Raw genomic sequence first — 72,089 nt, 5'->3', positions numbered from 1 at the left:
GGACTAGCCCATTAATAGCTCACCGAACACCATGTTTCGGGTTTGTTTGGTTGGGCTTTTGGCTTTGGCTTTTGGCCCCAAAAGCCAAAAGCCCAACCAAAGGAGCTGCTTTTAGAGGCTGCTTTTTCATAAGTAGCTGCATTTCAGTAGTACATGTTTTAAAGCTGGTTTGACCCTGCTTTTGGATTTCTGCTTTTCAAAATTGGTGGAATAAAAAGCTCTTCCATAGTTGTTTCAAGAGAGGTAAAGATAGAAGGTATATTTTATACTTGTTTAACCAAACAACTTTTAGCTTTTCTATAGCTCATGGCCCATAGCAGCTTTCCCATAGCTCATAGCCCACAATAGCTTTTTCCCACAGCCACAGCTTAACCAAACACACCCTTCGTCCATCGAAGAAAAACGTGGCATGGCTCAGCTCCTTCGTTGTATTAGAAAAAGTGCTTGAGGGATGATGACCACAAAGATGAGCTAACCCTCGACTGGACCCCTACTACACGTGGGGGCTTGAGGGAAGTTGGACTCGCAAGGAGACTAAACGCATGGTCGCAGTACGACGGCGGACCGATCAGATCCTAGGGGACTAGATGTAACACCCTCGGTGTTACACTGTATAGTCTTTTGCTAAAACACTACATGAGCATCATACTTATGTGTAACTATGTGAATTATAGTGTGTAAATCAATTCCTATGACTCGAAATGTTCATAAAAAACATGAAACGAATGTTATATTTCATGTCGTGTTATATCTCTTAGAGTTCTAAATGAATTTTTACTGAACGAAAATGCTATAGAACACATAGATGAAACTTTAATAAAGTTTGTAGTACAAACTTCGTAGGTGATGATGAAATACCTACGATCGCGAAAGGAATTCACTAGCTAGCATGGTTGGTAGCTTGGAAATCGAAGTGGACTCAAATCCGAGCGAGACTTAACCAAATTTCTTAAGTTAGAAAACGATGTGATGAGGCTAAGTTTGGGAATTTTTATAGGAGAATCGGGTTTAGTAGTGGTATGATCTTAGGGCTTATTTTAGTAGCTTGACACACCATCTCAAGTGTTAAATAATTGGTTTAGCAATTGAAGCATTAAGATGAATTTTTGGGACGCTTTAATAAGTGTGCAAGATACATTTCCAAACGGTAGCAGCGTATGGCTATGGTCACCATGACTTGACCGATGCTAGCCACTGCAGTGCACAGGGCCAAGCCACCATCGTCGATTTACAATTTATGGCCGTGCGGCCCACCGTCCTAAGCACGTTTGGCTATTTCCCTAGTGGCTTGTAGCACGTGCATGTTTGTGCACCGATTGATAGCCATGTCACGCCACGGCAGCGATGAGCCAAGCCATGCCTATCTTCCCCTGTTCCTCTATCACCGTGGTCGTCGGACTCGCTCCTCTCAATTTGGGTCAATGGAGGCACCTTGGTCCAATTAACTTTGCCCGCAACTCCGTCGTGTAGTCAGCCAACCACCTGACCCTAGCTTGCAGTGAGATTTGTCATGCCATGCTCTAATTTGGAGCTTCCTTCCTACCGGGTCAATAAGACCATGTCGATCTATGTCGACGGCAAGCCCTCCTTCACCAGAGCTGATCGCATTCAATTCATTGCACCACCAACTTCGCCTCCAGCAACCCATCACTTGGCGCACCCTTGCCTAGTTGTTGCCACCCTTTAGCCACCCCTAACGCAGCCTTGCCACTGCCGTGCACCACTGCACCGTCCGTGGTGAGTGCCTAGAGCTCACTAGCTACCCTATTTACCCCGGCGTTGTTGTAACTCACCAGAACATCACCGTTTTTAGTGTAGGAGCTCCGCCACCGTGGTCTGGCCTTATTGTGGCATCCTAGCTCATGCTTTCTTCACCTAGTGCTTTGTGTTCATGCCTAGGCAGGTATCAGCTCCTTAGATAGGGCGGGGAGGGACTGGTCTGGCCGGCATAACCGCCCGGTGCCAGCGTCGCCGCGCCGGTGCACACGTGGGGGCTCGAGGGTATGGCCATGGTAAAGATGGAAAGGGGGAGGGGCGTAGTTGTAAGATAACAGACTATTGGAATAGTGCTATTAGTGCTTGCGTGATTATTGGGTAGGCCGAGGGCGTTTTCGCAAGATGACCGTCGTGCGTGGGTCCTCCTTGTCGTGGGCCATCGTAGCGCGAACTGGGCTATGGCCGCATGGGCCGCGTCGTGCATTGTGTGCACACACACATTGCACTAGAGTGGGCTAAGCCACTCGCGCTTTGGGCCACGTGGTAGATTTAGGTTTTTCGATTTCCAGTGAAGTTATGAATGTTTATTCAATTTAGTTTTGAGCTGAACTTTGAAAAATAATAGTAAATTCTATAGATGTCCAAAAATAGTGAAACAAAATTTGTTAGGTTAACAAAAATGCTATCTATCTATTGGTGTAGTTAGTTTACAATTAGCTATGAAAATGATAAACTCATAAATTCACTTTAGAGAGCTTAGTATTATCTAGCTTAATATTTGTAGGAATTTTTGTGTGACAAATTGGTCATAGCTTTAGCCATGAAATTTTTACAGTAGGCTCATTAGATTATTATGTGCTTACTGTAATTTTTGTAGCCCTAGAGTAGGTTGATAAATAGAATAGCTAGTACTCCTTGTTTTATCATGTGTAGAGTAAATCGGTATTAAGAGTAAGAATGCCTTTAGTTGCTAAGGTAGTACATGCCATGTTTCATACTTGTTAGTGGTAACAATAGTTAACTTAGCACCTTAGTTGGTAGGACTAGCTTAGTAGCTTGATGGATATATTTTATTTTAAGAGTTGCTGTTGCCGTATTACTAAGTGCTACATCATCATTTTATGCATGTAGATAATGAGTTGGTAGAGTTTGTGCCTGCGAACAAATAGGACTATGAGGAGATTATTGAGGAGTACGAGGAAGAGATCCTCATGCAAGAGGGAGCCTCGGAGCCATTCGTTGCTGACTTTGTTGACACACCGCCTATCCAAGGCAAGCCCTGGTGCATAACCCCTATTTTTGAATGATCAGTGAATATATATATGATGTGCATTTACATTTCAGGCATTTTATGGAAACTACATGCATAGATATACTTACCTATGAGACCTACTAGTATAGGTCGAGTAGTTGCTATGCTCAGGGTATCGGTAGCATGAGTAACCTACCGTTACTCACAATAGGTGATAATTATGATCACTCATGATAAAATGGTGGAAAGGAAAAATGGTGACTAGGCAGGGATATGGTTCGGGTATTGGTGGGTGTAAGAGGTTGTTGAAAGCTCTAGTTTGGTTTTGGTGAATTGATGAAACCCTAAGTGCCAACCTAGTTTAATCAAGTGATCATGAGATAGGTAGCACATTCCAAGTGGTGAAGCAAATGAAGATCATGACATGATGATGGCAATGCCATGGTGATGATCAAGTGCTTGGACTTGAAAAGAAGAAAGAGAAAAACAAAAGGCTCAAGGCAAAGGTATAAATGGTAGGAGCCATTTTGTTTTGGTGATCGAGACACTTAGTGAGTGTGATCACATTTAGGATCGATAGTCATACTATTAAGAGGGGTGAAACTCATATCGAAATGCAGTTATCAGAGTGCCACTAGATGCTTTAACTCATTGCATATGCATTTAGGATCTAGTGGAGTGCTAACACCCTTGAAAATATTTGTGAAAATATGCTAACACATGTGCACAAGGTGATACACTTGGTGGTTGGCACATTTGAGCAAGGGTTAGGAACTTCACCGGTGGAGTGTGTGGACAGTCCAACGGTGCCATCATCGCCCTATACAGAAAAGATGGAGGTCACTATAAGTGACCGGACGCTAGTCTTGGAAGGACCGGCACGTCCAGTCAGCAGAAGCAGAGAAGATGCTAGCGTCGGTTTTTGACCGGATGTTGGGTCACTTAGTGACCAAACGCTGGATGGCTGCGTCTAGTCCCACTAACGTGGTAGTGCACAGAGGAGACATCGAGTGACCGGACGCTGGGTGAGTCTGGTTGAGCATGACCGGACATGTTTGGTCGTGATTTCTCATATCTGGATGCTTACTAGAAACAACCAGACGCTGAGGTCCAGCATCCGATCACTTCACAAGCAGCGTGTCTAGTCATCACTTAACCATTGGGATCGAGCGCTTAGTATTTGAAGAGAGGGGACACATGGTGTGCATTGCATGACCAGATGCTGGGGTCCAGCGTCCGGTCAATATGATCGGCACGTCCGGTCACCCCGTGTTGTGCCCAGTGAAGGGGTACAACGGCTCTATTTCATGGGGGCTGGTTCAAGCTCACTCTCTTGGCCATTTGCATTGACATAGCAACCTTGTGAGCTTAGCCAAAGCCCTCCCACTCATCTCTATCATTGATTCATCATCTTTGTGAGATTGGGAGAGAATCCAAGTGCATTGCTTGAGTGATTGCATCTAGAGGCACTTGGTGTTCATGTTTTGCTATGGGATTTGCTTGTTACTCTTGGTGGTTGCCGCCACCTAGATGGCTTGGAGCAGCAAGGATCATCGAGCGGAGGGTGGTGATTGTCTCCGGCTCCGATCGTGGTGATTGTGAGGGGTTCTTGACCTTTCCCCGATGGAGAGACAAAAGGTAATTTAGTAAATTGCTCATGGCTTGTGTGATCCTTGTCTTGTATTGGTTGTGCGGCACCCTATTGAGGGTTTAGCATGTGATGCCAATTAGCGCGTGAACCTCCAAGTGAGTGGATCGCCATAATGAGGACTAGCTTGCCAGCAAGCAAGTGAACCTCGATAAAAAATCATTGTGTCATCAATTGATTCTGAGATGATTGGTCTTCATTAGTATTCATTCTTGTAATTGATTGGTTCATTCCTTGACTCGGCAGTATAACCATCTTGCTCACTCTCTTTACATTACCGCAAACTAGTTATCAAGCTCTTTAGTGTAGCTAGTTGTGAGAGCTTGTTAGTTTGGTTAGTGTGGCTCTTTAGTTAGCTTTTGAGAGCACACTAACTTAGTGTTGTGACATAGTTATTGTGTGGATAGAAACTACATAAACTAGAAATGTGGTAGGTGGCTTGCATTTTTAGTAGGCTAGCGCAACACTCGCTTCACCTCATAATTGTCTAACCGGTTTGTTAAGTGTTGTTGTAGAAATTTTTAGTAGGCTTTTCACCCCCCTCTATCCATTAGGACCTTCCAAGTGGTATTAGAGATGAGGTCACTGTGATTTGAGGCTTAACAACCTTCGGTGTAAAAATGGCTCAAATCAACAACACCAAGAAGCCACCCCAATTTGATGGCTCAAATTATCCTTATTGGAAAGCCAAGACGACAACTTATATCAAGTCAATCAATAGGAAGGTTTGGAAGGTGGTAGAGACAAAGATTGAAATTGAAGATGAAGAGGCTCCCATCGTCGCCGAAGAAATACTACTCCAAAATAATGACATTGTTTAGGGCATCTAGTCATGTTTCACCTTTAATAGGCTCATTCATGAAAATCAAATGAATTTGATGTTTGTATGATACCACTATTGCTTCTATGCTTGACTTGATCTAGTGGTAGCATATGACATGTTTGTGGGCTTGTAAACCTAGTGTTTAATCTAGAAAATAAGCTCTAAGTGTTTAACTCAACATGGTACAAGATAACCCTTATTTGGAGATGTGAAGAAGCATGTCCTTGGATAAAATCAAGTTAAATATCTTTGGCAAAGGATCTAGATTGGACAAATTTAGGACAATGATCCTCACCCCATTGATTGACATTGATAATCTCAGCCTATCTACATTTTGAACCTTTGTGGTCATTGATGACAAAGGGGGAGAAAAACAAAGATATTAGTACTATGGGGAGAAAAACAAAGAAATAGTGTACTAAGATAGGACATAGGGGGAGAGATATGACAAAGGAAAGAGATCAATTAAAATTTTGAGCACACAAGTAGGGGAGCAAGCTTGTGAACTTGTATGGTGCATTTGAATGTGCATTTCATATGTTTGCTTGCATGGCACAAGTTTTAAATTTCAATATCCATGCTTGTGTGATGTATGCTAGTTGTAGATTTGAATGATAAAATAAAAATCTAGCATGCATAAGTTTATCTAGTGATTTCATTTCCATGTGTTTCAAGTGGTATCGAGCTAACCATGGTGCTAAGGATGGTATAATGGTGCACTTCAATTGGTATCACGCTTCAAAGGTCTATCTTTTACACCTTAGCTTCATTTGGTAGACATTGTCTCCTATATTTCCTATCTAATCTTATGTGCAAGCTACTATCCAAACTCTTAGCTCATATGTAGGCGGAGCAATTGCTACCATTTGGAGTTCATGAAACTTGTCCATATTCATTTACACATGGTTAAAATGCTTGGACAAGCAACATGGATTCAATTGAATTTCAATTCATATCTTTGTGAAAGGGTTGTCATCAATTATCAAAAAGGGGGAGATTGAAAGCTCTAGTTTGGTTTTGTTGAATTGATGAAACCCTAAGTGCTAACCTAGTTTAATCAAGTGATCATGAGATAGGTAGCACATTCCAAGTGGTGAAGCAAATGAAGATCATGACATGATGATGGCGATGCCATGGTGATGATCAAGTGCTTGGACTTGAAAAGAAGAAAGAGAAAAACAAAAGGCTCAAGGCAAAGGTATAAATGGTAGGAGCCATTTTGTTTTGGTGATCGAGACACTTAGTGAGTGTGATCACATTTAGGATCGATAACCGTACTATTAAGAGGGGTGAAACTTGTATCGAAATGCAGTTATCAAAGTGCCACTAGATGCTTTAACTCATTGCATATGCATTTAGGATCTAGTGGAGTGCTAACACCCTTGAAAATATTTGTGAAAATATGCTAACACATGTGCACAAGGTGATACAATTGGTGGTTGGCACATTTGAGCAAGGGTTAGGAACTTCACTAGTGGAGTGTGCGGACAGTCCGATGGTGCCATCGGCGCCCTATATAGAAAAGATGGAGGTCACTGTAAGTGATCGAATGCTGGTCTCAGAAGGACCAGTGTGTTAGGTCAGCGGAAGCAGAGAAGACGCTAGCATCAGTCTCTGACCGGACATTGGGTCACTTAGTGATCATACGCTAGATGGCTACGTCCAGTCCTGCTGACGTGGTAGTGCACAGAGGAGACGCCGAGTGACCAGATGCTGGGTGAGTCTGGTCCCGGTCATGATTTCTCATTTCTAGACGCTTACTAGAAACAACCGGACGCTGAGGTCCAGCATCCGATCACTTCACAAGCAGCACGTCCAGTCATCACTTAACCGTTGGGATCGAGTGCTCAGTATTTGAAGAGAGGGGACACATGGCATGCGTCGCACGACCGGACACTAGGGTCTAGCGTTTGGTCAATATGACCAGCGCATCCGGTCACCCCGTGTTGTGCCTAGTGAAGGGGTACAATGACTCTATGTCATGGGGGCTTCTATTTAAGCCCCATGGCTGGTTCAAGCTCACTCTCTTGGCCATTTGCATTGACATAGCAACCTTGTGAGCTTAGCCAAAGCCCTCCCACTCATCTCCACCACTGATTCATCATCTTTGTGAGATAGGGAGAGAATCCAAGTGCATTGCTTGAGTGATTGCATCTAGAGGCACTTGGTGTTTGTGTTTTGCAATGGGATTCGCTTGTTACTCTTGGTGGTTACCACCACCTAGATGGCTTGGAGGAGTGAGGATCATCGAGCGGAGGGTGGTGATTATCTCCGGCTCTGATTGTGGTGATTGTGAGGGGTTCTTAACCTTTCCCCGGTGGAGAGCCAAAAGGTACTTTAGTAAATTGCTCGTGGCTTGTGTGATCCTCATCTTGTGTTGGTTGTATGTGGCAGAACCTCCTAAATTATAGGGCCCACATGCACTTGTCACTGCCCAACAACCTTTGACATCCATGCACATGTTCCTGGTAACTTAAGAAGACTATTGGGTGTCCTCAGGGAACCCCGAATCATCCACGATTTCTGAGCATGATCACATTATAGAGTCATTACAGTATTACAATAGTTTATTCAAATAGATACACCAAAGTAAAAACAGCGAAAGTCTTACTATAACTTAGTATATAAAACATTAGTTTCAAACCTCACAACTAGGTTCAATGATTATTACAAAATGAAGTAGTGGAGTGGCGATATAATATAATACAAAACACACAATGAAACTACCCTTCCCAAGGGCCACCCATTTACTTCTCATTGTTAGATCGAACAATAGTCATGTAGCATGATCCAAAACAGATCTGCTCATGAGACTCACCTGCAATAAGGGTCAACAAACCCTGAGTACAAAAGTACTCAACAAGACTTAACCAAAATAAGAACTGATAAACTCAGGAATGCAGGCTCAGGGATTCAAGGTATGGCTTTAACAATAATCAGAGTTATTTTGCGTAAAAGCTCTTTAACAAAATTCTTTATTTTGACATTTAAAACTTCATAAAAATCATATACAAAGATGACACAATCCGTATTGAGATCATGAAACTTCATATCCAACACCTTCTCAAATTTCAGTTATTAAACTACGATGATGAACAGAGAAGTGAGTCTCCATAACCGAGGAGCAACGACGATTTGAACCGATTAAAACCCTAGCTGAGGATTCCAGACCACACGACATATGTAGGTCCCCAACCTACATATACCAACCTACCCTCGGATCCTCTAAACAAGAACGGGTCCACGCCACTCGAGAATACAATACTCCACCAATCCAGCCCATTGCCACGTGGGTACACACTATTCCCGTCATCTCTCCACTCCCAGTGCGCGAGTAGCCATTCTCATAAAAGAATAGCCAAGTTAAGGCTTACCGGAGTATGTGGTTAGTACTACAAATTCTCACCGCACACAGTTCAACAACGGACGGACCTTAACCGATACAGGCGAAAAGAACTCGGTCACAAGACCTCCACGTCTTGTGGCTCTCCTACACCGAGTCCGCCCAGTCTAGATTTATTACTCCACATGCTCATATTTCATGATCACATAAGTAACCAAACGTAACCAAAGATCCATTTAAAACTTGCAGGTGACAGGTAATCACCCAACTTTTATCTGTCTAAGCATGGCTAAGCATAACTAGGTAATTACGAAGTAAAACTGGTAACAAGGTAGATATAGAAAAATAAGGTTGGTAATGCACCAAATAGGTTTTCACTTAACTCCTAATCACTTAATGCAGTACTTGAAAGCTAAAGCGATATAAATTTGTAAAACACAAGGTAGGTTTAAATGCATCCGGGGCTTGCCTTCGTTGACGGAAAAGTTAGGTTCCTGCGACGTTCCACAAGTATTCGATCCGACCTCAACAGACGGATTAACCTCCTCCGCAACTTGATTAACTACCACGTGTTCACCTTCATTCACTACACGTAGTAACAATGCCATGTTTAACATGATGCGGAATACGAAACATGATGCTCGATGATGGATGCAAAAATTAACAATTCGAATACAACTTTCCTTCACGGTACAGTTGCAAGTCAAACGAACTAAATCTTTTTCGTAACACATTCATCAATTGCTAAGGATCATTATCAACTAATGACCCAAGGTCATCACTCAATCCAAAATTTCAAACAAAAACCTAAATCATTAAAGGTTACTATTTACTTTTATGAAGTAATTATTTAATTCAAAATTATGAAATAAATCAACTTATTCTAATTGAGCACAAAATTTTAGTAAGGATTCATCACATGATAAGTAAGTGGCAAAACAATTTTCATATTTTTTGGATAAATAAATAAGTCTAGAAAAATCATGGAAATCCATTTATTAATTAATTGAGCAATTTTTATCACATTCAAAAAGTACTAAAAAACAATATTTCAATTTTTTCTTAAATAATATACATCACAGAGAGGTCACCCAAAAATTTTCACAGTTGTTGGAGCTTTAAATAAATCTACACAAAAATAACAAATTACATCACTATTCATTCAAATCTAAAAAAACAGAAAATTCATTTTGAACTACACAGTCGCTAACACTCGGGTCCCACCTATCATCCCCAACCTCTAGCTTTGACCACGACAGCGATGGCGCTAACCGGGCTGACGGTGAGTCCAACGGCGACGGATAAGGTACCAAAACACTCACCATGACTAGGCGCATCGATTTGAGGCACTACGGAGCTTAATTACTACACGAAACAAGGCTGACGCCGGCCATGGCGGATGCGGTGGCTTGGCGACACTACATCGGTGAAACGAAGCCGAAATCGGTGAAACAAAAGGCACTGGAAGGTTCAGTAGCTCACCATGAACATGTTGGGGCAAATAGCGAGACCGGAGAAGCAACGGTGACGCGGGTCGATGTTGACAGCGGCCACGGCGGAGCAAGCGATGACAATGGTGGCGCTCAAACAACTATGATGGACAAAATGAGAAATCAACAAGGTATTTAGCACCACGGCATCGAGATGAAGCCATAGGTACATAGATCAAGGGCAACGGCTCACCGAAGGGCGCTGGCCGTGGTGAAACGGTATCACCGGTGAGGTTGTCGGCGGCGAGGAAGAAGAGTTTGCACCGTGGGTTCCTGGCTGACTTAGGCTACTAAAGCTAGCTAGATGGATGTGCAAGAAGGAGACAAAGCTAGAACTGGCTTAGCTACGACGATGGAGCACTGCAACGAAGGTGGGAGCTCACCGGAGTTGAACGGTGGCGACGGGAAAACAGAGCAAGTGAAAACGAAAACGAACGGCGACGGCTCAGGCTAAATAGCTCGGCTTAGAAACAAGGAGAAGCCATGCCATAGTCTTTACTGCGCCAGCCTGATGCCAAAGATAGCCATGACCGCGCCTTGAAGCGAGCAGAAGGTCGCCGGTGGTGTAGCTTAGGCGGTGAACACTATTCCACTTAATTATAGAATTGCCATTCGTGTTCAAATTCAAATTACTCCCAAATTTGTATAACAACTCAAAAATCTCCAAAAATAAAAGTTGTTCAAAATCCAAAGTTCTACAACTTTGCTTTTATAACCACCCCCAAATTCAGTCTACATTTTGAAATGAACTTTTGAATTCAAATAGGGGACATTTAAGGAATTACGCCTTTTCAAATTACTTCAAATTTTTCATAACAACTTTGAAAACTCCAAAAACAAACTTTGTATAACTTGACTAGCTCTACACTTTTGCTTTAAGGCTCAAACCCAAAATATGCTTAGATTTTGAAATGAGTTTTCAGGGTAGGATTTAAATGTTGAAAATCAGGGTTTTCTTGAAAATTCAAATCCAAACCAAATTTTGAACTTGATTCAAACAATACAATTCAACACATACCACATAAATGTAAACTTGTTTTAGTGAATGCATATCAAAGTTTGCAATATGACCAAATGCCTTGCAATGCATATGATGACATGTCCTGTTTTTAGTATTTAAACACCCAGGGTGTTACAATCCTTCCCCCTAAAATAAATCTCGTCCCGAGATTCAAATCCATAGGGTAAGTAATGGAAAAGGAAATGTGTTGCGAGAACACATACAAAATCTATCCATAAAATAGCTGAGGTCCCTTTACAAAACACAACTGGTAACAACCGAGCTCAACTAACATTACTCTATATTAATGCAAGAAACTTTGGAAATTTTTCTAACAAGTAATCTTCTGATTCCCAAGTAGCTTCTTCTTCTGAATGTTGATTCCATTGTATCTTGTAGAACTTGATTGTCCTCCTTCGAGTAACACGATATTTCTGATCCAAAACTCAGATAGGATATTCGGAATAAGTCAAATCTGGTTCAAGTTCCACTCCTTCAACCTCAACATTCTGCTCAGGCACTCAGAGACACTTCTTCAATTGAGAAACATGGAACACATCATGTAAAGCTGCGAGATGTTCTGGTAATTTCAAGCGATACGCCACTTTTCCATACCTCCAAAATTTGAAATGGTCCAATATGTCGAGGTGCCAACTTGCCTTTCACACCAAAACGGGTAACTTCCTTCATTGGTGATACTTTCAGATATACAAAATCTCCTTTGTTAAACACCAATGGTCTACGTCATCTATCTGCATAACTCTTTTATCGGGATTGAGCTATCTTCAAATTACTTTATACTTGCTTAACCTTGTCTTCTATTTCTTTCACAAGGTCAACCCCAAAGAACCTTCTTTCTCTAGGCTCAGACCAACTCAGTGATGCTCTGCATCTACGACCATAGAGTGCTTCAAATGGAGCCATTCTAATGCTTTCCTAATAACTATTATTGTATGAGAACTCGACCAAAGGTAAGCATTCATCCCACTTATTGGAATAGTTAAGGACACAACACCTTAACATATCTTCAAGTACTTGATTGACTCTTTTAGTCTATCCATCAGTCTATGGATGATAAGCTATACTATACAGTAGCTTGGTTCCCAATGAAGAATGCAACTATTTCCAAAAGCTGGAGACAAACTGTGTACCCCTATCGGACATAATAGTCTTGGGTACTCCATGGAGACTCACAATTCGCTCTAAATACATCTTGGCATACCATATAGTGGGATATGTATTCTGGACTAGAAGAAAATGTGCTGACTTGGTTAGTCGATCTACAATAACCCATATTGAGTCAAATCCCTTTGATTTCTTGGGTAGACCAACAATAAAGTCCATACTAATATCCTCCCACTTCTAAGCTGGAATAGGTAATGGTTGTAACTCTCCAACGGACCTCAAATGTATAGCTTTCATCTTTTGACAAGTATCACACTTAGCTATATATCTAGCGATCTCTATCTTCATTTTGGTCCACCAAAATCTTTGTTTCAAATCATGGTACATCTTGTTGCTTCTCGGATGGATAGATAACCTAGTAGCATGTGCCTCTTCCAAAATGGACTGTCGCAACTCAGGAACCTTTGGTACCACCAGGCGATCCTTGAACCATAACACACCTTCATCATCTATGCTGAAGCATTCTGCTTTTCCATTCCTGACCCTTTCTTTGATATGGGCTATACCCATGTTTTCTTTCTGAGCAACAATAACTTGATCTCGAATAGTGGCTTCAACAATTATGTTGGTCAAACTACCTTGTTGAATTACTTCTACATTCAACTTCTCCATTTCTTGACATAAAGTTAAACCCATTGTTCTCACTGCCAGACAATTGCAATAACTTTTGTGACTGAGGGCATCTGCAACCACATTTGCTTTACCGAGGTGATAATGTACTTCCAAGTCATAATCTTTAATCAGTTCTAACCATCTTCTTTGTCGCATGTTCAACTCTGACTAAGTAAAGATATACTTTAAGCTCTTGTGGTCTGTATAAATATGGCACGTATTACCAAGCAGGTAATGCCACCAAATCTTCTGAGCATGGACCACAGTTGCTAACTCCAGATCATGAGTCGGATAGTGTTCTTCATATTGCTTAAGTTGCCTGGATGCATAGGCAATGACTCGGCCTTCTTGCATCAACACACATCCAATACCAATACCTAAAGCATCACAATAAACATCAAACGACTTCTCGATATCAGGTTGGGCTAATACTGGTGCAGTGGTCAACAGTCTCTTCAAAGTCTGGAAAGCCTCTTCATAATCAGATGACTAGACAAATTTGACTTGGTTCTTCAACAACTCAGTTATGGACTTTGATACTTTAGAGAAATCTAGAATAAACTGATGGTAATACCCCACCAATCCCAGAAAACTCTGAACTTGATGAACTATGGTTGGCGGTTTCCAATCAAGCACATCCTTCACTTTGCTTGGATCAACTACAACACCTTCAGCTGACAAGACATGTCCAAGAAATTGTACTTCCTTAAGCCAAAAATCACACTTGCTGAACTTGGCATATAGTTGATGTTCTCTTAAGCAGGTCAGGACAATGCTGAGATGTTCCGCGTGTTCCTTCTTGTTCTTAGAATAAACTAGGATGTCATCAATAAACACCACCATAAACTTGTCTAGCTCAGGCATGAACACTGAATTCATCAGATACATGAAATGAGCTAGAGCATTTGTCAAACCAAAAGACATTACCAAGTATTCATATAATCCATATCTTGTGGTAAATGTCATTTTGGGAATATCTTCAGGTTTATCTTGATTTGGTGATATCCTAACCTCAAATCTATCTTGGAGAAAACTTTGGCTCCGGCCAATTGATCAAAAAGCAAATCTATCCAAGGTATGGGATACTTATTCTTAATGGTCACTTCATTCAACGGACGATAGTCGACACATAACCTCAGGGTCTCATCTTTCTTTTTCACAAAAATTGCCGGACATCCCCAAGGTGATGAACTAGGTTGGATAAACCCCTTCTCAATCAATTCTTGTAACTGAGTCTTCAACTCGGCCAATTCCTTAGGTGGCATCCTATAAGCTCTCCGAGAAATTAGAGCTGTTCTAGGTTGCAACTCTATGTTAAACTGGACATCCCTATCAGGTGGTAGACCGGGTAAATCTTCAGGAAACACATCTAGAAATTCACACACTACCGGGATATCTCTAATCTCTTTGACAGCAGTTGCACAAACCTTGCCTACTGATCTTCTTAAGGTTGGAAGTTGGATGAGAAGTTGAGAATTACTATCTAGCAAACTCACCCTTATAATTCTATTCAAAGCATCTATAACAGCCTTATGCTGATACATCCAATTTATTCCCAAGATTACATCTATATCTTGATCCTTTAGGATAATCATGGTAGTGGAAAAAATATGCCCACCCAGGTTTATGGGTACCTGGTATACCATTTCCTTAGTACATAGACGTCCCCCGGGCGACTATATAAAGAAATTTTCCTTTGTTGCCCCAATTGAAATTTCATGCTTTACCACAAATGTTCTATTGATGAATGAATGAGATGCACCCAAATCAAAAAGTATAACTGCAGGATGATTGGCGATAGGAAACATACCCATCATCACTGGCTCCCCATCCGAAATTTCTCCAGCTTGAATATAGAACACTCGTCCGGTCTTCCTTTCATCTTTGCCTTTTTGAGCATTCTGATTGTTATTCTTGTTCTGTGATAGACCCTGTTGTTGATTGGCAAGGGCCTTCTGATAATTTTGATTAGCCTGCTTGGGATACGAACATTCCCTCGAGAAATGACCAGTCCTTCCACAATTGTAACACGGATAATTGTGACCCTGGGACGTTGGAGCATTGCCACCAAGAGCATTAGTCTATTGAGAATTTGGGTAGGTTATAGCAGGACGTGGTACTAGGCATAATTAACCAAAGACCGAAGACCAAACCGAAAAGATCGAGACTGAGACCGAAAAGACCGAGACCAAAAAGTTTGGTCATGAGTTCGGTCCTAGCTCCCAACTAACCGAAGTAACCGATAGAAGTTCGATCATATGTGTCGGTTAACCAAAGTGACCGAACTGACCGTAGTTCTGTAGACTTCGTTCGTAATGTCATTATGTGTGATTGTAATTTGTGAGAACTGAGAAAGTTGTGTGCTAGAACTTGTCATAATAATGTGTGGTTTGTTTTATATATTGTGTTGTTATTTTTTTGCCTTCAAATAGCAAGCATGCTGTTGAAAATTGCTATAGATTCTGCTATTGTTTGTGGCTGCTACTCAAGTCTGGTTAGTTCGGTCGTGACCGAGACCAAACCGAACTAACTGAGACCAAACTTCCTCGGTCTTCGTTTTTTGCAAAGACCGATCGGTCCTAGGTTTCTGATGACCGAACTGACCGAATGACCGAGGAATCGAACCGATTGGTTCGGTCTGACCGAATGCCCAGGGTGAGCAGGACAGACATTTGACTGTTGCTCGGCTTGGAATTGCGGTGGATGATAAGGAGGATGATTATGATTTACTGGATGATAAATCACCCTCTACCTCTTTTGATTTCCCCCAAAAGATCTAGACGACATACTCTTTTTCTTTTTGATCTCCTTATGTTGCCGATACTTTTCCTCAGAAGCAATTGCAATATTTACTGCCTCATGATAAGTAACATTAGTACAAGTTGTCATCATTGTCTACAGCTTGGTATTTAGACCTCTCATAAACCACCTCTTCTTTTTATCATCAGTATTGATATGTTCAGATGCATATTGTGACAGGTGATTGAATCTTCCCACATACTGCATCACTATTTGATCTCCTTGCTTCAAAGCAAGGAACTCATCCAGCTTCATAGCCATCACTCCTTCTGGAATATAGTGGGCTCTAAAGGCAGTACAGAACTCAGCCCAAGTTATTGGAATGCCAGCTGGTTGCATAGCCACTAAGTTTGCCCACCAAGCACTTGCTGCTCCTCGAAGTTGCTGGACGGCAAACGTAGGTTTCTGATACTCCGTGCATGGAATAAGATCAAATTTCTGCTCCATGGTTTGAAGCCAATCGTCAGCCTCCAATGGTTCATCTACCTTGGTGAACACCGGTGGCCTTGTGTCTATAAAATCAACATACATAGCCTCATGCCTGTTATGATGACGACCATGGTTCCCTTGCATCTGATTCTGATTACTTTGAGCTATCTCATGAAGCAAACGAGAATTTTCAACCGTCACATTGACAAGTGCGGCTATAGCATCAGCCAGATTTGTTGGAACTGGTGGTAGATCTAGAATACCGTTCTCATCTTGTGAAGTTCCAGGAATATATGAACCCCACGTATGACGCATCTACTCATAACAAACCAAACTTTACTCACAAGTCTTTATTGAATTGCACAAAAGCTTACTCCAGACACATTACATAGAGTTTACTAATATAAACACAAACCAGCATGAACCTAAACAAAACTACTTAACTTAACTAGATCTAACTATTATACAACTCTACTCCTTTCCTCGATTACTTCAAACTTCAGTCTCGGTATCCATTCCAAAAATATTACCGCCTTCATTATCACTTTCATCGATCATTACTAATTCTTCAGGATCTTCTTCTTCTTCCTCTTCTGATTCGTCATCATCGGCAAGGATGACACCGAGGTCCATGGCATCAGCTTAGGGTTCATGATTTGGATCAAGGAGATTGCTTAGCCTATGAACTTCCTCATGCAGATAAGTATTATGTTCTTCTAAATCTTCTACATAGAATTCTAGCTCATGAGTTCTAGCTCTAGCTACATTTTCTCTATGCCAGGCTTCATTTCTCCCATCCACCATATGAACTAACATACTCTCATAGTTCCTATGCGCGGTGGTGAGACGCCTCAATTGATCCTATAGTTCTCCTACCTGGATAGCATCCAAAGTTTTGTCTCTTGTAGCCTATGCTAACTCAGCTGAAAGCCTCTGTATCTCTGCCTGGGGATCAAGTCTAGAGCTGCTACTGCTAGCACCATCATTCCTAGGGGCAAGTTGGTGATGAAGAACTCCTTTGGGTCCAGTGGACTTACAGGGCGTCATCTTGGTACGAGCCATACTGTAGGAAGCCAATTTAATCCAAGTAAGACCATTTGATCAAAGTCTAAAGAGCAGCTAGGATGGATTACATTACTCAAACCAGACTCACTACTCAACTCCAGACTCAGAGGTGAAGGAAGTAACGAGTGAATTAATCATGATGCATGAATCATTCTTACGAACAAAATCATCAAAGCTTATAATGCACATAAACAACATTTGTTTTTATATAGGGCATAGTAAGATTACTACTCCACCACACAAAACCTTTTTAATCAAATAAGGAATGGTGAGAAAGAAATAAGATAAGTCAAAAGCAATTTGGACCAAATTAACAAGTTAAGTTTAGTCATCCCAAATCATTTTGAAATTTTTGTAAACCAATACGACAAAGACTTTGTAACGATCGCTCTCTAATACCATTCTGTGGCAGAACCTCCTAAATTATAGGGCCCACATGCACTTATCACTGTCCAATGACCTTTGACATCTATGACATGTTCCTGGTAACTTAAGAAGACTGTCGGGTGTCCTTGGGGAACCCCAAATCATCCATGGTTTCTGAGCAGGATCACATTACAGAGTCATTGCAGTATTACAACAGTTTATTCAAATAGATACACCAGAGTAAAAACAGCGGAAGTCTTACAATAACTTAGTTTATAAAACATTAGTTTCAAACCTCACAACTAGGTTCGATGATTATTACAAAATGAAGTAGTGGAGTGGCGATATAATATAATACAAAACACACAATGAAACTGCCTTGCCCAAGGGCCACCCATTTACTTCTCATCGTCAGATCGAACAATAGTTATGCAGCATGATCCAAAATAGATCTGCTCATGAGACTCACCTGCAACAAGGGTCAACGAACCCTAAGTACAAAAGTACTCAACAAGACTTAACTAAAATAAGAACTAATAAACTCAGGAATGCAGGCTCAGGGATTCAAGGTATGGCTTTAACAATAATCAAAGTTATTTTGCGTAAAAGCTCTTTAACAAAATTCTTTATTTCAACATTTAAAACTTCATAAAATCATATCAAAGATGACATGACCTGTATTGAGATCATGAAACTTCATATCCAACACCTCAAATTCCAGTTATTAAACTACGATGATGAACAGAGAAGTGAGTCTCCATAACCGAGGAGCAACAATGATTCGAACCGATTAAAAACCCAGCTGGGGATTCCAGACCACACGACATATGCAGGTCCCCGACCTACATATACCAACCTACCCTTGGATCCTCTAAACAAGAATGGGTCCACGCCACCCGAGAATATAGTACTCCACCAATCCAGCCCATTGCCATGTGGGTACACACTATTCCCGCCATCTCTCCACTCCCAGTGCGCGAGTAGCCATTCTCGTAAAAAGAATAGCCAAGTTAAGGCTTATCGGATTATGTGGTTAGTAATACAAATTCTCACCGCACACAGTTCAACAACGGATGGACCTTAACCGACACAGGCGGAAAGAACCCGCTCACAAGACCTCCACGACTTGTGGCTCCCCTACACCGAGTCCGCCCGATCTAGATTTATTACTCCACGTGCTCATATTTCATGATCACATAAGTAACCAAACGTAACCAAAGATCCATTTAAAACTTGCAGGTGACAGGTAATCACCCGACTTTTATCTGTCTAAGCATGGCTAAGCATAACTAGGCAATTACGAAGTAAAACTGGTAACAAGGTAGATATGGAAAAATAAGATTGGTAATGCACCAAATAGGTTTTCACTTAACTCCTAATCACTTAATGCAGTACTTGAAAGCAAAAGCGATATAAATTTGTAAAACACAAAGGTAGGTTTAAATGCATCCGGGGCTTGCCTTCGTTGACAGAAAAGTCAGGTTCCTGCGACGTTCCAAAAGTGTTCGATCCGACCTCAACAGACAAACTAACCTCCTCCGCAACTTTATTAACTACCACATGTTCACCTTCGTTCACTACACGTAGTAACAATGCCATGTTTAACATGATGCGGAATATGAAACATGATGCTCAATGATGGATGCAAAAATTAACAATTCGAATACAACTTTCCTTCGCGGTACAGTTGCAAGTCAAACGAACTAAATTTTTTTGTAACACATTCATCAATTGCCAAGGATCATTATCAACTAATGACCCAAGGTCATCACTCAATCCAAAATTTCAAATAAAAACCTAAATCATTAAAAGTTACTATTTGCTTTTATGAATTAATTATTTAATTCAAAATTATGAAATAAATAAACTTATTCTAATTGAGCTCAAAATTTTAGTGAGGATTCATCACATGATAAGTAGGTGGCAAAACAATTTTCATAATTTTTGGATAAATAAATAAGCCTAGAAAAATCATGGAAATCCATTTATTAATTAATTGAGCAATTTTTATCACATTCAAAAATTACTGAAAAACAATATTTCATATTTTTATTAAATAATATACATCACAGAGAGGTCACCCAAAAATTTTCATAATTTTTGGAGCTTTAAATAAATCTACACAAAAATAACAAATTACATCACTATTCAGTCAAATCTAAAAAACAGAAAATTCATTTTGAACTACACAGTCGCTGACACTCGGGTCCTACCTGTCATCCCCAACCTCTAGCTTTGATCGCGACGGCGATGGCCAAGGTACCAAAACACTCACCATGACTAGGCGCATCGATTTGAGGCACTATGGAGGTTAATTACTACACGAAACAAGGCTGACGCCAGCCATGGTGGATGCGGTGGCTCGACGACACTACATCGGCGAAACGAAGCCGAAATCGGTGAAACAAAAGGCACTGGAAGGTTCAGTAGCTCACCATGAACACGTTGGAGCAAATAGCAAGACCGGAGAAGCAACGGTGACGCGGGTCGGCGTTGACAGCGGCCACGGCGGAGCAAGCGATGACAATGGTGGCGCTCAAGCGACTATGATGGACAAAATGAGAAATTAACGAGGTATTTAGCACCACGGCATTGAGACAAAGCCATAGGTACACAGATCAAGGGCAACAGCTCACCGAAGGGCGCTGGCCGCGGTGAAACGGTATCACCGGTGAGGTTGTCGGCGGCGAGGAAGAAGGGTTCGCACCGCGGGTTCCCGGCTGACTTAGGCTACTAAAGCTAGCTGGATGGTTGCGCAAGAAGGAGACGAAGCTAGAACTAGCTTAGCTATGACGATGGAGCACTGCAGCGACGGTGGGAGCTCACCGGAGTTGAACGGTGGTGACGGGAAAACAGAGCAAGTGAAAACGAAAACGAACGGCGATGGCTCAGGCTAAATAGCTCGGCTTAGAAACAAGGAGAAGCCACGCCATAGTCTTTACCGCGCTAGCCTGACACCAAAGATAGCCACGACCGCACCTGGAAGCGAGCAGAAGGTCGCCGGCGGTGTAGCTTAGGCGGTGAACACTATTCCACTTAATTATAGAATTGCCATTCGTGTTCAAATTCAAATTACTCCCAAATTTGTATAACAACTAAAAAATCTCCAAATATAAAAGTTGTTCAAAATCCAAAGTTCTACAACTTTGCTTTTATAACCACCCCCAAATTCAGTCTACATTTTGAAATGAACTTTTGAATTCAAATAGGGGACATTTAAGGAATTACGCCTTTTCAAATTACTTCAAATTTTTTATAACAACTTTGAAAACTCCAAAAACAAACTTTGTATAACTTGACTAGCTCTACACTTTTGCTTTAAGGCTCAAACCCAAAATATGCTTAGATTTTGAAATGAGTTTTCAAGGTAGGATTTAAATGCTGAAAATCAGGGTTTTCTTGAAAATTCAAATCCAAACCAAATTTTGAACTTGATTCAAACAATACAATTCAACACATACCACATAAATGTAAACTTGTTTTAGTGAATGCATATCAAAGTTTGCAATATGACCAAATGCCTTGCAATGCATATGATGACATGTCCTGTTTTTAGTATTTAAACACCCGGGGTGTTACATTGTGTGGCACCCTATTGAGGGTTTGGCATGTAATTCTAATTAGTGCATGAACCTCCAAGTGAGTGAATTGCCACAAGGAGGACTAGCTTGCCGGTAAGCATCAATTGATTCTGAGGTGATTGGTCTTTATTGGTATTCATTCTTGTGATTGATTGGTTCACTCCTCGACTCGGTGGTATAACCATCTTGCTCACTCTCTTTATATTAGCGCAAACTAGTTATCAAGCTCTTTAGTGTAGCTAGTTGTGAGAGCTTGTTAGTTTGGTTAGTGTGGCTCTTCAGTTATCTTTTGAGAGCACACTAACTTAGTGTAGTGACATAGTTATTGTGTGGATAGAAACTACATAAACTAGAATTATGGTAGGTGGCTTGCATTTATAGTAGGCTAGCGCAACACTTGCTTTGCCTTATAATTGTCTAACCGGTTTATTAAGTGTTGTTGTAAAATTTTTTAATTGGCTATTCACCCCCCTCTAGCCATTAGGACCTTCCACGGCCAACAGGGCATAGCTTGGTTATACTTTTCCCTGTTTGTGTTGGTTAAGGACTGGCCATGGCATTGGGCTCTAGGCAGGTCATAGATTTATTATCTCGAGCACAAACTTGGGTATGGGCGCAAGGAAGACTTGTTGCTCTCTTATCATGGGTTTTGGCTCTTTCCGGACCGACTAATTGGAGGCGGGGATGGTGGAGGTCCTTGCACCGCACTGGGTCCGAGACTTAGGAGTGGGGGCTTGGAGTCCAAGATTAGACAGGGACCTGGACCCCATGACAAAGGGTGATGGGTTGGTCCTGCTTGTGCCTAGGGTACAAGCAGGGTGTGTGTTTTCGGGGTACCTAGCTAGGGGCATTGATTCATGAATCGCTGGCATTCCAGTATGGCTTGTCTACGGTCTAGCACTATAGTAAGAACTGAAAGATGAAATGTGAAGAAATGGAACTGATTGCTCAACTATTGCTTAAAAGTAGAACAGGTGCTTACATAGAATGGATAAGTAATGAATTAATCATGGCTGCTAATAATAACATAAATAAGGATTCACTATTAGTATTGCTTTCTGCAAAAAGAAACCCAGCAAACCATAAAGCTTATCATATTCTTTGGAGTCAGAAAATTATTCCCACTAGTTGGATTAGTCTTGCGAGTACATTGTGTACTCAGGGTTTATTTACCCCTATTGTAGGTACTGCTTGAGACATAGCTATTGTGTGAAGGATTCTTCTGGTGGGCATAGACGGATCCTTGCTTATTATCGATAGATGTTTACTTGATGTTTATTTTCATTCCGCTGTTTAATATTCCGCACTCTGAATTTGGCAATGTAATAATGAATTTCTAAGAACTCTGGATGTATGAAATGTATTAAGTATTATAATTCGTGGGGAAAAATGTGGACTATTTGGGCTCTCCCTTGGGGCGTGCCCAATGGAACCCGCCCGCGGTGGCGTGCTTTTGGGGTGCTTAGTGTCTAGTAGAAGATGAGTGCCTCCGTAAGTGCGTTATTTCAGGCGGTTCTGCCACAGTTCCAAAACTTAAAATTTGACCAACAAAATTTTTGCAAAAAGTAGGATGCGATAAAATTATCTAAATAAGTATATGCCCTAGCAATGTGGTCTATCTAGGATAGCGGCACTGGTTTTATCTAATCAGTTTTCTACAAGTACACTGACTTACGTTGCGTAAGAAATTGCTTAGCATATGGAAAGTGAGTGTGCGATGTGCCGAAATTTTGTGAATGCCACTATATTCTGGCTTGAGTGAGCGTATAGGCCGATGTATGCATCATGATATGGGAATCTTGCTAAAACTAAACCCCCTACATGTATAATTGAATTAGTAAAGTGATAGGATAACTAAAAGGATGCTTTAATAATGTCTTATCATTTCTCTAATCCCTTGTTTCTTATCTACAGGGTTGTTCCAAATGGATGGTTCCTATCTCTTATAGATGAACCTAAGGTCCGATCGCGGGAGCACCAGTGCAGGGGTAGGCCACAGTCTTAGCGAAGGCCAAGGTGAAAGTGGCCGAGCCAATAAGCACGAGAATGGGGAGAGCCATGAGGCTCCACTTCTGGCTCAACCTCCTCTACCACCACCACCTCCAATGACTCATGCGGAGATGATGGCGGAAATGATGGTTGCTCGCCATGACTCAGCCCATGCCATGGAGCTGCTGGCATAGGCTATTGGTGGCTTTGCCCATGGAGGCCACGGGGCAACGGTGGGAACAGGGGTGGTGCCCGCAGTCTTGAGGGACCCTGCTCTTATCAGGATTTCTTAAAGATGCACCCACCCATGTTTACACCGATGACTAAGCCTCTAGATGTGGAGCATTGGCTTCGCATTCTGGAGCAAAAGTTTCTGCTACTCACCATGACTGATGAGCAGAAGGTGCACTTTGCAGCGCAATAGTTGTTGGGGTCCATGAGTGCATGGTGGGATATCTTCAATGCCATGTAGCAGCCAGATTACCAGGTGACCTTGTAGGAGTTCACCGTTGCCTTTCAGGGAATATTATATTCTTGCTGGTGTTCTTAATAGGAAGCTGACGGAGTTCCTAGACTACGATAAGGGGGTATGACCGTGATGGACTACGCCAATAAGTTCAATCACTTGTCGTAGTATGCTAGGACTCATGTGGATACATATGAGAAGAAGAGGGACTGCTTCTATCATGGCCTCTCTTGCAGCTTGTAGAAGGAGCTATATACTAGGAACTATCAGACCTTTGGGGCGATGATGAATGTTGCTTTTGCCTTGGAGGGCTTGCAGCGGGATTCCCAGGCAGAATGGAAGTACAAGCGGGTGGCTATGGGGTCTTCTAGTCACCCCCATGCTCAAAAAGTACAAATTGTCAGGCAGGTGCCCTTTCAATCTTTAGGCGGGCATTCGTTTTGACAGCCTCAGTAGACTTTTTAGACTCCTTCCACTCAGTATCGTGCACCCACTCAGCAGGTGCAACATCGGCAGCTATAGGGACAGTAGGTCCCACCTCATCAAGGACTAGGGAACAAGCCTGGCGCTTGTTTCAAATGTGGCAAGGAAGGCCATTATGCCCGAGAGTGTCCGCAAAACTAGTCGGCACAGTCTGCTCAGCCACCAGCTAACTCTAGGCTAGTCAAGCGGACAGTGATCAAGAAGAAAGTGCCAGCCAGCTGATCTGGATAGGTTAATTTCATGGAGGCTAAGTAGATATTGCAAAATGAACCGGTGATGGCTGGTATGTTCACCATTGATTCCCATCCAGCTTATGCAGGATGGGCGTGTGATAGCTTATGCTTCGTGCCAACTAAAAAAGCACGAAGTGAATTACCCCAACTATGATTTAGAGATGGCTGCTATGGTCCATGCTCTAAAAATTTGATGACATTATTTGTTGGGCAACAAAGTACACATCTTTATAGACCATAAGAGCCTCAAATATATTTTTACTCAGTCTGAGTCAAATATGAGGCAAAGGAGATGGTTGGAATTGATCGAGGATTATAACTTAGAGGTACATTACCACCTAGGAAAGGCCAATGTGGTAGTTGATGCCTTGAGCCAAAAGTCATATCAGGTTGAAGAAACACCTTTGTCTCTCAACCATGCAGAGGTGGTGGCTCATATTGCTTTGACCTTAGAATTGCTGGAACAGATTATTCTAGAGCAAAGGCAAGACACTTTAGAAATTCCTCACATCAAGGAATTGATTGCCGAAGGGCGTGGTCCTCAGTTTAGTGTGGATGAGCAAGGTTTAGTGAGATACAAGGATAGATTGGTGGTCCCATCAAATGAAGAGTTGAGAAGGAAAATCTTGAATGAAACCCATCATTCGAAGCTATCTATCCATCATGGCAGCAACAAGATGTACCATGATTTGCACCACTTATACTAGTAGTCCAACATGAAGTAGGACATCACCCAGTATGTCATGGAGTGTGACACTTGTGGGAGAGTTAAAGCAGATCATATGCATACCCTGGGATATTTGTAGCCCTTGCCCATTCCTATTCAGAAATGGGAAGATATCTCCATGGACTTTGTGGTGGGTTTGCCCTGCACATCTAAGGGCTATGATTCTATTTGGGTCATTATGGACCGTCTCACTAAGTCTGCTCATTTTATTCCGGTGGACACCAGATACACGACCAGGAAGTATGCTTAGCATATCATCCACAAACTAATGGCCAAACAGAAAGGGTGAACTAGGTGCTCGAGGACATGTTGAGAGCTTGTGCCATTTCTTTCCCTTAGAAGTGGGATGAATGCCTGAAGTTAGCTGAGTTTTCTTACAACAATAGCTATCAGGAGAGCATTCGTATGGCACCATTTAAAGCTCTATATGGAAAGAAATGTAGGACATCACTTAACTAGGTTGAAGTGGGACACCATGGATATTTTGGGCCTGATTTCATCAAAGAGGCTCAAGAGCAAGTAATCATTATTTAGAGTCACTTGAAGGCAACTCAGAGCCGATAGAAAGCTTATACATACAAGTGAAGAAGGCCCTTGTAGTTTGTAGTTGGGGATTATGTGTACCTCAAGGTGTCTCCTATGAGAGGGGTGCATAGGTTTGGTGTCTATGGCAAGCTAGCCCCTCGATATGTGGGTCCTTACAAGGTTTTGGAGCAGTGTGGTCCAGTTGCTTATCATCTCTAGCTTCTTGATATTTTATCTGTGGTACACAATGTGTTTCATGCATCGCAATTGAAGAAACGTTTGCAGATCCCTAATGAAGCTATAGAAATTGAAGGACTTCCACTCCAGCCTGATTTGACTTATATTGAGCACCCTGTCAAAATCCTGGATGAAAAGGAAAGAGTGACAAGGAACAATGTGGTGAAGTTCTACAAGGTGCAGTGGCAAAACCACTCTGAGGATGAGGCCACGTGGGAACAAGAGAGCTATATATTGAAGCATTACCCCCACCTTCTTTCTAGTGTTGATAGGTAGTTGTTATGTTGAAATGTATTTCCTATCTCCTTCCCACACAAGGCACATGAAATCTCAGGTCGAGATTTTGTTTTAGGGGGGTAGATTTGTAACACTCTTGGTGTTACACTATATAGTCTTTTGCTAAAACACTACATGGGCATCATACTTATGTGTAAATGTGTGAATTATAGTGTGTAAATCAATTCCTGGCACTCAAAATGTTCATCGAAAACGCGAAACGAATGTTATATTTCATGTCATGTTATATCGCTTAGAGTTCTAAATGAATTTTTACTAAACAAAAATGCTATAGAATTAATGCATAGATGAAACTTTAATAAAGTTTGTAGTACAAACTTCATAGGTGACGATGAAATGCCTACGATCGCAAAAGGAATTCACTTGCTAGCATGGTTGGTAGCTTGGAAATCGAAGTGGACGCAAATCCGAGCGAGACTTAACCAAATTTCTTAAGTTAGAAAACAGTGTGATGAGGCTAAGTTTGGGAATTTTTATAGGAGAATCGGGTTCGGTAGTGGTATGGTCTTAGGGCTTGTTTTAGTAGCTTCACATACCATCTTGAGTGTTAAATAGTTGGTTTAGCAATTGAAGCATTGAGATGGATTTTTGGGATGCTTTAATAAGCGTGCAAGACATGTTTCTGAACGGTAGCGACGTCTAGCCGCGGTCACTATGACTTGACCGGCGCCGGCCACTACGACGCATAGGGCCAAGCCACCATCGTCGGTTTGCGATTTATGGTTGTGCTGCCCACCGTCCTGAGCGCGTTTGGCTATTTCCCTAGCGACTTGTAGCATGTGCGTGTTTGTGCACCGATTAACAGCCGCATCATGCCACGGCAGCGACAAGCCAAGCCATGCATGTCTTCCCCTATTCCTCTATCGCCGTGGTCGTCGGACCCGCTCCTCTCAATTCAGTTCAATGGAGGCACCTCGGTCCAATTAACTTTGCCCGTGGCTCTATCGTATAGTCAGCCAACCACCCGACCCTAGCTTGCAGTGAGCTTTGTCATGCCATGCTCCAATTTGGAGCTTCCTTCTTGCTGGGTCAATAAGACCGTGTCGGTTTGCGTCGACGTCAAGCCCCCTCTCTAGAGCTAATCACATTCAATTCGTTGCACCGCCAACTTCGCCTCCACCTACCCATCACCTAGCACACCCTTGCCTAGTTGCAGCCACCCCTAACGTAGCCTTGCCACCGCCATGCACCACCGCATCATCCGTGGTGAGAGCCTGGAGCTCACTAGCTACCCTATTTACCTCGGCACTGTTGTAACTCACCAGAACATCACCGTTTTTAGTGCAGGAGCTCTGCCACCACGGTCTAGCCTTACTACAGCATCCTAGCTCATGCTTCCTTCGCCTAGTGCGCCGCGTTCACGCCTAGGTAGGTATCGGCTCCTTAGATAGGGCGGGGAGGGACTGGTCTGGCCAACGTCATTGCCCGGTGCCAGCGCCGCCACACCGTGCGTGCGTGGGGGACCTGAGGGTATGGCCATGGTAAAGATGGATAGGGAGAGGGGCGTAGTTGTACGATAATAGACTGGTGGAATAGTGCTCTTAGTGCTCGCGTGATTATCAAGTAGACGGAGGGCGTTTTCGCAAGATGACCGGCGCGCAGGGGTCATCCCTGTCGTAGGCCAACGTTGCGCGAACTGGGCCGCGCCCGCGTGGGCCACGCCGTGTGTCGTGTGCGCACGTGCATTGCGCCAGAGTGGGTTGAGCCACCACTGATTGGAGGTGGGGATGGTGGAGGTCCTTGCACCGCACTGAGTCCAGGACTCAGGAGCGGGGGCTTGGAGTCCAAATTTGGACGGGGACCTAGACCCCATGATAGGAGGGTGATGGGTTGGTCCTGCTTGTGCCTGGGGTACAAGCGGGGCGTGTGTTTTTAGGGTACCTAGCTGGGGGCATTGATTCACGAATCACCAGCATTCCAGTACGGCTTGTCTACGGTCTAGCATCGTAGTAAGAACTGAAAGATGAAAGGTGAAGAAATGGAACTGATTGCTCAACTCTTGCTTGAAAGTAGAACAGGTGCTTACATAGAATGGATAAGTAATGAATTAATCATGGCTACTAATAATAACATAAATAAGGATTCACTATTAGTATTGCTTTCTGCAAAAAGAAACCAGCAAACCACAAATCTTATCATATTCCTTGGAGTCAGGAAATTATTCCCACTAGTCGGATAAGTCTTGCGAGTACTTTGTGTACTCAGGGTTTATTTACCCCTACTGCAGGTACTACTTGTGACGTAGCTATTGTGTGAAGGATTCTTCTGGTGGGCATAGACGGATCCTTGCTTATTATCGATAGATGTTTACTTGATGTTTATTTTCATTCCGTTGTTTAATATTCCGCACTCTGAATTTGGCAATGTAATAATAAAGTTCTAAGAACTCTGGATGTATGAAATGTATTAAGTATTGTAACTCATTCTCATTATTGGATCCTTGGAGAAAAATGTGGACTATTCTGGCTCTCTCTTGGGGTGTGCCCAACGGAACCCGCCCGCGGTGGCATGCTTTTGGGGTGCTTAGTGTCTGGTGGAAGATGAGTGCCTCTATAAGTGCGTTATTTCGGATGGTTCTGCCACACTAGAATCAAGAATATTCTTTCTAACCTACCAAATCCTATGGTTACATGCCCCTAGAAGACTGATCACGACAAAAGGGAATCACCGCCCTACCAGGACATGTCACGGGCTACAAAAAGAAGGCTACGGCCCTCATCGTTCTCCCATCTAGAAAAGCCTCCAAGGGAATATTCTACTCCTCTGTAGGTTTAGGGGCTACTATCAGGTATCGATATTAGGGATACCCAAAGCAAGGAAGTGAGCGCCCACGCTGACTTCCCCGTATGACTCAAGATATATTAAAAGGTCTCGCCAGACCCCAAGGCCATGGGCTCCATATCGCCTGACCACAAGGCTGCAGGCTTTGTCTCGCCCGACCTCAAGGCCATGGGCTCTGTCTTGCCCCTTGGGTGTGGGCTCTATCTCGCCTGACCCCAAGGATGTGGCTTTTGTCTCGCCCAACCCCTAGGGTGCGGGCTCCATCTCACCCAACCTCGAGGACACGGGTTTTGTCTTGTCCAACGAGGACCCATACCACCACCAAGCACTCTAGGTCTAAGCATGTGGGCCTAGGTCAAAACTCTAACACTAGGGAAGAGGCTGACATGCCTCGATGTAACCCGTGGCCATGATGGGCCATACCTGGGGATTCACATCAAAAACAGTGTTGGACGTGCTAGTGCTGTTTTGCCTAATCCTCATACGGACGCTGATAGGCACATCAGTTCACCACGACGTCCACTGAGACAGAGTGGAATGCCATGACCTATAGATGACTCCTATGCATGGTGCCAGTGATGAATAGGGCCACGACATGGAGCCATCCCTATTGACATTTATAGGATCAACGGGACCCGTATGAAGGAGAAGAAGGACTCGACATCCTAAAAGCCTTCTTCTCTCTCATTCTTCTCCTTTTCCTCCACTATAACCCACGCTTTTCCTTCACCTATAAAAGGGAAAATAGGGCACCCCATGTTGGAGACCCGGACAAAATCGAAACACAAGCGCACGACATGAGCACACGGCTGAGCAATAATCGAGCTTTCAACACCCGTTCACTCCTTCCACCAGAGACTTGGGATCCTCTCCCTCTCTCGCCTGTTTTATAGCCCCTACTACAAACCAAGTGTCGGTAATACGAGCAGTAGCAAACTGGACGTAGGGACATTCCACCCGAACTAGTATAAACCCTTGTGTCCTTCGAGCACACCATCCGAGCTAGGCGCGCAAATACAAATTTACTCGTTGGTGGTCTAAAAACACCGACACATAAGCATTGAACCATTAACTCTTCTTCTAAAAAAATAAAGACAATCACCGCTAAGTTGTTGATATAGTTATTATTTGAAAGAAAATTATTCTTACTAAAATTTGGATCAGCATATGGTCATTCAACTAATCAAACCATAAACTCAAAATCTTGAACAATTTATAGTCTAATTTAGTCAAGATAAATATATCTCTGCAATCCCTAATGAGGACTACCATGTAGAAAACCGAGAGAAGTCTTTTGTCATAATCATTGACAGACATATCAATCTAGCAACTAACTTCTTGCTAACTTTAATAAGAAATTAATAAAGTAACTGTCGGGTTCATAAACCCAGGGTCCCTCGTGGACCAGGGAACGAACGAAGAAACTAAGGCAGGGTGCACAAGTCAAACCGCAATACCAAGGACCATACCCTATACACCTATAGGAACAATACTCTACGACCTCCTTGGCATGATAGAACTCAAACAGTGTTGTGGGCACAGACATTTTCCTCTACAGTATTGTGGGCGCCATTAACTCCCATACGGTAAGGCTCCCCCCACATGCCTTTGGGCATCAACAGTGTTGTGGACGCCGGCATTTACCGTACTAGGCGAACATGGTAAAACCCCTTGCATGTTTCTAGGTATCAATAGTGTGGCAGGCGCCGATGTCTGCCATACCTGAAGAAGACAACACAACCTCCCACGTGCATCTGACATTCAAACAGTATTGCGGGCACCTACCATCATCCTGTACCCATTGGCGCGGCCAACAAGGCTTAGTAGCATACGTACTCTCTCCTTCTCACTTATAAGGCCATCCCCTTCATCTATAAAAGGAGAGGCACTCTCTCCCAACAAAATATAGATTCATTCAGATCAATCAAGTTCACTACGACATAATGATAGAACCACCAGGTTCAAACCACAAGCACACGCTTGAACACTTAGCTGATAGCGGGGTTCCCATCACTCTTGGTCCTTCTAACCGGAGTCCGACCAAACCTCTTGTACCCTCATCTTTCTCCTTCTCGTTTGTAACCCCACTGCAAACTTCGAGCACCTAGGCTCAGGAATAAAGTCACCAACTGACTCAAACTAGACGTAGGGCACATTGCCTGAACCAATATAAACCCTGTGTCATTGAGTGTTAGGCCACCTCCGATCACAACATACGGCAAAACTACAAATATTTACTTGTTGGTCACTTTCTGCACCGACAGTTGACGCCGTCCGTGGGGAAGACGCTGTACGTTCAACACTTTTTTGGTCATCAGATGGCCCACTTTTCTGCCACCTTTGCCATGGCGGGCTCAGGCGATACGACTCGCTTTGGCTCACCGGAGTTTCCCGCACTCCTACCTATTGGGATGTGGGTTCCACCCATCTTTGAGCCATCCTAGGCCTTCCTCTTCGGAAGCCTAGACTTCATCACCGATCGGCTCGACATACTAACCCTCCACGAGGAGGCACTCGTTTCAGCGCTTGTTGGAGGGGCGCCCTCCATCGACTCAGGGAAGTATGACGACTTCAACAATGAGGCATTTGCACTATATTCTAAGCAAACTCTCTGCTCAACCCCACTGTGAGTAATATGCATGCTGTTATTTACTCCCTATTTACTATCTCCCATCGATTATCCAAAGGGACCATATTGATCGCACCACAAACATCGTACAATCGGTTCCCCTCTGGCCTCGCGTCCCTCATGGATGCATATGCTTGGGGGCTTCGAAGGACGCCGGTGCCACCCCCTCTCACATCCGAATTCATGGGAATGGTGAGCTATGCTCCCACCGCTCTCCACGAACTCCCAAATGATGAGGGTGAGAGCGACGGCTCTAGTATCAGCGACGTGGCATCTACCCACTGTCCATCCCGAGAGTGCGCTATGGCAGAGGCTCTGGGACAGACGCCTATGGTTGCGGAGTCTATGCAAACTCACACCCCTCTGGACCCACGTGCGGGGGCCCTCGCATTTGCGTAAGAGCACACCAAGGAACTACGACAATGGTGGCAGAACCAGTCGCCGCCTACGCCAGTGCGCTCGGTGCAGCACGTTGTGCGCCATGCACTTGACCTAGCAAGTCCAACACAACATCATGAATGAGGGGAATGATCTCCCATAGTTCGCTTAGGCTAGCCAGAACATCGCTACTGCGGCAATGCATCTGCATGGTGTTCCTAAGCCCGTCGACCCCCAGGAGCGAGCGGTCTACCGGAACCTCCAGGTGCTGGTAGAAGGCACCACCATTCAATAGGCAAAAAGCTCCGCATTGTGACTCTAGTACGCACACTCCATCCCCACCGGGGGAGTGGGGGCGCGCTAGATGGATCGCTCCATTCACTCGCCGCTATAGCCACCAAGTGTGGCTCAGGAGGTAGCGGCCACACCGCGGTCTGACCTAGTGCTAGCTCTACACCGACTGCCAATATGCGAATGGCTTGGTCCACACCATGATGTTCATAGCGTCATCAACAACCAGCATTAGGCCCGGCATCATGGTGATACCCATCGAGCGACGATGAGAGCAGGCGACATGGGTCCCGGCCGAACCATCGAAGGGAGCGGTGAAACGTGCCCTAGGCATGGTCGCTAGCTAGACGACTAGAGTCCCAGCCCTGAGGGCCTAGGACCATGGGCCTTTGACTAGCATATCTAGAGAGCATCATTCCCATAGCGCTTCCGACCGCCTACCAACATCACCAAGTACACCGGGGAGACAAACCCCAGTATTTGGCTCGAAGACTTCCGGTTCGCCTGTCGAGCCAGAGGGGTGGATGATGACTTTTTCATCATTCAGTATCTCCCCATCTGCATGGGGGAACATGTTCGGGCATGGCTTGAATTCCTCCCACATGACAGCATCAGTGACTGGGCAGACCTCAAGAGGATCTTCGTCAGAAATTTCTAGGGGACATATGTCTGCCCTAGAAACTCCTAGGACCTCAAGAGCTACTAGTAGGAGCCCAATGAGTCCCTAGGGGATTACATCCATAGGCTCTCCCAACGATGTAACTCCCTCCCTAATGTCGTCGACGTGGATGTCATTAGCACATTCCTCTCTAGGATGACCTGTGAGTCCCTAATCCTCAAGCTTGGCTACCTGAAGCCCCGTACCACCCACGACCTACTCAACGTCACCACTAACCACGCCTTTGGCAAGGAAGTGGTCAGAGCGGTCTTCAACGGGGGCCGAGACAAAGGCAAGGCCAAGTGCATGGACCAAGACGAGGGCCCCTCCACATAGAGGGGCAAGAAGAATAAAAAGGATCGGCGTCGATCGAACAACACCGCATTGCTTGTCGTGATTAATCGCACGAACAAGCAGCCCCAACAGGGACTGCCTAACCACTTCAACAAGCTCATGGACAGCCCATGCACCAACCACGCCTATCTTGTCAAACACCTCTATAAGGACTGTGAGCTCCTCAAATGTTTTCTACGATAGGCTGGTGGGCCGAAAGAAGGAGATGGCAGCAAAGAAAGGAGGCATGGCGGGCAAGGATGGAGACGACTTCCCCAACCCTGAGGAATGCATCATGATCTTCGGTGGATCTGACGCCATCTGGTCCAAGTGCCAGCACAAGGTGTGCTATAGGGAGGTATGCACCGCCAAGACAGCCATCCCCTCCTTCCTCAGCTGGCCAGAATCTCTGATCACCTTTGATCAGAGGGACCATCCCTCTCACATCGTGAGACCAGGATGTTACCCGCTCATTGTTGTCCCCATCGTCCACAAGAAGCGCCTCACCAAGGTACTGATGGACGAAGGTAGTGGCCTCAACATCCTCTACGTCGACACCCTCGACGCCATGCGCATCCCCCGATCGGAACTCCGCCTGGCAGGCTCTCCCTTCCAAGGGGTGATCCCGGGAGCATAGGCATACCCGCTCGGGCAAATCGATCTACCTGTCATGTTTGGCAATCGAGCCAACTTCCTCTCAGAGGTCCTCACCTTCGAAGTGGTGGACTTTCTAGGGTCCGACCATGCCATCTTGGGGTAGCCATGCTACACCAAATTCATGGCAATCCCCAACTACACCTACCACAAGCTGAAGATGACGGGACCAAATGGCGTCATCACCGTGAGCAGCGCCTTTTCGTATGCCTTCATGTGCGACCGTGAGCATTTTGAGCTTGCCACTATGGTCATCAACTTGTCCGAGCTTCCGTGGCTTAGGGAGTCATCGACCCTGGTAGTCCTAGACTGCAAGAAACCAAACTCCTCGATGGCCTTCTGCTCGCTCGAGGAAACCAAGGCGGTGAGAATCGACCCCACCGACCCAACCAAAACGGTGCAGATTGGGACATAGCTCCTAGGCAAATAGGAATGCGAGCTCATCGATTTCCTGCACGCCAATCATGATGTCTTCACATGGAAGCCATCTAACATATTGGGCATACCACAGGATGTCGCCGAGCACACACTGCGCCTCATCCTAGGCTCAAGGCCCGCTAAGCAACGCTTGCGCCATTTCGATGATGAAAGGCGCAGGGCCATAGGCGAAGAAATCACCAAACTCCCGGCAGCCGGATTTATCAAAGAGGTATTCCATTCTGACTGGCTTGCCAATCCCATTCTTGTTAAAAAGAAGACCGAGAAGTGGAGAATGTGAGTTCATTATACTAGCCTCAACAAAGCATATCCAAAGGATCACTTTCCTTTGCCGCGCATAGACTAGATAGTTGACTCCACCTCGGGTTGCGAGATCCCCTCCTTTCTAGATGCCTACTCGAGCTATCACCAGATCACGATGAAAGAGTCCGATCAGCTCACAACCTCATTCATCACCCCATATGGTTCTTACTGCTACATAACCATGCCTTTTGGCCTAAAAAATGCTAGCGCCACCTACCAAAGGTGCATGCAGCAATGCTTCACCGACCAAATCAACCCGCTCGATTAGCCTGATCAAGCCGAGTGGCTGAGACCAACGATCATTGTCTATATTGATGACATGGTGGTCAAAATGGCTCAAGCTTGTGACCTGATCGCAAACCTAGCCATAACATTCGCGAACCTCTGAAGGTTCAACATCAGATTGAATCCCGAGAAATGTGTTTTTGGGGTTCCAAAGGGGAAGTTGCTAGGATACATTGTGTCCAAGCACGGCATCGAGGCCAACCCCAAAAAATCCATGGCCATCTCCAACATGGGCCCCATACGTAATGTCAAGGGCGTGCAAAGGCTCACTGATTGTCTGGCTGCTTTGAGCCGGTTCATCTCTTGGCTCGCCGAACGAGGGATGCCACTCTACAAGCTCCTCAAAAAGACGGACACCTTTGTCTAGACTGAGGAAGCTCAACAAGCTCTAGAGAGCCTCAAAGCATCCCTAACATTAGCCCTAATCCTCGTCGCTCTCGAATGAGGAGAAACGGGACACCACTCGAGTCATCGGCCAGCAACCATATGGTAAGCGCCGCCCTGGTCATCGAAAGGGAGGAACCGGGACACCACCTTAAGGTCCAGCGGCCTATATACTTCATCGGGGAGGTACTCATCAATCCCAAGGTCCGGTACCCCTAGGTGCAGAAGCTCCTATATGTCATGCTGATGGTGACCCAAAAGCTCCTGCACTACTTCACTGACCACGAAGTCACGGTCGTCACTTCATACCTACTCAGAGACATCGTTTCACAACCGTGATGCTGCGGGACGGATCTCCAAGTGGGCACTTGAACTCATGGGCCACGATATCAGGTATATCCCCCGTACCACCATTAAGTCTCAAGCTCTTGTGAATTTTGTTGTCGAATGGACGGAGGTCCAGCTATCGACCCTAGACGTCACCCATGAGTACAGGACAATGTACTTCGACGGGTCCTTCATGGCACCCGGATTAGGGGCTAGAGTGGTTCTGATCTCCCTAGATGGAAGTAGGCTCCGCTACACCATCCACCTCCACTTTTTAGCCTCAAACAATGCCGCGGAGTATGAGGCCCTCATCAATGGACTACGCATCGCCATCGAACTTGGCGCTACATGACTCTACGTTCATGGCAACTAGGAGTTGGTCATCAATTAGGTCATGAAGGAGTCCTCCTACAAAAGCCTCCTCATGGTGGCATACTGCTAAGAGGTGTGCAAGCTCAAGGACAAATTCGAGGGAATTGAGCTGCATCACATCCCCTGAAGGACAACGCCGCCGCTGATTTTCTCACAAAATTGGATGCCAGGCAGGATCTGTCCCCGAGCGGGGTCTTCATCAACGATCTCCATGAGCCATCAGCCCGTGTCCTGGAAGGCCTGATCTAGATACACCCCAACACCAAGCCGGCGCCCAGGGGCTCTGACCTCGATGCCAAGCCAGCACTCAGGGGCTCCGACCCTAGTGCCTCTATAACGATGTCACCCGCTGACATTACCGTTTTGGCACTTGATCAATCCGACTAGCGAGCGCCGCTACTCGCCTACCACTTTGAGAAGGTTTTTCTACCCAAAAGGACTAAAAACCCGATGGATCGCTCGACGTGCCAAGACCTTCATCGTGCTCGGTGATGAACTCTACAAATGGAGTCTATTAGGGGTTCTCATGAAGTGCATCCCCACCCACCAGGGGAAGTAGCTCCTCCTCAAGGTCCATACAGGGATCTGCGGACATCACATGGCCCCAAGGTCGCTGGTTGGAAAAGCCTTCCGCCAAGGTTTTTACTGGCCCACTGCACTACGAGATATAGAAGAGGTTGTCCACAGGTGTAAGGGATGTCAATTCTATGCTTGGCAAACTCATTTGTTGGTACAGGAACTTCAAACCATCCCCATCACCTGGCCATTCGTGGTCTGGGGCCTTGACATGGTAGGACCCCTCAAAAAGGGCCCGGGCGGCTTCACTTACCTACTCATAGCAGTCGACAAGTTCACCAAGTGGATAGAGGCCAAGCCCATCACCAACATCTGCTCGAAAGAGGCGGTCAAATTCTTCCTCGACATCATCTACCAGTTCAGTGTTCCTAACTATATCATCACTGACCATGGGACTAACTTCACTAAAAAGAAGTTCCTAGACTTTAGTGACAGATACGACATCAGTATCGACTGGGCCTCGGTCAAACACCCACGTACTAACGGCTGGGTCGAGCATGCCAATGGCATGGTCATCCAAGGACTTAAGGCACACATCTTTGACCGACTCAACAAGTACACTGGGCGATGGGTTGTAGAGGTCCCAGCAATCCTCTAGAGCCTGAGAATGACCCCGAACCGATCCACAGGGTTCACTAACCACGAAGTCACGGTCGTCACTTCATACCTGCTCAGAGACATCGTTTCACAACCGCGATGCCATGGGATGGATCTCCAAGTGGGCACTCAAACTCATGGGCCACGACATCAGGTATATCCCCCGTACCACCATTAAGTCTCAAGCTCTTGCAGATTTTGTTGCTAAATGGACAGAGGTCCAGCTACCGACCCCAGACGTCACCCACGAGTACTGGACAATGTACTTCGACGAGTCCTTCATGGCACCCGGATCAGGGGCTAGAGTGGTTCTGATCTCCCTAGATGGGAGTAGGCTCCGCTACACCATCCACCTCCACTTTTTAGCCTCAAACAACACCATGGAGTATGAGGCCCTCATCAATGGACTACGCATCGCCATCAAACTTGGCGCTACATGACTTTACGTTCATGGCAACTAGGAGTTGGTCGTCAATTAGGTCATGAAGGAGTCCTCCTGCAAAAGCCTCCTCATGGTGGCATACTACTAAGAGGTGCGCAAGCTCAAGGACAAATTCGAGGGAATCAAGCTGCACCACATCCCCCGAAAGGACAACGACGCCACCGATTTTCTCACAAAATTGGACGCCAGGCGGGATCTGTCCCCAAGTGGGGTCTTCATCAACGATCTCCATGAGCCATCTGCCCGTGTCCTAGAAGGCCTAATCTAGATACACCCCAACACCAAGCCGGCACCCGAGGGCTCTGACCCCGACACCAAGCCAGTGCCCGGGGGCTCCGACCTCGGCGCCAAGCCAGCACTCAGGGGCTCCGACCCTAGTGCCTCTATAACAATGTCACCCACTGACATTGCCGTATTGGCACTCGATCAATCCGACTAGCGAGCGCCGCTACTCGCCTACCTCTTTGAGAAGGTTTTTCTACCCAAAAGGACTAAAAACCCAATGGATCGCTCGATGTGCCAAGACCTTCATCACGCTCGGTGACGAACTCTACAAACGGAGTCTATTAGGGGTGCTCATGAAGTGCATCCCCACCCACCAGGGGAAGCAGCTCCTCCTTAAGGTCCATATAGGGATCTGCGGACATCATGTGGCCCCAAGGTCACTGGTCGGAAAAGCCTTCTGCCAAGGTTTTTACTGGCCCACCGCAGTACGAGATGTAGAGGAGGTTGTCCACAGGTGTGAGGGATGCCAATTCTATGCTCGGTAAACTCATTTGTTGGCACAGGAACTTCAAACCATCCCCATCACCTGGCCATTCGTGGTCTGGGGCCTTGACATGGTAGGACCCCTCAAAAAGGGCCTGGGCGGCTTCACTTACCTACTCGTAGCAGTCGACAAGTTCACCAAGTGGATAGAGGCCAAGCCCATCACCAACATCTGCTCGGAAGAGGCGGTCAAATTCTTCCTCAACATCATCTACCAGTTCAGCGTTCCTAACTGTATCATCACTGACCACGGGACTAACTTCACTAGAAAGAAGTTCCTAGACTTTAGTGATGGATACGGCATCAGTATCGACTAGGCCTCGATCAGACACCCATGTACTAACGGCCAGGTCGAGCGTGCCAATGGCATGGTCCTCCAAGGACTTAAGGCACGCATCTTCGACCGACTCAACAAGTATGCTGGGTGATGGGTTGTAGAGGTCCCAGCGATCCTCTGGAGCCTGAGAATGACCTCGAACCGATCCACAGGGTTCACACCCTTCTTCCTGGCCTATGCAGCCAAAGCAGTGCTGCCCTCTGACCTCGACCATGGTGCCCCAAGAGTGAAGGCTTTTGATTGCGACCGAGCCATGGAGGCTCAGCAAGACGTAGTTGACCTGCACAAAGAGGCAATCGAGATGACCATCATCCACTCCACTCACTACTAGCAAACTCTCCACAGGTACCACGAAAGGAATATCAGGGGGAGGATCCTCAAAGTCGGAGATCTCATACTCTGGAGGACCCAATCGATGAAGGAAAAACACAAACTCTCTCCACCATGGGAAGGACCCTATATAGTGACCAAAGCAATATGACCGGGCACCTATCAACTAGAGGACGACAACAACAACGTTCTCACCAACACTTGGAATATTGAACAGCTACGTTGTTTTTTCCCCTAAATTTGGTCTTACCGCTTTTTAGTCAACACTTGCTCCTGTAAAGCACCCTAGCCTGAACACTTTTAGCCTGGGTCGCTCAGGGGCTCCATGAGGGTACAATACTAAATACTACCTCTCTTTTTTACTATAAAATGGTAACAACTTCGTCCCCGAACGAAAGCGCATTCCATTCCTTTGATTGCCCTACGTGACTTTGTTCTTACTCCAAACTGAACGCACCCCACCACGACCTACAGCTATGAGCAGCCAAGCCCCATGGGCCATGCCCAGGTTCCTAAAAGCTGCAGCCTACGGAACTAACGGGCAAGTGTGAAAAAGAAAGGATAAAAACAAAAGCTATGCTTGGATAAAAAACAAGGAACTGATAGTGGTCCTATCACAAGAACAGAACAAATGTATTCATTGATACAAAAACTATTCACACGAGGGCTCACCCACGAACTCAACTATTACATTTTCTAACTACTTCTACTCCAAATACTACTGCGGCTACTCAACGACATTGCTTGATGCCAAAGGAGAGGCCACGGCACACGCCACCGGACATAACCACTGCCATAGGGGCCCCGCCCAGTTCCACTCCCTTGACTTCGGTGAGCGCAATGGGTACCTCAAGGGACCCGCCTGATTTTGCTCCCTCGACTTTAGCAAGCGCAACGGATACCTCAAGGGCGTCACACCAATAGATGCTCAGCAGAAGAGCATGGAGCGTCGGACCTTCTCATACAGTCGAGGCAGCTCCTAGACAGGGACGCTGCTACCAACCTGTAGGCATGGAACCCTTCACCAGCACAATCCTAGGCAACTTCCCCTCTGACAAGGCTCGCTCAGTGAAGATCCACCAGAAAAAATCCACACACGACTCCATCCCAAAAAAGGCCTCACAGATAAATCCAGCGTCGGACGCACACTGACCAACGGAACGACGCCTAGTCAGATGGAACGAAGTCTAGTAAGATGGGATGTGGCCTGGGTATGGCCCACCTCTTCCACACACTAGGCGCAAAAACCAAAGCGTCACCACACGCAGGCGGCTCACCGCCTCCCCAGGCGGGACTTGGAAAAAACCCAAAACAACGGGATCTTCGCCAGGAGAGACCATCGGGCTTCCTAAGTCGATCGAATGGCTTAGAAAAACACACCGAGGGACAGGTAAGGAGCAAAGGGATGCCCCATGTAGGCCATGCCGACTCTATCACGAACAACGAGCATGGGTCCCGGTCGGACATTTCCGATTGGAGCTCTTCAAACCTCGTCACTCGAGTCATCAAGGTAACACTATCGACCCCAGCTATTTCTTTATATAATCATTCATACATTCATACGCGCATTCATTCCATACGCCCGTGCCCCCCAGACGATTCAGGCCCTGAATCTTCCAGGGGCTCGGGAACTAAAGCATCGCACGTGCAGCGAAATGCATCACAACACTCTATGTTGCGTCACAAAGCGGCAATTGCCTCATTCAACATCAGCAATGACCAACCGAGGTTCGAAGGCCGGCCCACATCAAACAGAGATAGGGGGAGAAAATGCAGATTAGCCCTATGCGGCCCTCGCCCAGTCTACCCTAAAGCAGACTGGGTCATCTCAACCTTCTTGTTCAATCCTAAACCTCTACCAAGCCCATAGAATCTCCATCGAGGGGAGGCCAGTAGGCCACCCGTGTCGGTCTTTGGAACGACCTATGCATCTATCGGGTTGTAGGTAAAAGAGCAGTGGAATGCCACAAGAGGGCTATGCCGACCCCATCACGAACGATGGACCCGGATTCCACTCGATCATACCCGTTAGCGAGCTCACCGAGCGCGTCACTCGAGCCCGAGCGATCGAGGCAAACGACAAAGCTCAGCCCCTCCAGTTGTGAGAAACCGAGGACAGGGTAACGCACACAACTCAAACCGACCCCTACCAAGGCCCAACAGGGCTCGGGGGCTCAGGACACCAAAAAACCTAGGCCTATGACCCCGAACTCTCCCCATCCCTCGGCTATGCTTTGACTGCACACCAAACACCTGGGTCTGCGACCCCAAACTCGCCCCATCCCTCAGCCACGCTTCGACTGCACACCAAACGCCTGGGTCTATGACCCCAAACTCACCCCATCCCTTAGCTATGCTTCGACAACACACCAAACGCCTAGGTCCACAACCCTAAACTCGCCCCATCCCTCGGCTATGCCTTGACTGCACACCAAAAATGCCTAGGTCTATGACCCCGAACTCGCCCTATCAGGATCCACGAGCTCTGGCTCGCTCGATCCCTAAACTAACTAACTAACTACCTCGGCTGCGCGGGCTGCACCGAGGCCAGGATCGATGACTCTGACTCACCCAATCCCACGGCGCGCACCGACGCTAGGACCCATGAGCTCCATCTCATCCGATCCCTAAACTAGCTGCCTCGCTCGATCCCACGGCGCGCACCGATGCTAGGATCCGCGAGCTTCGTCTCGCCCGATCCCAAAACTAAATGCCTTGGCTGCGCAATGATGCCTTCGTTGACAACTCCGTCTCGACTAAAAAACACGCACACATGCTCGCTGAAAAAAAAACCTAGACGATTCTGCCTGACTCGCCTGGGGGCTCGGGGGCTACACCCGTCGGTGCGCTCGCGTGCACCCACCAACCAAACAAAAACCTCCCCCACTGGCAACATGAAAAACCCCTCGAACGATTGTGTCCGAATCGCCTGGGGGCTCGGGGGCTACACCCACGGGTGCGTTCGCGCGCACCCGTCGTCAAGACAAAAACCTCTCAGACGATTCTACCCGAATCGCCCGGGGGCTCGAGGGCTCCTGTCGGGTTCATAAACCTGGGGTACCTCGTGGACCGACTTTCCAACAGAGGCTCAGCCCAGTAGGGAATGTTGCAAACAACATGCAACTCATGGGCCAGCCCAATTACCTAAACTATAGGCCAGAAGGGCGATCCAATCACCGACCGAAAGGTCTGCCCGTGGAGGAACGTCACTCATTTCCAACTCCGGCCCACCTCTCTGACCGGAGCGCTCGCTTTGATCTCTAGCCTGCCTCCGGACGGCCTCTCCGACCGGAAGGCCTGGCCAAAGCACTACTTTCGACTCTGAACCGTGTCTCCGACTGGGGATGCACCAAACCTGTGCTCACTGCTCTTCTCCAACTAGCGCATTCAGAGCCGACTGGGTCTAATCGACTAGGGACGCCCGCTTGGTAAGGACCAGGGAACGGACGAAGAAAGTAAGGCAGGGCACACAAGTCAAACCGCAATACCATGGACCGTACCCTGTACACCTGTAGGAACAGTACTCTGCGACCTCCCTGGCACGACAGATCCCAAGCAGTGTTGTGGGCACCGACATTTTCCCCTACAGTATTATGGGCGCCATTAACTCCCATACGGTAAGGCTTCCCCCACATGCCTATGGGCATCAACAGTGTTATGGGCACCGGCATTTACCGTACCAGACGAACATGGTAAAACCCCTTGCATGTCTCCAGGTATCAACAGTGTGGCAGGCGCCGACGTCTGCCATACCCGAAGAAGACAACACAACCTCCCACGTGCATCTGACATTCAAACAGTATTGCGGGCGTCTACCATCATCCTGTACTCGCCGACGTGGGCAACAAGGCTCAGTAGCATACGTACTCTCTCCCTCTCACTTGTAAGGCCATTCCCTTCATCTATAAAAGGGGAGGCGCTCTCTTCCAATAAAAGATAGATTCATTCAGATCGATCAAGTTCACTACGACACAACAACAGAACCACCAGTTCAAACCATGAGTACATGCTCGAACACTTAGCTCATAGCGGGGCTCCTGTCACTCTCGGCCCTTTCGATCGGAGTCCGACCGGACCTGTTGTACCCCCTATCTTTCTTCTTCTCGTTTATAACCCCACTGCAAACTTCGAGCACCTGGGCTCAAGAATAAAGTCACCGATCAACTTAAACTGAACGTAGGACACGTTGCCTGAACTAGTATAAAACCTGTATCATTGAGTGCTAGGCCACCTCCGATCATAACGTATGACAAAACTATAAATATTTACTTGTGGTCACTTTCTACACCGACAGTAACCGTTTACCATAAATGGTTGATAGTGTACTTCTTCCGTAGCAACTTACAGACATATTTGCTAGTCAACATAAAATCTCTAAAGATCTTTGTAACTACTGGAAACTGCTTTATAAACACTACACTGATAATGGCCCATACTTCTTTATTTAATGAGACTAAAACTTTTAGGAAACCACAAGTAAAATAGCTTATAGAGAAGGGGGTGTTTGAATTCAGAGACTAAAATTTAGTTCGTATCACATTGAACGTTCAAATGCTAACTAAAGGACTAAATATAAGCTAATTATAAAAACTAATTACACAAGAGTAGACTAATTTGCAAGACAAATCTATTAAGCCTAATTAGCATTATTTACTGTAGGAACACCTTGTTAAATCATGCACTAATTAGACTTGATAAATTTATCTCATAAATTAGTCTTAATCTGTATAATTAGTTTTAAAATTTACCTATGTTTAACAAAGATTCCCCGCGAACAAATGATCACCAATTCATGCTGATGTCGGCCACTGCGCTACAATTCCCAACGTTTGGAATTTTCCGTACCGTATCTGACAGTACAAAAGGCACGAGAAAAAGAAAACAAAACACGGGGGAAAACCTTGCGGCAAACGAACAGGGAAAGTGAAAAATCGCTTTCACACAGGTCGCGAAACAGAGGCGAGCAGGGCGCTGCGTTGCCACACGGCGGGAGTCCTCCCTCCCCGAGAGATTTCCTTCACAGAGCCGCCGAATCGGGTCCAATCCCGTCGATCTTTCTGGCTGCAGCCACCACGGGACTCCAGAAGTTGCCTTCGATTCGGCCTGGGCTGGGGAAGCGGGGATGGGGCTCGGGGAGGCGGCGAGGCGGCTCCTGGCGGCCGTGGACTGGGAGCGCGAGGCCTACCCGGCGTACGACGACTTCCTCGCGCTCCCCGCCTTCGTTCTCTTCTTCCCTACCGTCCGCTTCCTCCTCGACCGCTTCGTCTTCGAGGTGCGCCTGCCCTTGCCGTCTTTCTTTCTTTCTTTCTTTCTTTCTTTCTTTCTTTCTTTCTTCCGTTGTTTCGATCAAGGTCTTCGACTCTGCGCTGAACGCGAGCGCGTAGCTTGCTGCCGAGAAAGTCGCCTCGACTTTTGCTGGTTTCCCTAGCTCTAATAACAGCTTGTACAATTGACTCGGCTAAACTGCTTGTCTTGTGTGTGCAAGGAGGCGCTATTTTTAGTGATCTCATCATCTAATCGTTGCGTGTCTTGGGTTAATTTGACACGTGGAAAGCGATTTTATCTTTTTCAAGCAATCAAGCTCAAATGATTAGCTTCTCCTCAAGATCTAAAATCACGTCTTTTCTTTTTCTTTTCCTCTCATAGCAATTTTTCCCTCTCTCTCTCTCTCTCTCTCTCTCTCTCTCTCTCTCTCTCTCTCTCCTCTCTCTCTCTCTCTCTCTCTCTCTCTCTATATATATATATATATATATATATATATATATATATATATATATATATATATATATATATATATATATATATATATATATATATATATGACCACTGAAATATGCTTAGCGTATGGGCACAATGTTTCTCCACGGTAAATGGTGGTCCCGGGATCCAGGATCAGTCCAATGCTAATGCTATGCAGCTTCCGCATAGAGGGTAACGGGAGTTGATGGGGATGCTTGCTCTTTTAACATTGGTTCTTGATAAGGAGGGAGTAGCCTGGTTGGTTGGTTTGCAGCCGCGAACAGGTTTCCTGACGAAATTGTTGGTTCATTGCAGCTGTTCGGACTGGTCTTTTTTAGACTTAAAGAGGGTCGCATTATTTAAATCCAATTGGCATACTATTTCTATGATTAGTTGCTCTTTTTAGTATGGTAAACTAAGTACAGATGGTTGATTCATGAGTATGAAGACCTGTTAAGAATGTCTTCTGTTGGACAACAATTTCTGGAGTAAGAGAGCCTGTTTTTTTTTATGAGCCGGCTGAGGATTTTGAGCTAGGAAAATAGAGTATAAATCCATTGAAATACTACAATACCTGCTGTCGACAGAATATCGTCGGCAGTCCTCCGAGGGGTATCCCACGAAGGTAGATTGATCGGCAGAGGTGCGCGTAATCACGAACAAGAAGGCAACAAAGACACAAGAGTTAGACAGGTTCGGACCGTCTGCACGACATAATACCCTACTCATGTGGTCTGTTTGTTTGTATTGGCTATCGTATGGTATTGCGTGTGTGATTGGATGTGGGATGGGGCATGCCGACTAGGGGACCCCTACCCCTCCTTATATACTCTGGAGGGGTAGGGTTACAAGAAAAGTATCCTAGTTGGTTACATAGAAGTATTAGATTACAATATCTGTAGTATCCGATCAAATCTTCTAGATGTCTTGCAGTGTACACCGAGCAGTACCGTGCGCCGCAAGTCTTAAATCTTGTGGGCTGGACCGTCCTTGACCGTGCGGCCCATATCCCTTGCCGTGGATACCTGGGGTTATACCCCCCACAGCTAGTCCCCGAGCGCCTTGTATCCTTTAAGCAGCGTCGTCTTGAACAAGTCCGACCAGTTTGACGTAAAGCCGACCAGTTTAACTGGTGATCCGAGCAGTGGAAGTCGAAGCCGCCCAGTTTAACTGGTGATCCAAGCAGTGGAAGTCGAAGCCGACCAGTTTAACTGGTAACCTGGGCGGTGAAAATCAAAGCCGACCAGTTTAACTGGTGACCTAGACGGTGAAAGTCAATGCCGACCAGTTTAATTGGTTAGGAGACCTCGGACTTAGCCAAGTAAGGCTTGCCAGAAGGATGTAAGGGGCTCAAGATAAAATTTCAAAAAAAATTCCCTTAGGAGAAGTGTAGCCACTTAGACCCTGTCAATAAGGAGGGTAAATCAAGAAATAAGCACTACATTCATCGCCAAGTGAAGTGTAGCCACTTAGTCCCTGAGCCTGCTAAAAGATAAAGAATGAATCTTGAAGTAGGATCAAAGAAAAGAAGTCTGAAAGCTTGCCGACGTCATCTGACATGCGCGTATCAAGACCCCAGACGTACTGCCAAGATTAGCACCCTGATCCGAATAGCATGGAGCAGCTTGATAGCACACCGATGAGACGTAGCAAGACCCGGCTGCCAAGGGAGTCCCCAGCTTAGCTGACGACTCTTGCACGAAGAATCCGAACACCGAGGAGTCCCTAGCTTAGCTGGCAAGCCTCAGCGTAGCTGACGATGAAGCCCTTGCGATGAGCAGTCCAACCAACTGGTCGGCAGCGAAGTGAACGCCAAGCAGGAGTGAGCGTCGAGTAGTCCGACCAGTTGGTTGGCGGTGAAGTCCGTTTGATAGGTGGTCCGACCACCCGGACGATGATCATCTTGTCCAGTCCCTGAGCGTAAGCTCGTTGATCGAATCGTGCCCCTGCGAAACAAATGTGTAGAATGGGTAGTACATGATGTAAAAATAAAATATATGAACTCTGGAAAAGAATCAACAATGGTGATAAAATAGCGTATGCAGCTCAGCGATCAGTTGGTGTGAACACTTAGTGTTATTCTGAAGATGTATTTATATTTAATATAAACCGTCCGACCAGTTAGTGTATAGCTGAGTCTCTAGCCCTAGCTAGCCTGTTAACCATAACGCGGGGCGCAGAGCTCCTGTGCGTCTAGGAAGAGCAGGGCGTCGCTAAAGAGGCGCTGCCGACCACCCCAAACGCAGAGGGCAGGCGCCCGTGCATGTGTAGGGAGAAGTTGGAGACAGGGCCGTCTCTAGGAACATTTGAGCATCAACATGACTGTTCGGGGATTTGTTTTAGACTTAGCTGTATGTCATCTTTAAGATAAAATCGTTTAGAGAGCAAACATGGAGAAAATAGCTCGGAGAAACATCATGGAGATATATGAAGGTTGGGGAATATTTAGAAAAATGTTAAAGCGTGACTTAGCTTTAGACAGAACATTTGGTCGGTGGCGTATGGCGTTATCTGGTCGGGGCGAATTTGTTCCTTAGGGCATCCTGATGGATGCTGGCCGTATCCCCTGGAGTTTCCCGATCGGCTTCCGATAGATCGGAACCGGAAGGTGGTCGGCACCAAACCAGAGTGGTCAGAGCCGATCCCGTGAGGGAGAGGCAGTCGACGAGCTTCTGGCCGACCTGATCGATGGATGCGATCAGATCGTCGTTGTCGGACTGCTTCCTCGAGTAGCGGGGCAGCAGGCGGCGAGTTGTTGGTGAAGACGACCTCGGAGGCGGTTCCGAGATCGGATCTGCCGTTGCAGGTGTTGGTGTGGTTGGCGCAGAATCGATCTGTACCGACTTGATGATCTCGCCGTCTCCGTCAGCATTGATGACCCAAGAGATCGATCCTACCGTAAAGATCTGGACGGGCTTTGGAGAGGACGAAGAGCCTAAAAAGTGTACCATCTTGTTCGTCATGGAAACAGCATGCATACCCCTACCTGGCGCGCCAACTGTCGACAGAATATCGTCGGCAGTACTTCGAGGGGTATCCCACGAAGGTAGATTGATTGAAAGAGCTGCGCGTAATCAAGAACAAGAAGACAACAGACACAAGAGTTAGACAGGTTCGGGCCGTCTGCACAACGTAATACCCTACTCCTGTGGTCTGTTGGTTTGTATTGGCTATCGTATAATATTGCATGTGTGATTGGATGTGGGATGGGGCATGCCGACTAGGAGACCTCTGTCTCTCCTTATATACTCTGGAGGGGTAGGATTACAAGAAAAGTATTCTAGTCGGTTACATAGCAAGTATTAGATTACAATATATGTAGTATCCGATCAAATCTTTTAGATGTCTTGCAGTGTACGCCGAGCAGTGTCGTGCGCCGTAAGTCTTGAATCTTGTGGGCTGGACCGTCCTTGCCCGTGCGGCCCATGTCCCTTGCCGTGGGTACCTGGGGTTATACCCCCCACACCTGCTGATTACAATGTCACAAGTTCCAGGTGTGGAGTGTGAGAACAGTTTACTTCACCTTCATGATTTTTTGGGACCATAAATTTCGCGGAGCTTTATATATTCCCTGTTAAAGTGAACAGTGCCTACTATGTGATCTACAGGAGGAAAATATTCAACATTTTCTTGTGGGATGTGTATTCTCAAGAGATTTTTGGTTCTCCCTTCTGTTGCATTTTGGTTTTGCATCACTTGCTCCACATCCTACTGACTAATCCTTCGATGAATGGTGGAGAAAAGTTGATAATTCTGCTAGTGGAGATTTGAGGAAGGGTCTGAACTCTCTAGTCATTTTGGGAGCCTGGAGTATCTGGTGGCATAGAAATGATTGTGTTTTCAATGGTGCAACGCCAAATATTAATATGGTGCTGGCTTTGGCAAGGGAAGAGACCCATTGGTGGAGCCTGGCAGGAGCCAAGGGGATCTCCCTGCTCACTGCCAGAGGAGCAGTCTAAAGGACTGCTGTAGCGGTCGGGTTGTCCATTTGCTTTTAACCGGCGATTTAGTTTCCTTGTAGTGGGTGTTTGTGTGTGTGGGTTTGGTTCTATGTATGACTCTATTATTCTATTAATACAATGATACGCAGCTCTCCTGCGTGTTCGAGAAAAAAAAGGTGTTACTGAAAATTTCTAGTGCTAGCTATATGTATGAGCATTCAGATCTGGAAAGTAATCTAGTGCTAGCTATATGTATGAGCATTCAGATCTGGAAAGTAATTGTAACCAGTCAGCAGTTGCATTTTGGAATTTGGACACCAGAAATGCAGAGTTCTTCCATTCATTTTGGTGAAGCTAAAAGATTTACAGCAGGATAAATTATGTCCATTTATAAATATTGCTAACTGGAAGGCTAGTCGAGATGCTAAGTTCAACTAGATGAAAAATGAAATTGTTTATTTTACCCAAGTGTTATTATAGAAAATAATGCACAATCACTTTATACAAATCTGGCTAATGGAGTTCTTTTGGCCCGCAACCATTTCTATCATTTGTATTATCTTTCAACTCGAGACATTTTCATTTCCCTGCTGGGATCATTTTCATCAGTACTTATCATTTTTGTCATTATTGGGTTCGCATTTGCTTATGCCTTTGAAATACGTTGGTCCGAAAAGGGTTACATTCCAAGGATGCATGGCTTCGCAATATGCTTCTATGTAGTCATGTCTCTGGTGTTCCAATGATTTCTCTTTTGATCCACCTACTCTGTTTTTTCACATTTTCATTTTTTCTGCATTTATTTTAATGGTCCACCAACTCTCTTTTTTTCACGTTTTTCGTTTCATCTTCATTTATTTAATCATTGATATATTATGTTCGTGGTTGATCCTTTTGTACGAGGTCATTGTTTTTTTATTCTAAGTTTTGCATTAATCGATAACCTGACTGCTTTTTTTTTCTGTAACTGTTTTAGTGGGTTGCAAGGAGGCTTATAAATGGGAATGGACATCAGAGAGCTAATAATGAAACAGAAGAAGCAAGGAAGAAGATAAGAAAATTCAAGGAATCAGCTTGGAAATGTGTTTATTTCCTGTCTGGAGAGCTTTTATCTTTGTCAGTCACATATAACGAGCCTTGGTTCACCAATACCAGATATTTTTGGGTAGGACCAGGAAAACAGGTCTGGCCTGATCAAAAGATAAAGTAATTCTGATCCTTCCACTGTACTTTTTTTATACAAATTCTTAATGGTTCTGAGGCTGGTCTAAATCTAATGGTTGCGCCCTTACTCTCAGATTGAAACTTAAGGCTGTATATATGTATGCTGCTGGATTCTACACATATTCCATATTTGCACTTATGTTTTGGGAAACAAGGCGTTCAGACTTTGGAGTGTCAATGTCACATCATGTTGCTACTGTTATTCTGATTGTTCTATCTTACGTGTTCAGGTATGTTTCTTATCTTGAGTAACTGTTAGCTTTTGTTGTTTCATGAATTTGCAACATCATTCTCTCAGTATAGGAGGACTTCTTAGTCATCATTGCTGATTTGTTAATTTATTTTTCTAACTCCTCTCATAATTCATAGACAATTTTTTAATTTCAATCATCTTTTCCTTGGTCAACCAGATTTGCTAGAGTTGGCTCTATAGTATTGGCAATTCATGATGCAAGTGACGTTTTCCTGGAAGTAGGGAAGATGTCCAAGTACAGCCATTGTGATTGGCTTGCCAATGTTTCGTTTCTGTTTTTTGTTATTTCATGGGTTCTTCTCCGCCTCACATATTTTCCGTTCTGGATTCTGAGAAGTACAAGGTAAATTGTTCTGTTCTGACTCATAAGTCTATCAGATTCTTATGCCAAGAAAAATTACCGAGTTTGTAAAAGTTTGTTTGCATATACAGTAGAAAGCAGATTGGTATCTTATTTGTTTTGTACTAACGTTTATTGTGAAAAATTGGACAGTGACTTCCTTCTAGTCTAAAGAACAAGCCTTCGTATAGTCTGGCAGTAGCATCTTATACTCTAAAGAGAATTTTACTCTGTACTTCCATTGACCACACAAATAAGTTTTGGATATTTTTTGTATGCACCACTGGCACGAATTAGAGATTTCACACCTTTGTGGACTTTGCTAATCATATAACTCAGTGTCCAAAATATATCATAATAAATAATTATATAGACATGTTAAATTCTGATAAGGTACCATACAGATTCGCCCCATTGCAGTGTTGGTCCGGTTCACAGTTTCTTTGTTGTGGTGCTTGTTGAGTCGATGTGAGGTTGTGGCCTTCATCGTGTGAGTTGGTGTTGTTTTCTGTTGTAGCTGTGGTTTTCCCCCTGTTTTTCACCTTCTCAATTAATACATAGACCAACTGTTAACATGCTGGTTTCTTTTTTTTTTTAAAGATTCAACGCTTTGCTTTAGAAGTAAACTAACTGAATGTTTTTGTATTCTTTTCACATGATCTGACTAAACCCATTTGTTTCAGCTATGAGGTCTTGTTGACTTTGGACAAAAAGAAGCACAGTTTTGATGGTCCTATATACTATTATGTGTTCAATTCCCTTCTATTTTCACTACTTGTTCTCCACATATATTGGTGGGTTTTAATATATCGGATGCTTGTGAGACAAATCAGGACAAGAAATGTTGGAGATGATGTTCGATCTGGTAAGCCCTGTCCTGTCTGAAGTTTTGGTATGCTGCACGAGAGCATGATTTTTTTTTTTTTTTTTTGTAAAATGCTGTGCAAATTAGTTTTGTTTGCTTGCAGGTAAAACTTGGTTATAATTATGCTCTTCCAACTTGTGTTGAGGTGAAAAACTTTCTTTGATCTTACTTTGCCTTGCTTTCCATACAGATTCTGAAGGAGAAGACGACCATGAAGATTGATTGGCTGCACCATCTTAGCTTGTGTGTTATAACGGTGCTAGAAACATAACCCCCAATACCCTGAGCTTATACATTCTTTTGCTGGATTCCAAGATTTCGTGCAGATTATGAGAGGACGAGCATTGTTCCTCACGAGATTCATCGAAGCCGGGCTATGGTTTCTTCTGTCTCGACTGCCCATTTGTGTTGTACTAAGTATGCATTAGAAACCGCGCTGCAATGCATTAGAAAAAAAAAGCTGGATGTCGAATATAACATTCTTTTGAGTGTTCACACAAAGTGCAGCAGTAAATGTAGCACCAATGTGGCATTCCAGAACAAAGTACTGGTTGTAAACTAAAGCCTTTCTGTCGACATACCATGTACATTCTGATTATGTATGCCAGGATAGCATTGCTTGGAGTCTTGTAAACGGTAGCGCTGGCCGCTGGTGAAACATTTCCCTTATTAGAGCTTGTCTTGTTCCTCGGCCGCCTATCATGGCTCCTTATTCCCCCGGCCAGGTGCAGGTGCAGGTGCAGGTGCAGCCAGAGTGTTTGCAGTAAAGATGGGGATGGTGCAACTGTCGAGCCAACATGTGCGGCGGTACCGATCCATCGATCCATTAATGTACACAGGAATATCGGTTAACCCATTTATTGTTAGCTGCTTTGCTTGCCCCGGCTGCCCCGATGGGTAACGTGGGCTGCCTGCTCGTGGTTGCTTCTTGCTTGTGTAAACACACATGCACTTAAAATTTGGAAAGTTACCACAATACTAAGCAGAAACTGTCCCTCCTGAAGCATAGTATTTCACCATTCAGTGATTGGCCTGATGGTAATTTGATAAATTCATTTATCCAACACACCTGATGCATATTTAAACTGGTTCCAAGTTTACATATTCATCATGGGGGAGACCGGAGAAGTCTATTTTTGACTATCCAACTATTGAGTCTGGTTTTGTCCATGCAACTCTAAATCAGAATTCTCTAACGATTGAAATATAATAATAATAACGAGCAAATTTTACCATCTAACTGATTTTCAAAGGTGGTTTTTGCATTTTTCAAAAGTAATAAAAACTAGCTTCTTAAAAACATCGTAACTAATTTAAAGGGCATCTAGGCTCCCTATTGGGTTCTGGTGGATGAATGACAAAACAATTAAAGGACAGTGCGTTTCATGAGTCTTTGAACATGCTATATTGCTAGTAATCATATCAAACTCATGTCATATCTTGAATGAAGAAGTAAGCTTGACAAGGCAAAATGAGACAAAGAGAAATGAACATCGTTTGGTTTTAATAGTGGCTTGCTTTGCATAAACAAGAAGATATGGATAGTAAATTGGTATTGACAAAATGTTGAAGAATGAGTCAAGAATGCATAAGTGAAGAAATGATAAGCAAAGGTCAAATGACAAATGAGACAATATATTGGATATATGATGGTCTCAATATTGGTTTGTGTGAGACCCAGCCCAATGGGGTAGTTGGGCAGGCCAGATGTGAGTACTGTAGCGCCAGGATTAGTACCACCTCAGAAGCTGAAGCAGAGCCGAACCAGCTTAAGAGCATGGACCTGGGAGGCTGTTATCTACGGATCGATCCTTTTGCGCGAAGCGAGGACGAAAGCGCAATCGAGTTAATTAGCAGGCGTGGTTCATTCAATGTGTAGAGTGGATCTTAGCCGTCATCCCAGGTTGGGGCGTTACAGTTTGCTTGTAATGTATAAAGACTTGAAAAATCACTATGCATTGATATTGATCAATATGGAAGCATGAGGAAGAAAATTATCAAGAGTACTGTTATTGTGAAGAAACAGCTAGCCTAATTATGGTGGAAAATATTTGAAGACTTGGATGTGAATAATGTTGATATGTGACAAATGAATGCTTAATGTTGGTTCAAGATATGCTGTGGCTTGAGGATGGCTTGATAGGGTTAAGATAGCAAGGAATGGGTTTCTTAGGAACTAAGCGAAGGTGAAGGGCAAGTGATGGCTTGGCGACCGAGGTACCACGGCTAAGGTAAAGAAGAAAGTACTTGCATTGAGTCAGAGCTATGAGGATCAGTCATATTGTGTGGATGATCAAATTATTATTGTGTCATAAGTGGAAGTGACTTGAAGCCATAAATGGAACTCACATGTGTTGAAATGTTTCAAGTCACATGCTCAAAGGAATGAGACAAAGATGTTGAAAATATTGAAATGGCATATGAAGATATTCAAGACTCAAGTGGTTGAAATAGACATATCCTTTTGATCTTGAGTATAGCTTATGTCATACTATCAAGTGGAATGCAGTACAAATAGTTAGACAAGTCTCAAATATCCAAACTAAGTGAACCTTGAATAGTAGCATGAGAGAAACACATGGCACGACATAACACTTTCACTTGTTTATTTGGAGCTTGTTCTTGGTTGGGACTGATAGCCCTTCAAAATAGCTTTCCGAAAAGTCCGATATCATCAACATCAGAGTTCAGAGTGAAAAGTTCAGGGGTGTGAGAGCTTGTGGACGTTGTGGTCTTGCAGCCCTTGGCCTCAGATTGTTTTGTATGAAAATGGTAATCGGATAGTACCTACTCGGCATCTTATACTTATGGAGCCTTCTTCACCGGATCCCCTTCGCTCCTGGGTGCAAAGGAGCTTTATTTGGTGCGCGACTGCCCCACAACACGTCAAGTTCTTTTTCTGGCTCGCCTTGCACGAGAGGCTAGGACTGCTGAGCCACGTCCACAAACATCGACTGCAAGATGATGACTGTTGCGCCCTCTGTGACCAACACACTGAGATGTCAGATCATCTACTCGCCGGATGCATCTTCACTAGATACGTTTGTTAGGAATTTAGGCAATTTTATTATTAGTTTAATTCAGAAAAATAACATCAGCAGGTTTGTGACAACATATATGTGCATGTGTATATTTCTTATGAACACTACAGCGTGCAGAGATGACATACTGATGAATACAGTAAAAACACAAAGTACAGAAATCATAGAGATTAGACTGTACCCAGCGAAGGGTCCCATGCCGAGGGCATTGGAGGCTCCATTCGCACTAGTCGACATAGTGCGTTACTCGAAGTCGTGGACCACAGTCGATGCAGGAAGATGTTCGTAATGCAGTCCCACGAACGGATCACCAGAAAGAAGACAGAAGAAGATGCCTTGACGTTCCATAGGAAATCACCGGGAAAAAGATATACGTGGACGAGCAGTCGCGGATCGCTCCCCAAAAACCTAATCGCCGCTCACCCCGTGTAGGGTTCTCAGGCGGACGAGGGTTCCGGAGGCACCTGCTCTCCCGCTATTCCGTACGCGCAGAATTATGGGACGGGGAAGCCAGGAAACTGCTGATCTGTGGTTGTCTCGAGGGTGGTTGCAGTCTCCAGGTCTAGACTGACGGGACTACGGATATATGGCTGTGACAGGGGAAGAAGACGAAGGCAGCGGAGAATTCTAGGAGACGGGAAGTGGAAGGGACGGTAACTGACGCAGTTAATTCGTCTCCACCATCAAAGAGCGAAACTCCCGTGATAATGTGGATTTAAGTGGCAAAAGACTGGCCACGCCCGCCTGCCTCGCCATGCCACGGCCACGGCCCGGCCTAGCTGGCGGCGGCGGCGCGCGCGCATGTGGCACGCCTTTATCCTTTTCTCAGCTTCTCAATTTAGATGAATAATTTTCAACCATATAAGCTGAGTCAGCGTTCAGTCAAAATACCGTATGGTATTAAGCCAGACAACACTTAATGTTATGTACCATAGAGTTTTATTTGATTTATTAAATATTATATGGGCCAAGCCCATATTATATCCAACAATCCCCACCAAACTTTAAGGTTTATAACAAAGTAGTCTCAGAACCATATTTTTTTATATACCAGTGTTTCGATGGAGATTGTTAAGTTGAACATCCATCTAGAATAATAGTTTTACTCAGTCACAACTGAACAATGGACTAAGCCTTGAATTGACAGTTTTGTGTGAGGTGAATGTCACTAAAGTCCTTAGCTGATACTGGGCAGCAAAAGGCATCCCCTCTATTTAAAGCATATAAGTCATACTTCAGTGTCTTTCATGAGTATTTAGAGATCACCCAAATCTTATAGACTGTGACTAGCAGTCTGACTCATATAGGTGTGTTCCTCAAAAGATATTCTGTAGGACAACATCTTTGCTCTGACAAGCCACTTGGAACGCATTAAGACAAAAGCTAGCCTACCTTACAGAAAGAAAAGATATGCATCCGAAATAAGTCTTACTAAGGATCTTTCCTCATAATTTACTACTAGCTTGTTTCACCGTCCTACTTCATGGGATCTACGATCACATAGAATAGGTTACCACTATAGTAAATTTTAAGTGGGTCTCAAACCCATCTCTCTCGATGCACTTTCTATCATATTGCGTGATAGACCCTTAGTGAACTGATCTGTCAGATTGTTAGACGTGTGGACATAGTCCAACGCTATTACTCCGGAGTTTCTCAATTTTCTGACAGATTTTAGTCGTCTCTTAACATGTCTTTTGGACTTCATGTTATCCTTGAAACTATTAACCTTTGTAATCACAGTCTGGTTATCGCAGTTCATAGAAATAGCCGGTATGGGTTTCTCAACGACCGGTAAATCCATAAGGAGATTACAAAGCCACTCAACCTCAGATCCAGCAGTGTCTAATGTTGTGAGTTCTGCTTCCATTGTAGACTTCATTAAGATAGTCTGCTTGCAAGACTTCTAGGAAACAACACCACCTCCAAGCGAAAACACATATCCACTTGTGGCACAAAGCTTACCAGCATCAGAAATCCAGTTGGCATCACAATAGCTTTATAGCACTTTCGGATGTCCAGTATAACAAATACCATAGCTCATGGTCCCTTTTAGGTAGCGCATCACTCTCTCAAGAGCTCGCCAGTGATCATCTCCTGGGTTTGACACAAACCGGCTCAGTTTGCACACAACAAATGAGATGTCAGGCCTTGTTGCACTAGCAAGATACATGAGCGAACCAATGATCTAAGAATATCTCAACTAATCCCTTGCTATTCTTCGATTTTTCCTCAATAGCACGTTAGGGTCATAAGGTATAGGAGCATATGCACATTCACTGAACCCAAAGCGACTTAGCACCTTTTCCACATAGCGGGTTTATAACAGAGTTACCCCACCATCACCTTCTCTTAGAAGCTTGATATTAAGAATAACATCAGCCTCTCCCAAATCTTTCATCTCAAAATTTTTAGATAGAAATTCCTTCACCTCCTCGATCACTTTGAGGCTGGATCCAAAGATCAGTATGTCATCAACATATAAGCACAAAATGACTCCTTCACCCCCACTATACCGATAGTATACATATTTGTCAGCTTCATTCACAACAAAGCCAACAGATATTAAAGTTATATCGAACTTCTCATGCCATTGTTTAGGAGCTTATTTTAGGCTGTATAATGACTTTAATAATTTACACACCTTGCCTTCTTAACCATTTGCTACAAACCCATTAGGCTGATCCATATAGATCTCCTCCTCCAATTCTCCGTTTAGGAAAGCTGTCTTAACGTCCATTTGATGAACGATAAGACCATAAGAGACTGCCAGGGAAAGCAAAACTCGAATTATGGTCAATCGGGCAACAGGTGAATAAGTATCAAAGAAATCCTCACCTTCCTTTTGGGTATAACCCTTGGCCACAAGCCTTGCCTTGTACCTCTTGATAGTACCATCAGATCTAAGCTTTTTCTTGAACACCCATTTGCAACCTATAGGCTTGCACCCATAGGGACGATCAACTATTTTCTAAGTTCCATTAGACATAACAGAATCCATCTCACTCCATACTGCTTTCTTCCATAAGTCAGCATCAGGAGAGGAATATGCCTCTTCAATAGTCGTTGGTGTGTCATCCACAAGGTACACAATATAGTCATCACCAAAAGACTTTGCAGTCCTCTGTCTCTTGCTTTTTCTGGTGACTATAGTGTCATCCTCCTCTGGATTTTGCACATAGAGTTCCTCAATTTGTTCTATCGGAATAAAATTTTCATGCTCATGGGGAATTATAAATTCATGACCAGTTATGCTAGGTGCATTTTTATGAGAAACTCATTCTCAAAAAATATAGCGTCTCTAGATTCTATGATTGTATCAACAACCATCTCAGGAACACTAGAGTTTATAATTAAAAATCTATAACCCACGCTGTGAATAGCATAACCAAGAAAGACACCATCAACAATCTTTGGTCCAAGCTTTTGCTTTTTGTTTATTGGCACATTCACCTTTGCCAAACAACCCCAAGTTCGCAAGTAAGAGAGATTTAATCTCTTCTTCTCCCATTCCTCGAATGGTGTGATTTCTTTGTTCTTTATGGGCACTCTATTCAGGACATGACACGCTGTCAATATAGCTTCACCCCACCATTCCTTAGATAGTCCCGCAGTCTCCAACATGGCATTAACCAAATCAGTTAGAGTACGGCTTTCTCTCTACAATCCCATTGGACTGTGGTGAGTATGGTGGCGTCCTCTCATGAATAATTCCATGCACCGTGCAAAACTCAGAAAATTTATTTGAGAAATATTCTCCCCCATGATCGGACCGCAAACGCTTGATTTTCTTCTCAAGTTGATTTTCTGCCTCAGCTTTATAGACCTTAAAATAATGCAACGCTTTATCTTTTGTTTTCAGCAAATACACGTAGCAAAATCTAGTACAATCGTCTATAAATGTCATGAAGTATCGTCTACCGCCTTTAGTCAATTCGCCATTCATTTCACATAAATCAGAATGAACGAGTTCTAATAGTGCCAAGTTCCTTGCCTCAGCAGCCTTGTAAGGCTTGCGCAGTTGCTTCGATTGCACACACACCTGGCACTTAGAATCTTTGACTAAGTTAAATTTTAGGATTAAATTCAGATTTGCAAGCCGCGTGAGACAACCAAAATTAATGTGACAAAGTCATGAATGCCATATATTCGACTCATCCGAAACATTAACAATGTTCACCACTTTATTACACGCATCATCGAGCAAAGATAAGCGGAATAAGCCTCCGCAATCATAACCTTTTCCAACAAAAGTTCCATGTCTCAACACAACACATTTATTGGACTCAAGCACAATTTTAAAGCCATCGCGACACATCTGAGAAGCTCTAACAAGGTTCTTTTTGATGGAGTGGACATGCTGCACGTTCTTTAATAGCACCATCTTTCCCGAAGTAAACTTCAGAACGACCGTACCAGCACCAAGAACACACGCATGCGAACCGTTTCCCATCAGCAAGGCTCCACTCCTGCTGGCCTGATAGGAAATAAACAAAGAAACATCAGCACACACATGAATATTAGCACCGCTGTTCATCCACCACTCAGGTGAAAGACAAACTGAAAGAACAAAGGGTAAAGAATTACCATACCCAGATGTTCCTCCTCCAGTCTCGCTAATGACCACGTTTGCTAATTTCTTTTCTTGCTTATATTTGCGGTCTAGGCACGCACTTGCCAAATGCTCATCACTCCCGCAAACAAAGCAACCTCCACCTTTCTTGTTGTTTTTCTTCTTAAACTATGTAGTTTGCTTAGGCTTTGCATTGTTGTTCTCTTGCATGTTCTTCTTCTTTTTATTGCAAGATGCAAATGAGTTTTTCTTCTGCACCATATTGGTGGCGGAAGACTCAACTCCTTTTCTACGATTGTCTTTTGCTCTCGCCCTCTCCTCAACATCAAGAGATCCAATAAGCTTAGTCACGTTAAACTCTTGTCTCTTATGGTTTAGAGAAGTAGCAAAATCCCTTCAAGAAGGTGGCAGCTTAGCGATTATACCGCCGACCACAAACTTGTCGGGCAACAAACATGGGAAATGTTCTAGTTCCTTTGCTAGCGCCTGTATCTCATGAGCCTGTTCGACCACAGAATGATTTTCAACCATTTTATAGTCATACAACTGCTCCATAAGGTATAGCTCACTGTCAGCATCAGAAACCACAAACTTTGCCTCAAGAGCATCCCATAACTCTTTGCCTGATGTGCAAGATATGTAGTTTTTCTCATACTTGGGATAAAGTACACTAATCACGGTGCCTTGAAACAGGTTATCGACAGCCAAGAACTTTTTCTCCTTATCAGGAGTAAACTGTTCAGACTTTCCCTGTGCAGCATGAAAGCAGTTCATCGCAGTCAACCACAATACCATCTTGGCACGCCATATCATGAAATTCTTACCATCAAAATTATTTGGCTTCAAAGCAGCAGCAAAACCACTGACAGAAAATTGCCTAAGATTAGGTTTTTTTATTGTTAGGAATTTAGGCAATTTCATTATCAGTTTAGTTCAGAAAAATAACATCAGCAGGTTTGTGACAATATATATGTGCATGTGTATATTTCTTATGAACACTACAGCATGCAGAGATGACATACTGGTGAATACAGTAAAAACACAAAGTACAGAAATCACAGAGATTAGACTGTACCCAGCGGAGGGTCCCATGCCAAGGGCATCAGAGGCTCCATTCGCACTAGTTGATATAGTGCGTTGCTCGAAGTCACGGACCACAGTCGATGCAGGAAGATGTTCGCAGTGCAGTCCCACGAACGGATCACCAGAAAGAAGATGGAAGAAGACGCCTTGACGTTCCACAGGCAATCACCGGGAAGAAGATGTACGTGGACGAGCAGTCGCGGATCGCTCCCCAAAAACCTAATCACCGCTCACCCCGTGTAGAGTTCTCAGGCGGACGAGGGTTCCGGAGGCACCTGCTCTCCCGCTATTCCGTGTGCGCAGAGTTACGGGACGAGGAAGCCAGAAAACTGCTGATCTGTGGTTGTCTCGGGAGTGGTTGCGGTCTCCGGGTCTAGATTGACGGGACTATGGATATATGGCTGTGACAGGGGAAGGAGACGAAGGCAGCGGAGAATCCCAGGAGACGGGAAGTGGAAGGGACGGTAACTGACGCAGTTAATTCGCCTCCACCATCAAAGAGCGAAACTCCTGTGATAATATGGATTTAAGTGGTAAAAGACTAGCCACGCCCGCCCGCCCGCCATGGCCCGGCCGGCGGCGGCGGCGCGCGCGCGTGGCACGCCTTTATCCTTTTCTCAGCTTCTCAATTTAGATGAATAATTTCCAACTATATAAGCTGAGTCAACGTTCAGTCAAAATCACATATGATATTAAGTCATACAACACTTAATGTTACGTAACATAGAGTTTTATTTGATTTATTAAATATTATATGGGCCAAACCCATATTATATCCAACAACGTTTGGCACATAATCCTTCGACCGGTAAACCTGGCGCCCTTGGTCCCTAAGGTTAGTGTTGGTCCCTAAGGTTAGTGACATACTGATCGAGTGGTGGCTTTGCCGAAGACTGGAGTTGAATGCTATTGTTCGCAATGGTTTCCACACGCTTTTCCTGATCGAGTGGTGGCTTGTGCCTAGCATGTTGCGGTCTGCTGTGCGGGTGCCGCGTAGCTTTATAACAAACTCTTCTTTTCTCTTAAGGAAACACGCTAGGGGTGTTTGGTTTCATGAATTAAAGTATTTTAGACTAAAATCTGCATTTTAGTTAAACTAAACAGTCAAATACTTGATTAAAAGTGGACTAAAATCATTTAATCATTTAGTCCATAAAACTAGACTAAAAAGTGTTGGGGACACCCATACCTCTTATTTATTGCTCTCTCTCCACTTTAGTCCATTTTAGTTTAAGGAACTAAACACTACTTTAGTCCACTTTTAGTTCATAGACTAAAATGGACTTAAACTTTTAATCCATTGACTAGAGAACCGAGGCCTTAGGAGAAAAAAAGTGAATATGTGACTTCACGCTTTTTCTTATATATAGTTATTCTATAATATAAGTGTAGCTGTGTGTCCACCTCACCTGGACAGAGGAGAGCGCAAAGGCCCACGGCGGCAGTCAGGGAGTGCGACAACGTCGGCTCTGAAGCGGCACCCGAGGACACATCACGAGTTGTAAGTTGATTGAGCAACGCCTCCTTGCATTTCGTATGGAAAAAGTGAAGCTTTTGAGCTTGAGCACTGAAAGCTGCAATGTAACATGTCACGGTGCCGAGGCCACGAATGCCCTTCACGAGGGCGCGGCACTGCAGCGTTCTTTATCTCTGGATGCGCACTGCACGTGTCAGCAACCGAGACGGGGGCGTCACCACGACGAAAGCCGAGTGGCCGCCTCTTGGATTGGCTTTCTCCTTTCTAGATCTGACGCTAGCTTCTTTCCGGGCTCTATGTGCAGCTAGCTGCTGCGCCTGGTATAAGAGGAGTATAATAATATAATAATGTGTGATCGAGACACGCCCAGCTCGTTCTCCCTCCTCTTTTCTCTCTTCCACCTAGGGTTTTGCTGAGCTCCTGCTTACCCATCATCCACCGGCGGGATCGGAGAGCGACCGTACCAGAGACACCAAGACATGCATCCAAGGAGAGCACGACGCGTCGCTGTCGCTTTCCTTTGCCGCGTCCCGTGCGGCGTGGTGTCCCCAACCCTGAGGGTTTAGATGCCTGTGCATGCAGGCTGCAACTTTTGGGAGAAAACATGTCGTCGTCCCTATATATGCCGATGCGCACGTGACGACGCCACTTTGAGCCTGTTCGCGTGTCGGTTTCAGCCATGGCTTATCAGTCAGTCAATGATATTTTTCTCTCACAATAAATCAGCACTAGCTGAGCTTATCGGCCCAAAAACCAACCAGCGAACAGGATGTTTATTCGCTCGGTATGGAGCTTTAGTGGTATTCCGTATTTGACATGGCACTTGTTGCCTTGCCTTGGCAACAGTTAGCATGCACCATGCATGCAGAGCAGACGGACACGGAAATGTGGCTAGTTAATTGTAATTGTACTCAGTAACAGCATTGTACGTAGTAATCTTTCTATGATAGCTGTTTTCCCCTTCAGTTCATCATCTCATCTTATATGATCGCTGCGGTCTCCAATTCTCCATGGCCACATGCCACCGCTTCAGATTTTTCTTGTTTCATTCATTGTTTTCGGGCCAAACTTGCTCTTGCTTTGCTTATTGCTAAAATGATACTAACCACTTAAACATCACGTATGTAGCTGTTATTGTTGGATTTAAAAAAGTCTGACCCATTTTTATTAGCAATTAAATGAAGGAAATTCAAGACCATATTTAATACTAGGTGTAATCAAGGTTATTCCTATATGGGAAACAGACAAGAGGCGAGATGCGGCGTCTGGCGTCGCAGAGCAGCCGTGCAATGTGCACCGTATTGTAATTGACGGTTTCATGAGGCCATGATGACCACTATGTTTTAGTCGTATCTGCTGTTATTAGATATGGATAATTAGGCCATGTTCGCTTGTCTTATAATCCGTATTTTTTAGTTTATTTTTTTCAGCAGAAACAATGTTTTTCTCTCACGACAAATCAGCCGAAACAGTGTTTTTGCTTATTTTTTCAGCGAAGCGAACGGGACCTTAATTCGTCAATTTCATATATTACTAGTAATGGACGATACCATGATGACCACTGTCACCTTTGCTTCTCTTTTCATGTTCATCTTTTTTTGTGAATCATAGCTTCATTACTCAAATAGAGTTATTACATTCAGACTGCAAACATTGCAGCAAGAAGCTAGGGGAAAGAGACCAAGCAAAGGACTGTGAACAAGACGACGCGTGTTGCGCGCAGAGATGCGCTGCGAAGTTCGTTGATCTTCAAGTGTGAATGATCTTGGCAGGGGGCATAGTGGAGAGCATCTCTTCGATGTCCCTGATTATTGCAGTAACCTCCGAGCGGTACTTATCCCTGTTCTTCCGGAGTGAGACCAGCTCCAGCGAGTCGGTTTCTAGAATGTTCGTTGCTGCATAAAAGGGACACTCCTCCCTCTTGTCCGCGTGAACTAACAAATTAAAGATGATTTTAGAAAGCATCGCAAATTGTGAAAAGACAAACGGACCAGTAATGCTTGAACTTTTCTATCTCAATTAAAAAAATGAAGCACCCTAAAAAATGTTCATAAAATTTGTATGGTTTAGAATTGGATTAATTTCAAACGATGTAGTATCGTCCCAGCCATACTCACGTGGATTATTAGTTCAAGGATACTTAGAAAAATAAAATTGTGGAGATTTTTTTTTTCGCCAACAGTTTCATCTCAGCCATTTAAAACACAGTAGCCAATGCAAGGCTATCCTTTATTATGCAAAGAGAAAGATGTCAGCTCCAAGAGGAAGTACACAAATGAAATAGAAGCGATAGTGTGCGCGTTAGATTTCTCTCTTTGTGTCACCTTTCTCTTAATTTGCTCAAATATCAATTAGTCCAAGCTTGTTTATTAATGAATATGTGCACACGGAGCACATATGCACTAAGAAAGAGTGCTACAAATATATGTAAGTCCAAAACGAAGAAATTGTTGTAGGTATAGCCGTATAGGTGAATGTCTATGATAACAAGATAGATCATACATACATTATTTATTTGGTGACAATTAACGTTAACTGATGTACATGTGAATGTGTGATGGACAACGACACAGACATCTCTCCATGCATCGTCCCTATGCATGCCTCCACACACACATACACATACATACAGCGCATACATATACAAACAAATTAAACGACATACATCGATCTAGGTCTGTCCAGCAGATCGAATTATTCATCTCCCTCTCTGATCGATTAAATGAGCACGTACGTACGACATAATAACGTCACAAACGAGATCAACTAATGTAATGAACATACATTAACATATAAGAATATATCAAGGAACCTAATAAATGAAACGTAGCTGCATGCATGCATTTAGCGTGGACCGGGCGGTGGTGCTGCCGGCAGTAGTGGCGTCGTCGTCGATGTGGTCGCAGTAGTGTTCGACGACGACGACCATACGCTGGCCTGCTGGGATCGAAGCGGTAGTAGTGGGCAGCAGCTAGACGGTGACCTTCTTCTGGTGGAAGTTGTTGATGAAGTCGGAGGCCTTGCGGTCGACGTCGCGCTCGCCGACCCACCCGCCGTAGTCCTCGTCGCTGGAGCGCACCTTGCGCACGTAGCCGGCCCGGCCGTCCCAGTCGCTCATGTCGTCGTCGTACCGCCTCGACTTGCGCAGGAAGCTGAAGATGGGGCAGAAGAACGACTTGCCTCCCATGGCGGCGGCGGAGGCGGCGGGAAGCTCTGATCTTCTTATCTGGCTAGCTGGTATAGCCCTGTTTTGTAGCTATGTCACTGCGAGGATATATCTATGGTCACAAGCAAGTTGTTCAGTGACGACAGTGAGATCGAGGCTATTAGCTGATGAGAGCTGTTGTAGTTAGTGGTGCCTATAAGCGAGTAGAGTTTATTGCTTGGATGGATCGATCAAGTGTGCTGGCTTAATGGTGCTGAGGGGAGATGGGGGCACCTGGATTTATAGGAGGGGGGCTGCGGACCATGGCTTGGTGTGCCTTGGTGGATGCAAGCTGGCTAGGGTTCTAAATTAATAATCAACTAAAGGTGGATGGAGGGTACGGGATCGACGATCGCGGGGGAGTGGACGGCCAAGATCGCGCGATGTGAAATGATGCTAAAGCGCGTGTTCTACCTACGTACGAACATATATGGCATCTGCAGCAGCAGCCGGAGGCCGCCGGCCCCCGGCCCCCGGCCGGAGCGCAACGCCACGCAATAAAGCTAGAGGCCGCCGGGGCGCGTGCGTGGTTTCCAGGCCTCTGCTTTTGTCCAGAGTCCAGACCCTAGCTAGCCGCTATAGCTAGAGAGAGGGAGGGACATCGGAAAAGAGAGGGAGGGAAACTTGGAAAGGAAGCATGCATGCATCATGCTCATGCAAGCGATCGATCGAGAACGAAGCTGCTTCTGCTGCACACTGCACAGTGCACAGCTTGATCCTATCATTGGTCCTCCTTGGAATATATATAATTCGCTCCCAATCGCTCTCTCTCTCACGTACAAGAACAACTATAATTAGCTCTGCTTTATTTCTATATCGCTTTATATGCCTAAAGCCGTTATGAAAAAATATCCAGGAAAATATCTCGTGCATGCGCTTTCTTGTTATAGACTTATTGCTAGTTTGTTGTCATGCATGCGTAATACACGTACGGTATATATCCTTGTTCATTTTTGGCGCATCCTCTCTGCATATGCAATTTACAATTATCACGAGATAACTGAAAATTTTCACTTTTGAGTAAAGAGCAGTACGCAAACGCGCATTTGCAAAAAAGCTACTTTGCCGGCCGCAGCTAGTTTGCTGTGGAAAGGCAACAGGTCAAAACTCAAACCAGGCGTGCCTTTGGCTTAATTAGGTTGATCTTCGAATCTGTACCTTTTGCATGCAGCTAGCTACACTAGCTCTTGTTTAAGGTTACTGCAAGCTGTTTCAGTTCCCTTTGGCTTTGCCTGCTCTCTGTGTCCTAATTAGTCTCTTAGAGCAATCCATCGGCCGGTCCTATAAGCTACAACAATATTCTCAAGATAACAATATCCCTTACTATATTCGATGCATATATTGCATTACTCCAACTCCGAGCGGTACGTGGTCCTGTATATGGCACTGACATATATACAGCAGAAGAGATCAAGGTGGGCCACGCGCATACAAATCATTAGCACACACTACTTGCCCTCATATATATTCGTGTGTGATTATCCTATAATTAATATAAGTTTTATTATTGTGGCTGTCATCACGTTTGCAAGCAGCAAATTAAAGAGGGAAACAACAAAATAGCGAATCTACTGCGGGATATTGTAATCATCTAGTGACCACCATCTTTTTGTTTGGGGGCACACCAAGTTGGAATTGATCTGTACATCCCAAAATATATTCAAATATGAAAGTTCAGATGTGCTAACTTAGCTTTCATCTATGAATGAGGCTACATATACGAGAGAGGACCAGTGAAATTCCATTTCTCTGTCTCCTTTTTTCCTCTCCTGATATAAAAGGGGACCAATATAATAATTAACTGGTCATGGTTTCGATCAATAGCTGATTAGTCTTCAAGCTCAAGCATACAGTGAACAATCGAAGGAAGAAGATGACTGATTTGATTTTTGATATAATCCCTATCCTTTTATAGGTAGTTTTGTATCTTGTTGTCCATCTTTTATACTAGCCTTTGTTTTCCTTGAGATATATTAAAAGTGAGGTAGTCTTTTGAGTGTCTTTGTCAAAAAAAAAAAGCTGCAGTTTACAATAAAGTAACTCCCACTCCATTCCAAGTTGTAAGATTCTTAATACATAGATTTTGTTACACACCTAGATATAGGTCATGTCTAGAATCCAGATACGTAAAGTAAAGCTATGTATCTAAAATTAGGGAGTAGTAATTATCAGAAGTTAAATTAAATTAGTAGGGAGGGAACGTTGCTGTCCCAAACTTAAATATTTTTGGAGTGATCGTCCATCTAATAAACTAATAAAAACATTATAACAACTTCAGTTAGTAATAATTCGAGGTCCGGCGGCGCTAGCTTAATAAGGTTGGAAAACTGAAGTACGTACGTACACAGTAGAGTGGCCTCGCTATTTTTATTCTGCCCCAAAAGCAGTTGGCAAGCGGCGATCGATCTGTACAGGTTGGGGGATGCTGGGGCGAAGTTGGGCCAAAAGGAACAGTGGCTCTACCTTTAGTTCGGCTTCGGCCACGAAACCACCAGGAAGAAGGCCAAACGCTATATATATAATCAGCATGTACATAAACTAATTAACAATACAATAATGGGCCAGTTTTTCTAATCTTTCTCTATGCTGCTGAAGAAACAATACAATAATGGGCCAACTTTTCTAATCGATCTTTCTCTCTGCTGACGAAGAATACATCGTCTCAGGCATGTATGTAACACCGAGACCCGGCACACGACACAGGCCCACTCTACCAAGGGGTGGGCTCCATCTACGTAGCAATCCGCTTGCATTTTCGTTCTCGCTTCACGTAAAACGGTTAACCGAAGGTTATTACACGTCCTTGGTCTCGCTATTTAAGATGGTTCGGCTGTCCCTCGGTTCTCAATACCGTACTAAACCTTGGATGAACAGTGCTCCACGATCCTACGTGTACAATATCCGAGCTACAGTAGCCTAATTGTGAGAGTTGACTCTGAATACCACTCTACCCAGAGGTGAGCTCCACCTACATAGCAACCCGCTTGTGCTTTCGTCCTCGATTCACGCAAAAAAATAACTGAAGGTTAGTACGCGTCATTGGCCTCACTATTTAAGATGGTTCGGCCGTCCCTCAGTTCCCAATACGGTACTAAACCTCATGTAAACAGTGTTCCACAATACTACAGCAGACCACATGTACATTATCCGAGCTACAGTACCCCACACCTACAGTCGCGTCCCATCGCTATTCAATTCGGCCCGTGAGCTAGGTCTCACAATGTACATATCTGTTTTTCAGTTTGGTCGCATCATCCCTTTTTGTTCTGCTACTTTTTCTCTGATCAGATTAATTGAATGTTAATCAAGTTCAGTAGTGAGACAGCTAGAGGTTAAGCTCAAAGAGTAAACAGATGCATGCTTGTATCAGCCTGTTCGCTTGTTGGTTTTAGCCAGCCCAAACCAGCCAACCAACAGTGTTTTTCTCTCACAATAAATCAGTATCAGCCAATCTAAACCAACCCAGAAATCAACCAACGAATAGACCGTGTATATATACACATCCTTAACCCGTAAGTATGGTCGGTGATCTGCATGCACCTCCGATCCTCCTCTCTACAAAATAAAGGCTAGCGGCGCTACAGCAAGGCCAGGGCATGCATGTCAGTGGCCGGAACGTGCTGCTGGCTCTGTCTGTTGCACGCAGTCGATCTGCATATGGCATCACGTAAAGCGAGATAAAGATTGGCCTGCCAAGTCGCCTAGTCGCCTAGGTGTACATGTGATGGGACTAGGGGTTGTTACTGATTTTTTGGTGAGTGTGGATAAACTCGATTTGGGGTGGATTCGACGTTGGCTGTCCGACTACAACGACCACAAGGTTGCTGTGCCTTAGCAACAGGTACACCGGCTCCGATTGTGATGTTCTTGCCGTGCCAAGAACACCAAGAACCTGTAAGCAACCGAGAACAAGCAAGAACAAGATGAACAAGCAAATAACTCACGGATTTAAGCCAAAGGCTGAATCTGAATCACAAGTTGGGGTCTTGAAACAAGCAAATCGGGTGGTCTAGCCGACACACGCGTTTACAAGGAAGAAGCAGCAGCTATCTTGCATCTAAACAAAACCCACCCTCATTCTGATGGCTGCTGGCTCTATTTATAAGGAGGAGAGCACAAGGGGGAGTGGGAAACCCTAATCTGAGCGTCCCTCAAAGGGTTGTAGTTAGTACAAGGCCCAGGCCCAAGCTGTAGGTCTCTGCGTCCTTTGGCTTGCTGCACACAGCTTCGGTAGATTCTGATAGTGGGGTTGGACCCATGTGAAAGAGGACGACGCGCTCTTTCCAACAAGTCAAAAACCAGCTTCATTGGATCTCGTATCAAGGAGTTATGGTACTTTTGATGGAGTGTCCCCTGCTGTCTCGAGATGAGCTGTGCGCCCCATTAATGATGATTCCCACTTGTTCGGCTGCTCCATCCTCATCATGAGGTCTAAACATGAGGCAATGGAGTCTTGACCAACATTCCTAAGAATAAGACAATCATCACCATGATTTAGTAGCATCCAATTCTGAGACGAGTTTGTATGAACAGCGAGGAACGACTTTACCTGATAATTAAGTTGTCGTGCTCGAGCTCTTGTCATCGGACCTTGTTGTGCAGCAGGTGTGGTTGTATCAATGGAAGGGATGTCCTCATCATCCTCCCCTTCTTGCATTTGAGTCGTCCTCGACTCTAGGTCATCCTCTTCTCCCAAATATGGCTTCAAATCTGCAATGTTAAATGTGGGGCTAACCCCAAAAGCTACAGGTAGCTCAAGTTTGTACGCATTATCATTAATCCTTTCTAACACTTTAAAAGGACCATCGGCTCTAGGCAGCAACTTAGACTTTCGCAAATCAGGGAACCTATCTTTTCTCAAATGGAGCCAAACTAGATCACCAGGTTCAAAAATGACATGTTTCTTCCCTTTGCTACCAGCTAGTTTATACTTTGCATTCATGCACTCTATTTTCTCTTTAGTGGTTTCATGCAATTTTAAGATCAGTTCAGCACGTTGTTTAGCATCAAAGTTCACTCGCTCCGAGGTCGGAAGAGGTAACAAATCAATAGGAGCACGTGGCACAAACCCATAAACTATCTCAAAAGGGCTTTTCTTAGTGGTAGAATGCTGTGAACGATTATAAGCAAACTCAACATGAGGCAAGCACTCTTCCCACATTTTTATGTTCTTTTTCAAAACAGCCCTAAGCAATGTAGATAAGGTTCTATTGACAACCTCAGTTTGTCCATCAGTTTGGGGATGACAAGTAGTGGAAAATAAAAGCTTACTCCCTAGCTTAGCCCACAAAGTTCTCCAAAAATGACTAAGAAATTTTGCATCCCGATCAGAAACAATGGTGTTAGGCACACCATGCAATCGAACAATCTCACGAAAGAACAAATCAGCAACATGTGTAGCATCATCGCTCTTATGACATGGTATGAAATGTGCCATTTTAGAAAATCTATCCACAACAACAAACACACTATCCCTCCCCTTCTTTGTTCTAGGCAGTCCTAAAACAAAGTCCATTGAAATATCTTCCCATGGTGCACTTGGAATAGGAAGAGGCATGTATAAACCATGAGGATTAAGGCATGACTTAGCTTTCTGGCATGTTGTGCAGCGAGCAACGAACCTCTCCACGTCTCTCCTCATCTTGGGCCAAAAGAAATGACCAGCAAGGATGTCCTCTGTCTTTTTCACACCAAAATGTCCCATGAGTCCTCCTCCATGCGCTTCCTACAACAATAACAAACACACGGAGCTAGCTGGAATGCATAGCTTGTTGGCTCTAAAGACAAACCCGTCGGTGAGGACGAATCTGTTCCATGTTTTCCCCTCTTGGCAATTCAGCAATACATCTTTGAAATCATTGTCATGTGCATATTGTTCCTTAATAGTTTCCAAACCAAAGATTTTAAAGTCAAGTTGTGAAAGCATGGTGTAACGTCTAGACAAAGCATCAGCAATTATATTTTCCTTCCCCTTTCTGTGTTTGATGACATAAGGAAAGGACTCGATGAATTCAACCCACTTGGCATGTCTACGGTTCAGTTTTGCTTGACTACGGATGTGTTTCAATGATTCATGATCAGAATGTATGACAAACTCTTTGGGCCACAAATAATGCTGCCATGTTTCCAAAGTCCGAACTAGAGCAAGCAATTCCTTATCATAAGTAGAATAGTTCAAACTAGGGCCACTCAACTTTTCACTGAAATATGCCACAGGTTTTCCCTCTTGTAACAGCACACCATCCAACCCAATTCCACTAGCATCACATTCAAGCTCAAAGGTTTTGTTGAAATCAGGAAGTTGGAGTAAAGGTGCATGAGTTAACTTATCTTTGAGCGTGTTGAAAGCATCCTGTTGGGCTGCAGCCCAAGTGAAGGTTGCACCCTTCTTGGTGAGTTCATGCAGCGGGGCTGTAATGGTGCTGAAGTCTTTCACAAATCGACGGTAGAAACCAGCAAGTCCTAAAAAACTCCGCACTTGTGTGACCGTGCAGGGAACAGGCCAGCTGTGTATGGCCTCAACCTTGGCTTGATCAACTTCGATTCCCTACGGTGTCACAACATATCCAGGAAAAGAGACTCGATCTGTGCAAAAGGTGCACTTCTCAAGATTGCCAAACAAGTGTGCATCCCAAAGAGCATTGAAAATGGCACGCAAATGATCAAGATGTTCCTCTAATGATCTACTATATATCAAGATGTCATCAAAGTATACCACTACAAATCTACCAATAAAAGAGCGTAAAACCTCGTTCATTAATCTCATAAAAGTGCGGGGTGCATTAGTCAATCCAAAGGGCATGACAAGCCATTCATATAAACCAAACTTAGTTTTAAACGCTGTTTTCCATTCATCTCCTAGCTTCATACGAATCTGGTGGTAACCACTACGCAAATCAATTTTAGAGAACACAATTGAGCCACTCAATTCATCAAGCATATCATCTAACCTTGGAATAGGATGACGATATCTGATTGTGATGTTGTTTATCGCTCTACAATCAACACACATGCGCCATGATCCATCCTTCTTAGGAACTAAAAGCACGGGAACGGCACAAGGGCTAAGAGACTCACGCACATAACCTTTGTTGAGCAATTCTTGTACTTGTCTCTGAATCTCTTTTGTCTTGTCCGGGTTGGTCCTATACGGCACACGATTAGGCAAGGAAGCCCCAGGGATGAGGTCAATCTGGTGT

At 44.6% G+C, this 72,089-nt stretch overlaps 1 protein-coding gene across 1 annotated transcript; it reads left to right on the top strand.

Annotated features, from left to right (window-relative positions):
• The first annotated feature begins 44,123 nt into the window (after nt 1-44,123).
• LOC136477544 (ASC1-like protein 1) lies at nt 44,124-52,135 on the top strand. The gene is made up of 6 exons (XM_066475746.1): nt 44,124-44,421; nt 49,806-50,035; nt 50,128-50,283; nt 50,464-50,649; nt 51,330-51,511; nt 51,702-52,135. Exons 1-6 carry the CDS (start codon nt 44,272-44,274, stop codon nt 51,731-51,733), a joined length of 936 nt encoding a protein of 311 aa, XP_066331843.1. The 5' UTR covers nt 44,124-44,271; the 3' UTR covers nt 51,734-52,135.
• Nucleotides 52,136-72,089: the final 19,954 nt, after the last annotated feature.

This window comes from Miscanthus floridulus, chromosome 8, assembly GCF_019320115.1.
Source record: "Miscanthus floridulus cultivar M001 chromosome 8, ASM1932011v1, whole genome shotgun sequence".
In the NCBI taxonomy this organism is placed as follows: domain Eukaryota; kingdom Viridiplantae; phylum Streptophyta; class Magnoliopsida; order Poales; family Poaceae; genus Miscanthus; species Miscanthus floridulus.
This window is presented reverse-complemented; position numbering and strand designations above follow the sequence as displayed.

Bases quoted from the DNA above. Each gene is read 5' to 3' on its own strand.
- LOC136477544 (XM_066475746.1), top strand. From the start codon at position 44,272: ATGGGGCTCGGGGAGGCGGCGAGGCGGCTCCTGGCGGCCGTGGACTGG. The intron at 44,422-49,805 runs GTGCGCCTGCCC...TAACTGTTTTAG, and splicing joins TCGACCGCTTCGTCTTCGAG to TGGGTTGCAAGGAGGCTTAT. The intron at 51,512-51,701 runs GTAAGCCCTGTC...CTTTCCATACAG, and splicing joins TGGAGATGATGTTCGATCTG to ATTCTGAAGGAGAAGACGAC.